We start from the raw sequence: 72089 nt of genomic DNA on the forward strand, positions 1-72089 counted from the left end.
ATAACATTTATCTTGTTGATGAAGGAAATAACATTGCATTTCAGAATATTACGGTTTAGCTTCCATAAAGTACACCACTTAACAACCCTTAACAAATCCTCTTGTAACAGGGTGCAATCGCCTATAGAAGGAATTTCGCGAAAGAATTTAGAGTCGTCAGCTTACATACTGATTTGGCTGTGAAGAAGGACATTGGAAAGGTCGTTAATGTATAAGACAAAAAGCAGGGGTCCTAAAATTGCACCCTGAGTCATCCCTGATAGGACATGGGTGCTAAAGGATGATTTACCATGAATTATAACACTTTGATATATGTCTGTAAGATAAGATGTAAAAAGTTTAAGATGTGGACCACACAGACCGAATGAACTGAGTTTATGACAGAACAGCTTGTGGTTGACAGTGTCAAAGGCCTTAGCAAAGTCAATATAAATGCTGTCGACTTGCTTCTTGGAGTCAAGAGACTTAGAAAGAAAATCATTGAATCATTATCATATACCTACATTCACGTGCCTGTGTAAAGCTATGGGAGAAAGAGCCCTCAGATCCGTGCTTTTTTATACGTATCACGCCTCGGCCCGGTGCCCAAATATGGGCAATCGCGTACATTTCTCAACTATCTCACTTCTGGTTACTACGCGCGTTGCTATCCGCAAACGTTCCATTCGTACACAAAGCCAGCGCGAGATTAGGAAAACGTCTGGCACAAGACCACTAATTCACTTCACGAAGATAGTTCGGAAGAAAAATAGTGCAGACCTTGAAGTTTTGATACCTGCATGGATGCTTGTTTAGCTTGAACTTTAATGTCAAGATTTTTTATAAAGATATTTTTCTGCCTGAATCAAAATGCAGACTGTTGTGAATAATGGCGGAAGCATTCAGTGGTAATATGAGGAGTTCTAGGAGCCATAGAAATCATAACAATTAGCCTGAATTTTGTCAAAAACACCATTGAGGGCGCTATTTTCATCGCGATCTCAAAATTTCCGTTGAATTGCCCACACGAAAAATTCATTAGTAGTCAAGCTGACATTGACCTATCACCTGTTAAGAGGATTCGTGCCGCTGAACGTTTCAAAATAGGAAAATCGAGCTCAACGCTACTGTGGTGGCCTATGGGAAATTAATTAGTGGTCTTGTGCCGTCTGCTCGCTCAGATCGTAGTTGCGCGGGGCGACAGTGGAGCGGCGCAGGTGACATGGGCTTTTATTTCTAAATTCTAGTGAAATCCTGTGTATACTAAGTGCGTGCCTGTTCAGTATTATTTGCAAGAAACTGACATCACGCTTTTGTCCTTCTTACACCTCGATTTCAGCCTTGATCTCTGTTGGTCACGTAAAAGTACGGATGTTGCTTTGCGCGTTCTAGAATTCTGCAGATAAACAAATGACGTCATTACGTATGTCAATCCGCGACGGGAAGCGGCCACCGTATTTATGACAAACTGACACAATTGGCCATGAATTTTTGATATCGCACGCATTTTTATCTCCTAAACAATGTTGAATATTATGTAAACTACATATTTATCATTCCATAAGGTATGTGATAAAACCTTTACGGCCCTGATACGGCTTTTGCGGCCCTTGGTCGTACAGCTACGGGCCCTCGCACGCTCGGGCCCTTCCGTACGACCTCGGGCCGCAAAAGCCATATCAGGGCCGTAATGCATATAGGAATATATTTATTATGAAGAGAAGTATGCGGTAAATACTGTTAGAATTCCTAAGTTTATATTTGTATGAGTAATAATTGTAATAATATATATATATATATATATATATATATATATATAATATATATATATATATATATATATATATAATATATATATATTGTGTATACATTTCCATCTGGTATATCTCTTAAATAAGCGTGAATATGGACATTAACTTATACATTCGGCCCCTCTTACGAAATGATAAGTACGGCCACTATATCCAAATGCCAATGCCTGCGCAACCACTCGATCGATCACTGCCTAGAACATTTGAATGCTTGTGCGATTTCTATTTTGACCAATTTGTTTGGTGGGTCTTATAACTTTAGTGAAGGGTTTAGGTTATTTTCACACATGGAAAAAATACATATTTAATGTCACACATTAAAGCCTATGATTGACATCTACCATGGTACTGAACTAAAACGTAAATGTCCTGGAAATTGTAAAAACATGTGTCGACATTTTAATATTTAAATTAATCGGCCTGTAAGAGTTTTACAACACCTCCCGTGAAGTGGAATGGCCAAACAGCGGAGGAGTACCATTAAGTGATATGGTTGCCATCATTCCTTAGCAGCAAACTTTTTATGAATACGGCGCAAGCAAGGAGAAAGCAAGGTCGATTTCTGAGTCAAAACCGAACTCTAAGTCGTTCTGCGGAACTGCATCCAGCGCTGTCTATTTAAAGGCGGAGCCTCCCTTTAAAAAGACGCGAAGATACGGCGGCGTTCATTGTGTAAGTGGACACCAAACAGGCAACACGCGGGGACAAGTTCCAGAAAATGTCACTTTTTAGTTTGCTCCGGCCGCAAAAACGCAGACAGACTGCCAAGCGGTCAGCGCGAAACTGCTGCCGATCAAACTCTGTGGTTATATTCAAATTCTAACGCAACTGAGAGACAATTTTCTAGGAAATTCGAGCGTTGGTGGTGGGGAATCAGTGACCGTTGGCGATTTGAACCCCCCGTCAATCAAACGATTACATTAACTCTGTTTGCAGGATTAGCAAAAGGTGACAAAGTTGAGATCAATTTGTTTAATTAATTTTGATTAATGTTATAGAAATCAAACATCGTACTGGCCAAGTGTTTGACTGGGAGGAGTACTCCACTAATGCGAGAACCTGGGATTGAAAATTGCGGCGTTAATGTTATCAGTTTTTCTTTGCAGAAGTCGACTGGCCTACATGTTTCTACAGGTTGCTTTGCTGTGTTTGTTCAATTGTTATGATTCGATTGAGTGCACCTAACTGGGGGTCCCTATGGCTATGCAGGTAGGTTTTTGGATGAGAAGTCATCGGAGTCAGTAAATTGGCATGTAAAAGACAGAAAAAGAACCCATTAGAAAACCCACCAGTATCGCGATGGCTATGGACTCGGACCTACAGCTATGTGCACTCATGCGAGTCACAACACGTGTGACATAACATAACAAAGTCTCATTTTGAGAAAATAATGTATCGATTACCGGTTATTGAAATCTAAACTTTATGCATAATCAATACATTCTAAGCTTAAGCAAGACACTTTACTCCCCATTGCTCTCATCCTGTCATTGGGCAATGCCTGTTGCATGTCTATGTATCTGTTTGGCACTTTTAAACATTTAATCATTGTGTGTTTTGGTTATTCGTGCCATAATTAAAATTTGAAACAGAAAATAATTTTTTAACAGGTAAGCGAAATTTCAAATAGTAGAGCGAAGAACGTCTAGTAGAGAAATTTTAAACAGCAGAGTGAAATTTCAAATAGTAGAGAGAAATTCCAATAGAGAGTAGACAGAAATTTCAAACAGTAGAAAAGTTTTAAATAGTAGAGACAAAATTTCAAACAGCAATGCGAAAGTTTAAATAGTAGAGAGAAATTGCAGTAGAGACAGATTTTAAACGGTAGAGAGGAATTTTAAACAGAAGAGAGAAATTTCAAAAAGTAGAGAGAAATTTCGAACAGAAGAGCGATTCAAAGATTTAACAGTAGAGAGAGTTCAAACATTGGAGAGAAATTTCAAACAGAAGAGAAATGTCAAACAGTAGAGCGAAATTTTATGCAGAGAATTGTCGTTTCTTTCGTTGTCGTTTACATCCTAGGCGGCATTGTCGGTTCTCCTAGGTAACTTAACTGGCAACAAATTGAATAACGGAACGAAATAAAAACGCATCAGCCACATATTAAACGCACAAGCTGTCGTTTTACTGCTGTCATATTAATGTATAAAAACTTGTTGGGGTGTAGTCATTGCGTGTTTATTCATGTTATTAGTTTACCGAAATTCACGACAGTTCGCTCAAAATTGGCGATTGCTACTGAAAAGACAGCATTGTATTACAGTGATAAAAAGAGGATGTTGCTCGGTCGTGGTCAACAACGTTTTTGTCTCTGGTTCATGTTTTTCACTTTCATCTTTGCGGCCTTCTTGTATACAAAGAGGCCAGCCTGGATTCAAGAAAGTCAGAAATATCAAAGCGAAACAGGAAAACAGGTAACTAAATAATAATATAGCACAAAACTTTAGAGATTAATGGATGAGCCAGAGCGTTTTGTACTCTCGGTTCCGCGTATAGTTATTTTCTTAATAGAGATATGGCAAAATTCGCTCCGATACTCGTTGCCGAGCATTTCAGATTCTTCCAAACCCGAACAAGAGAATTCCTTACATTTGGTAGTTTTTCTTTATCGTTGAATTGAGGATCGCGACGTACAGCAGGGAAATGTAGGTATCTCATCTTGTATTTGTGCTTCAACCAAATACGATATCGATAGAACAAAATGTCACGTATTTTGAAAGAGTAGTTCAAGTGTTACTATCATATCATGTCATTCCTATCAGATAGTCCTTCAAACATAGCTCTTACTAAAGTGCCAAGAGTCCGGCTTTGTCCTGCATTGTAGTACTTAGTCAAGTCGTATATGTATATTAACGTTTACATCAAGTTCCATTGCTAGAAATTCTTCATATCATGAAACGCAGCCATTTGTAGTTTCAAATGTTTGTCTTCTTTTGTGATGAGGGAAAAACGAACGTCGGTTGTCTATCTAAAAAAATGATAATTCTGGAAGTAGTACAGATTATGATCTAGCTGTATTTATTGAATTCTCAGAGGTTTGTTTTGATTTGAAATGCCAGATCAGTTTTCATTCCGTTGAATGTCATCAGAAATATTCCCCTTTATGTTTTACACATTATTGCATCATTGCGGGCAATTCGTTTGGCTGTACAGTTTATTGGGTAAATGATACAATTTCACATATTTTACTCATACCAGCCTACATGTGACATAAGCATGACTTGATTTATCGCGTTTGTTTGTTTTTACCCTTTTCCCCAGCAGCCAATGGAAGCGAGAGCGGACGATGATCGAGGGAATGATGATGTTCCTCCCACAAAACATTACCCTGCGAAATCCCGCAAAGATTTTCTCACCAATACGCCAATGGATACCGCACTAGACCTACAACCAAGCCCTGCTGTGCAATTAAAAGTACCAACAACCAGTTCCTCCTCTGACGGTTTCACTGATCGAGACAGAGCGCCAACTCGCTATCTATTGCCGATGAGGGACGTTCTTGGCGGTGGCGCGAATTCCCAGTACCAGAGATTCAAAGTAGCTGCCAGATTCGCTGTCCTGACAAATAGAACTCTGGTCATGACGCCATTCTTCCTAAATGGGGGACATGTTATCGGATTCTCAAAAGAACGTTTGAGATCATTCGAGAGCACTTTTGACGTGAAAAAAGTGGAAGAGTTACTGCCATTAGCAACTATTGACCAATTTGTACACGATTGTAACGATAAAGTGCCAAGGGTAGTTTTGTGGCACGTGAATGAGCTACATTACGAAAGCACCAGAATAGATTTTTTTCAAGATTTACTGGGTATCAAATTTCAAAAGTTAGAGGATGTGCAGTGTCTACAACACGATGTCAGCTTCGAAGAAGCTGGATCTGAAACTAAGGACGAAGCTTGTTTGGCATTCTCTATAGACGGTCCTTTTGTTCTACAGAAAAGTCGGTGTCAAGGATGACATAGCAAGGACTGTAGACAAATGTCTGATACCTGCGAAAGAAATAAGAGTGGCCGTTGACCATTTGTCTGATATGATTTGTCACGGAGAAAGTTACGTCGTGTTCCATTGGCGGAACAGATCTGCAGAAATGCCGTAAGTTGTCCACAGTTCTACCAGTTTGATGTTGCCTGTACGTTGTTGATGTATCAAATAATTAATGTTTGATGTTCCGCTAACATGGTATTATGGTCATGTGGTTAAATCGTAACCATTGTTTCGGCAGAAACAAGGTTAAAACTCTCAGGATTTTGTTTTTTCGTATCAAGTATTGCCACTTATCGGATGGCGTTGTACAAAATTGCTGATCCTATCCTATCCTATCCTACACTACCCTAAGCCTACCCTAGCCTACCCTACCCTACCCTACCCTACCCTATCCTACACTACCCTACCCTACCCTACCCTACCCTACCCTATCCTACCCTACCCTACCCTACCCTACCCTACCCTACCCTACCTATCCTATCCTATCCTACCCTACCCTACCCTGTCATGTCCTGTCCTACCCTACCCTACCCCACCCTACCCTACCCTGTCCTGTCCTATCCTATCCTATCCTGTCCTGTCCTATCCTATCCTACCCTACCCTACCCTGTCCTGTCCTTTCCTACCCTACCCTACCCTACCCTACCCTGTCCTATCCTACCCTATCCTGTCCTATCCTATCCTACCCTACCCTACCCTGTCCTGTCCTGTCCTACCCTACCCTACCCTACCCTACCCTGTCCTATCCTATCCTGTCCTGTCCTATCCTATCCTGTCCTGTCCTACCCTACCCTACCCTACCCTGTCCTGTCTGTCCTATTCTATCCTATCCTGTCCTGTCCTATCCTATCCTACCCTACCCTGTCCTGTCCTGTCCTACCCTACCCTACCCTACCCTACCCTACCCTACCCTACCCTGTCCTATCCTATCCTGTCCTATCCTATCCTGTCCTGTCCTATCCTATCCTATCTTGTCCTGTCCTGTCCTACCCTACCCTACCCTACCCTACCCTACCCTGTCCTGTCCTACCCTATCCTACCCTACCCTACCCTGTCCTGTCCTGTCCTACCCTACCCTACCCTACCCTACCCTGTCCTATCCTATCCTATCCTGTCCTATCCTATCCTATCCTACCCTACCCTACCCTACCCTGTCCTGTCCTGTCCTACCCTCCTACCTACCCTACCCACCCTACCCTACCCTACCCTACCCTACCCTACCCTGTCTTATCCTATCCTATCCTGTCCTGTCCTATCCTATCCTATCAATGTATCTATTCTGGTAAACGTATCTCGCCAATCTCTCACACCAAACAACACAATGACCACTATGAACCAGTTAACGATGCAGCCTCATTATTAAAGAAAGCCGTACTGTATTTTGTCGGCATTGTCAAACAATCCACATTAACATAAATGTTCATAAACTTGTAAGGTTCTGTTATTACTGAATATCTCTTGTGTCACACTAATAAATTCAATTAGCCCGTGGCAGACATTACACTAAAATCAGACCTAAATCAATCAATCTCGAATTTGAAATCACTTTGTTCCGTGTCGAGCTGAGAAATTACTAAAATTTCACGAAAGGCTGAACTGTCAGGGAATTGTGACGTAGTGGATTTTGGCACTGACTTTGTTATTAGTTATTGCATTATTTCTGCAGATGGTGAGTTTAAATGTCCTTTGCGTATTATTTTGAAGCAAAAATCAAACATATAACGTGCAAACGCATTCTACATTTTTGTCATTAGCTCGTGTTAATAATATTCCTCCAGTCAGTTTTCTAGTCCCGCAACCAAAGCGTGGACATTTTTGGGGAATTCCATGGCAAAAAAGTGTAATACAATATCTCCTACAAATTTCGTGTATAAATTTTGTTAAATGTATTTTAAATATCCACATGCATTTGCACAATGTCACATTTAAGTGTACATTATCGAGGTGAGAAAAGAAATTTGAATGGGCCTGGAGGGGCTTGTTTATCACATGCAAATGTCAAGGAAACATACCATTCGTAAGTTCTAATTTTTCTGTTATGCGTTTGAACGGCTTACTCGCTTACCATTCAAAATTATGCATGGACCCAAAACAAACAGTGTAACTACACTGACTTGACCTTCAACAGTTCAATGAATTATTTCAATTTTACAGATGCTTCTTCGGCAGGGACAAGGGAATACCATGCGCAGACCTCCTGAAAGAGATCAGAAAAGTAGCTGAACAAGCATGTGACGCCATTGCTGACCTCATGAAGCGGGAAAACATCAAGTGTATATACGTAGCGTGCCCTCTATGGTCACTGGTATGTACAACAGTTACAGACATAGGTGTCAGTCACTCACTGCAAAACAGGGAATTTCACAGCATTTAGCATTCTGCAAAGGAAGTCGTGTTTTTTAATATTACCAGGAGAAGTGTAAATATGTAAAGCCAGACAGCGCAATTGAAGTTATCAATCGTACCTTTCTATGAAATTTATGCTCTAACTTTACAATGAAGAGCGAAGTATTCTAAACAAACAAATTCATTTCTGGAATGCATAACATACGTTTTCTTCTCCATGAATTAAGCATGCTTTCGGCAAATGACGAAACTCAGAGTAAATGTACTTAATCTTAAAACCTTTCAATTATCTTTCAGGAAATAATAGACATTTTGTCTAAGAGGATACCAAGGAAAGACATTTTTATCTCAGGCGATCTAGACGTCCCTGATAAATTTAAGCGATATTTTGAAGATTATTATATGTTATCGCTCGTTGACCAGGAAATAGCAGCTAGTAAGTTTGTTTGTATAACGTTCAAATTGTTACACTCCTTTTCACAATCGCACTTAACTATTAGATTGTATTGAAGGAAGTAAAATTGACTGTTCTCTTGTAAACATTTGCCTTCTCACGAAAAAGTCATAATTGGAACAATTTTGAAGTATCATTACGCACTTCTTGGGTGTGACGACACTTGCCGTGACAGACTTCTTATCGCCACAATTAAAATGACCTCGATCTTGATTTTCTGTAATAAGGGTATTATCTTGAACCTCGAGCTTGGGTGATGGAAGTTCCGGTTTGGCGGGTAAATTATAGTTTTTCCACAATTACAAGGAATATCATTGAAACCAAGAGAAAAAAGCTAACAATTGTGTTTTGACGGTTAAGTTTCTCTCGATAATTGTCTACAACTTGAAGGTAATGTGTACACAACTTAATGCTCTTGCTTTCGATAGAGTTCAAAGAGCGCCATCTCGAAAATAAAACTGCTCAATATGTTATTTTCCAGGGGCCGCAATTTTTATATCACAGGGATCATCAAACTGGTCGGACTTCGTGAAAGAACTGAGAGATACAAGTGGAAGAGTAACTTATAACATCCGGGAACTAGCCGGTATTCCTGCAGATGTGAATAAAGCTATAATTTGAAAGAAGATTCTGAGTCATATATGTTGGTTGTTGTAAGGTATCGTGTGGAGTCGCACACTTTACCTGTGTCTTTAACTTCGACTGTACTCAGCTGTCTTTCATCACTTTTCCTGTGACAATTTGAACTGATTAGCATATAAATGACCGGACAAGTGAAAGATAGAACTGTCAGTTCTATCAACTTTATTTCAAATTCATTCAATCAATATTTGATTAGGTGGTATGTGCCCTTAAGGCTCCAATCCCCGGATTACTGTGTAAGGGAATACATTATGACCCCTTTAACATGAATGGTAGTTTCGATGGCAGTGATTTTTATTAGTTCAGAGTTGCAATAGGCAGCAACGCAAACACCACAATGTGAATATGTGTGAAGGACCCCATAGCTAGCATCTTATTACATGTTAGTGCAGTCGAAAATTGTGTATACGTAACGTTATAATTCTGAATGCTCTCATTATCTGCATTTTACGGTCTCAAATTGTTAAATACTTCACAACAACAAAATACTGATTTTTTGTATTAGTTTGAACTGATCGTCCTAGTCTGTTCTTGCACCTTAACGTGTTAGCGAAATTTATGCATGTAAGGTGGAAGGCAATGAAATATTTTCAGTAGCTTTATGTTACTCTTGACTTTTGGAAAAACATGTATAACATAATGGCTAATTGCTCAACACAGAATGCAGCCTTGTCATCGAAACGGTTTATTTCTTGTTCCTCATCACTGTATTTAGACACTTTGGATGGGAAGAGACAGCTAAAAGATTACAGTAGTTTTGCATTGAGGGTAGAGTGCATCTCGGGGACAATATTCGGACTCTCAAACTTTTACAATTGTTTCTGTTCTACCATGTGTGGAGGTTCTTTTTAAAGCTCGTAGTGTAAAAAATCTTTCACCGTCCTAATTTTTGAAAAAAAACCGAAAATTTTTCTTTTCCCCATACAGGGATAGCATGGGGACGTTTAAATATTCCACGAGGGAAGTTTGAGCAAAAGTTTAGGTCTTTCACTTTCGAGGCGCATACTATGTTCAACAAATGTAGATTCAAAATCGATGCATCTTTAGTGATGACTTTCGTTCTGAACTTAATTCTTCGAGATTATAACAGCTTGTACTACTGAGATATACAATACCCTTTTGCACACTCACAAAGGGTGTTGATGAGCCTTGGATGACACTGAAAATGACGAATACGAAAAAAATACGACAACAAGTTTTTTGGTGATTCTAATGTCACGAGATTAAATCATGATGGGAGTTGACTTTATTTTGCGAAGCTTTTGAACTTGTACAAATCAAAGTTTAAAAGCTACACTTCAATTTACGCATGTAGGACAAATGCTAAATTGTCATTATACCTCGCTTGGTTCTAGTTTATGAGTGTAGTCCTTTGTGTCACTTTAAAGGTATCTATCTATCTATCTATCTATCTATCTATCTATCTATCTATCTATCTATCTATCTATCTATCTATCTATCTATCTATCTATCTATCTATCTATCTATCGATCTATCTATCTATCTATCTATCTATCTATCTATCTATCTATCTATCTATCCATCTATCTATCTATCTATCTATCTATCTATCTCTATCTATCTATCTATCTATCTATCTATCTATCTCTCTATCTATCTATCTATCTATCTATCTATCTATCTATCTATCTATCTATCTATCTATCTATCTATCTATCTATCTATCTATCTATCTACTGTATGCCTGTCTATCTGGATATTAATTATATATTTCAAATAAAAAACTGTTTATAAAGAGCATTGTATCACTTAAGTTTTTTCTGTCAGTTATTCTTTTTTTGCCAATGGAAATTTTCAGTGGATATTGTAGTAGATCTTTCGACTAATATTTCTCCGTTTGGTGAATTATTTCCAAGATTGTGAGAGCACGGTAAAAGAACCTACATTTCTTTCATTTAGATGGAAACATTTATCACGATGTTATTTTGATGGTGTAGTACGCGCGATGACGTCTTTGAGAGACAGAAGAATATTCGGTCAAAACATATCTACCGAATGTAGGTTATAGGATTGTATAATAGCCACACACTTTGATAACCAGAGTACGTTACTAAGAAGTGGGATACATTTTTCCACGTTATTAAGAAACTAACACGTCTTGAGCCTTTTGCAAACTCTGCGCATATAAAACGTTAACTACCTTTTCCAACACTGCAAAATGACTTGCCGAAGTTTCAATTAAAAATCTTGCACTCTTGGTCGAGAGAAGGCGACTTATAAACATCCTTAAAAGTCTTTTACCACTGACTATAATATTTGCAGTACTGGAAATAAAAATGGAAAATACTGAATTGTCCTTGAAATGTAAAAAAAACTGGCACTTTATATCCTTAATGCATCGGCAGCGTTCGTAAATCAATTAAAGGGAGGTAGAGTCATCGAAACTTCACTCAAGGGTACTATACGAACAATACCAACATCATACGCAAGATACTTTGGCGATTCATGAAAGATAAAACACGTTTTTGATAATGTACATCGTAAACTTAAAAATTTGCAGCTATGTTGACGCGATGCACCTAAATATCGTGAATGAAATACTTTGCACATGCGCCGTTGGGACAACCTCTCCCTAGAAAACATAATTTTGGAGTACAACCACGTGTCGATACTTTACGAGATTCAAAAGACATGGAAGAAGTTTGTCGACCAACGAAAGCAAGGAATAAAATATAATTTCACAACAAGAAAACAAAGTCAATGGGTCTGTTCGAGGGATTCACTATTTAATATTCATTGCTACTTTTCTTAAAAAAGACGCCATGAAAATAGTTTATTCTATATTCTGAAGATTTCCTGTAACCATTTGTAAAAACTGCATTGTTTGATATGTCTCATCACAAGACGATGAATATGTTAACGAGCAGCCACAATGCTTTTATTTGTCGGAGATTGTATGATTATGGCATTGGAAAAGTAACATTTTCTGAAAATTTTAACAACAAGTGTCGTCAAATTTAGCGTTAGTTTGGATTAGGCAGCCAGTATGCCCTGATTTCGAAGCCCCTCAGAGGTAGGAAAGTTATGATTGACGCTATTGATAATCATTTACGGCCTATGTCTGTCGCAAATCCTGTGTGTATTGTCCTGTCGGCCTATAACTTTATACATTTGACTGGCTCTTTTCGGACCCTTGACCCAGCACTTCATCAAAGTTGAGCCCGAGGTAGATGTCACATGAGCGCTTTGTTGAGATGACAAAATTCAAGTGCATAACTTTTATGATTAAGGGCGTTTTAGGCGATTACAAATTACGAATACTGTTCACCTTACATACTGCTGTTATGGTGTGTCGTTGACGCTTGGAAAGGGTAGGAGAAATTATGATTATATTTATGTAGCTATGAGTGGCATAAATTGATGAAGCCTATAAGTAATATCCATGGCAACTTCACATGATGCGTGGACAGTTCCGTATTGTTATACGCCAGTTTGCAAAACTCAAGAACCAGAACAATAAAAAAAATCAATATTTGAAATAGGGATCAAACGAATATCGCCTATGTGAGATTGCTTGTGATAAGAAAAGTGATGAAATAAAAATAAAATTTCATTGAAAGCGTCCAAAAAGATATTGAAATGGTGTCAGCATCTTGTTAGGTTACATTTAAACTATCATTTTCTTGCTGCCATCGAAGTTGATGTACGCCGAGAACAGATTTACCGAGCGTATCCTCTGATTGTAAGGCAAATTCAAAGTTAGCTATATTAATAAGTCGATGTAAACCTACTATCTCTTATTAACATCAACGAAACAATCATGTAAAGGTCGTGGGATAATATGGTGTCAAATTGCAAACATATAATATCATTTATATATGAAGAGATCATCATTGCAATTGTTTACTCGTCATTCCTAGAGATAGAAGTATTGCGTGTGCAAAAACGTGATGATGTTAATGAACTCGCCAACGTTATTTTGTCGTGTTTGAGATATTCTTAGATTTCCTTTACATAGCGAAAAATACACGATTTTAGATTTAAAAACAAGCTCCCACTTAATTGCACGAAGATTGGGCAGTGTGCCAATACTGCAAAATGAAGTCTACCGTGTGCAAAAGTTATTGAAACATTAGGCAGACAATATTGTTACTATGCGACGGTCATCGCAGTTTTTATTGACAAGGCGTGGTTGCCAAGCTCGTGTTTATTAAATGCCAATCTGTTCCCCATACGACTTACTGTAGCTTTTTATGAAAATTTGTAAAATATTGGTATTACATGTTTGCAATTGCGAAGGCAAAGTTGGTTTCTACTGAGACAAAGCTATGTTGTCACGAAGGGGCTGTTTAAGTTCTCCTCAGTTGGGTGTATTGTTCATTTTAGTTGCCGTAATTTTGTTATACGCAGGCAGGTCACCTTGGATGTACGAAAGTCAGAAGAATGGTAGCGAGCTCAGAAAAGAGGTAATGAAAAAATGTTTCTAAAGTAATGCTGGAGTGTTTGTAGTTGTATTTAAATTTGTCACATATGTTTTGTAGTATGAGATCATTTAATATCGTAATCTTTCCCTGACAATTTAAAACACATGCGCAGAAACACAGACACACAGACAGACAGACAGACAGACAGATAGATAGATAGATAGATAGATATATCAATCAGTAGGTCAATTAGTAGAAATATTATTAGAAATTAGTAGAAATATAGATATATTGAGATAGATAGATAGATAGATAGATAGATAGATAGATAGATAGATAGATAGATAGATAGATAGATAGGTAGATATATAGATAGATAGACAGATAGATAGGTTGGTAGGGCGCATGAACATTCGTATGCACGGATGATTCTGTATATATACGTATTTTCGTGTATATTCATACATACATACATACATACATACATACATACATACATACATACATACATACATACATATATTGGATGCCTTGTACTTGACTGTTTGCAATTTCGACTACAACTACTGTATCTTTTCTTTATTCTAAGCCTATCGAAATGCACGTCAGTCATGACAGCGGACACTTTGAAGATGCTGTCGTCAAGCACAACCAGACTACACAGAAGAATAGGATTTTGACTAAACCACCAATGTCGACGATAGAAGAGGGCGCGCAGTCAAACTCTGCATTACATTCTAAAGCAACGACAACGAGTTTTTCTAACTTCGGTCACAATAAAGACAGAAACCCGACTCGGTATCTGCTGCCAATGAGGTCAGTACTCGGCGGAGGTTCGAATTCCCAGTATGAAAGGTTCAAAGTCGCCATCGCCTTCGCCGCCTCGACAAACCGCACTTTGGTCTTGACCCCTTTCTTCCTGCACGGAGGTCACGTTCGCGGCTACAATGACGAACATATGAGGTCTTTCGATGTTACATTCGATGCCGAAGAATTAGAAAAACTATTACCTTTATCAACGATTGAGCAGTACAACCAGGACTGCAAAGCTCACAACACGAAAGCCGTGGGATGGGATATTCACTATGAACCATACGAGCAGACCAGAGAACAGTTTTATTTTGATGTTCTGGGTATCAAGCTCCCGACAATTTATGATGTGAAAATCCTGGAACATGACAAGACCTTTGATGAACTTCGTGCAGACACAGAGAATGAACAGTGCGTGGCCTTCTCTGTGGACGGACCGTACATATTGCACAGAACACGTCATAGAGAGGGGAGCGACAAAGCCGTGGACAAGTATCTGTTGCCGACGAAAGACGTGAGAGCAGTGGGGGAGCGTTTTTCTAGAATGCTCTGTCAGGGACAGAGTTATCTTTCATTGCATTGGAGGAATAAATCGTCAGAAATGCCGTAAGTTACTGTGTTCTTTGTCGCTTCTTTAATTTTTGTTGTTGCCGGGAAGATGCAAAGTGTTAAAGCTTTCTCAGTCATGCTTATGCTGTGATAGCATTATGACATCAAGTGTGATTCGTGTCACCGTGTCGATGTCAAGTATGTATCGCTTTCCTAACATTGCTAGCGAAAAAATCGCTATCGCTTTCAATCAATCGTGTCAGCTCTAGTTTAAGAAACATACTTGCTGGTTTTACATATAATGTACATATTGTCGCGTACAAGAATTACGATGATTAAATTTAGCAACCTTCTCGACCCTTCCTTCGTATCATTCTTTAAGGCATATCGCGCATGTTGAGAGACCTTCACCAGTAATTTATGGCTGTTTTCTTGGAACCAAAGTCGCCCAACGACATAAACATTTTGTGGTTCAAAGAATGTCAACTGAGGAAAACACGACAGCATTGAGCTTGGGTGTAACAATTACAAAGTGACGCGCCGTCTTTGATGTCTGGGTTCGCGGCGCTACATGTCATTGCGCATGCCTGGCACCAAATAGGAAAGAGGCTGTTCTTCCTATTTTCAATTTACGTTAAAGGTATACAGTCACCTGTAATCTAAATATGCCCATATATGGTCAAAGGGGCGTTCCTTGGTTTTCAAAATGCCCATGTGAGGGCGCTGTTTATAAAAAGCGGCCACCCGCTTAAAATCTGTGATTGGTTAGATTTTCTCTTTCCATGGTAACTGTGGCAAAATTGGAACAGGTGAAAGTATACCTTTAACCTGTTTAACAGATTTGGTGGAGCGTTTGTAATAAGAGTAGGCGCAATGCCACCATTTGCAGTTTTGCATCGACGTCCATTTTGTACACCAAGCGGCGTTGTGCATTATCCGTGCATTCGTCATACCACAAAAGTGCCGAAAAGTAGCAACTTTGTCACTTTTATTGGTTACAGATGCTTCTTTGGAAGGGAGAAAGAAGGAAGGTTGTGTGCGCCTTTTCGTGAGAAAACCAGAGAACTTGCTGAAATTGCCGCCGACGCTGTGTCTGACCTGATGAAACGAGAACATATCAAGTGTATTTATGTAGCCTGCCCTCTATGGTCGTTGGTAAGTAGACGTCAATGATAAATTTCCTGTGCGGGAGTGAATTGTCTCATTTTTAGTTTTCCCACGGAAGTCTTCGCGATTTTTAGCGGCCACACTTCCTTCTGCTTCGAAATATATGTAAGTTTTCAGTATTATCTACCACATGAAGCATTTCATCTTTTGCCAAAATATTTCGGATGTCATCCGCTGTAGTACATATCAAGACAAACGCCTCTTACTTTTACATTTTCACATTATTTATCGAATATTCTTGCATATACTGTCAATGATATTCTATGTGTTTTGTTTTCGTTAATGAAGACTTGTGTTCCAATTATTTGAAACCTTGTCGAAACTGAAATATCATGCCGTTACATTTAAACGCTGCAGTTAGGTAATGCGCTGACATTTCTAAGCTTATTGCAACATTAAAATAATGTTTTAGATGAGAAATCTACTTACCTTAATTTCCTTATGATCCACTAGGGACAAGAATAAAAAAGCTACTGTATAGATTCACGTGACTGAACGTATGCAAGTGTGTAAGTTAAAAAAAAACAAAACCATTTTTGATGTACAAAGTGTGGAAGTATTGGAATAAACATTCCGTGTGTTTACTTTATTCAGGAAATAATTGATATTTTGGCAAAGAGGATTCCAAAGAAAGACATTTTCATCTCGGCAGATCTAGCGTTCCCTGATAAATACAAACAATTGTCTGACGATTATTACATGGTATCGCTCGTCGAACAAGAAATCGCCTACCGTAAGTATTGGGAAGAGAAAAATCATTATAATCGGTTCATTATCAGACTTTTGTTAGCCTTCCGAGGTTGATATTTATTGTGTTGAGGTAGAATGCTCCTCAGGGACATATAGTCGGACTCTCGAATTTCTACACTTCTTTTCTGATCTACCACTTGTGGGGGCTCATTTTAAATCTCTTGGAGAAAGAAATACTTTAACCGGCTTAGTTTTTCAAAAATCCAAAATTTGATTTTTCCCCCATAGAGTTAACACAGGAATGGCGGCCATTTTGAATTTCAAATATCGCAAAATGTTTGGTAATTTGTTTCACTAGTTCCAAACTTTGCACGGTGACCCCCGATTTTTATTGTTGATTTGGTGAGAGAATGGTTGAAAGTGTCATTGAGGAAACTTTACGCAAAAGTTTAAGTCTTTTACTTTTGAGGCGCGAGCTACCTTAACAGAGAAGGCCAACAGTTTGTGCCTTGGCAAAATAATGCATTACATAACTCGTCCGTGCCAAGCAACATTTACAATTTTTCCGAGATCATTATTAATTTTTCGTCCGTAAAACAAAGCAGACTTGTTCTGGAATACATAGAGATGATTTTGTTTACTGAATCAAACTAGCAACCGTGAAAACGTGCGTTCTGTCGTGTTTTAAATGGACTATTATATTATTAAATTATTATTAAACGAGTAACGTTTGCATTTCAAAATTTTGATTGGACTCAAAACAAATACTCCTAGCCATACCGTGAAAGCCAAGATACACATGCAGGGGTTAAAGGGACAAAGTCGGCCATTTTTCATGAATTTTGTTTGATGCAAGATACTACTTATATTGTTTGACATGTTGAAAGATACTGAATGAATGGCCGACCATACATATATTCGACCCCGGTTTTAGACAAATTAAATGAACCATTGCAAAAATGAATTAATGGTCTTGACCATTAATTCAATTTCGGGATGGTTTCATGTATCGTGTCTAAAACTGGGGTCGAATATATGTATGCTCACCCATTTATTCAGTATCTTTCAACATGTCAAACAATATAAGTAGTATCTCGAATCAAACAAAATTCATGAAAAAGTGGCCGACTTTGTCCCTTTAAATTAAGTACGTGACGAATCCGGGAATAGTTTGAGATTTCTATATGTGAAGGCTTTGTAATGGATGTCCGTATTCCTCTTGTGTGCGTTGTAGGAGCTGCAATATTCGTGTCGGCTGGATATTCAAACTGGTCAGACTTTGTGAGAGAGAGACGGGACGCTGAAGGAATGGTAACTCACAACATCCGGGACCTCGCGGGAATACCTGAGGACGTCGGTTTAGACATGATATGATTGACAGCCGCTTGAGGGCAGTGCTTTTCAATGAGGCTTAGATGCATAGCTGTAGTAATTAGGGTTAATCAGTCACGCTCAAAAAATAAATAAATAAATAAATAAATAAATAAATAAATAAATAAATAAATAAAAACGAAAGATTGGTGATCTGTAAATTCAAGTTAGCAGTCCCATGTTGCGTGTTCAATATTTGTTTTACTGTAGTTTGAAATGGAGCAGGTTCAAGGTTGTGCGTAGGATGATCGTGGAACGAGGCTACCCATGGGTCTACTATTGTTAGCTTTGACCTTCGAGCGTTCGCAATGACATTGATTAATAGAGAAGTTTAGGTCGAGATGTCAATTATCAGAGAGTGTATTACAACGATTCCTAGCCTTTTTAGAATGTTTGTGATTTATTAACTCTTCAGTGTTGAAACATCTGTAGGAAAACAGTGAGGGAGTAAGTTTAATAAAATAAACCTCTAACATAACTAAGTGCGTCGTTCTCAGAAAGAAATACCGAATTTTTTTCTCGATTTTCTCAGTGCCAACCACACATGTCAATTTTTATCCATTTTAACTGTGAGTCTTTGCACTGAGAATGGATAGGACCTTCTATTTCGTAGAAAGAACATTGCCAGCGGTGTTTTCCTGTTACTTGTCTTCTTTGTGCTGCAACTATGGGCGATAAATAAAATGTTATGTTGAGATCATGGTCATGAGGACTACACTTGGCTTGTTCAAAATTGACGCGTCCATAGTTTCGGCACAGCGTACCATATCATGCAAGAACATTTGTTGGTTCGCTTGAGGAGACAACTGGTCATGCGCAATCAACAGTTTTGCTCGTATGCTCGTTACGGTCGTTTCCGTGTGTTGCTCGATATTTTAAATAATTTATTTGGATATTATAATTTAAGACCATGGCTGATAATGACAGTTTAATTGATGACATAGTTGTATTGTAAATGTTAGAACGACTCAACAGACATACATGTTTATCTGGTGCAAATTTCCTTCCCGATAAGTGCGCATGTCTATGTTTGCATGTTGCTGTACTCAAGCCAATCGTGGTGAGGATTTATATATGACAAGTATAATCGGTCAAAACAAGGGTCGTAGTATGTTTTATGTTGATATACTACTCCATCATTGCTATAGTTTGCCTTTATGTTGATCGCCTTTGCGCTGTGAGCATTTGATGTAACCTTTGCCCTCAAACTGCACGCGTGGTTAGATTTCGAATATGACGTCAAAATCATACGCAATAAACAACAACCAAACAGAAAGTATGGGTCGGCAAAATCCAGATTTTTGGCTTGAGCAATTTTTGGCACGGGTATATTTTGATGTGTCGTTACATCAACAACTGAATTACTATAGTTAACCGTGATGAGACACATGTGTTGTATACGACGATTTTGTTTTAATGCTCATTTCTTGAAAACATTCTCAAATTAGCGATAAATTTGTGCAAACTGAAAGAGTATTACAGCTGACACATATCGATTCACTTTCTAATAAATCTATTCGAACCGTTTCTCAGGTTGTCAATGGCATCATGCAGTTATTCACTAAGTATCACATTGTTAATATATGAAGCATTTCTTGCAACCTTGTAGACTTTTAATTAAAATTTATCCAGCATCTGTTGCAGACTATTCTATCAACTCATATGTGTGGCCTCTTAAATGAAATCGTGATGAAAATATTAAACCTCTGTCCATCTGTAATGTAGAACAATTTATGATTCTTTGTTCGGAAGCTAAACTCTCCATGGATTCGGAATCCGCTGATACGATAGGAGACCAATAGCGTGTTGTTTGGGAAGGCGGCATTAAAGTTGCCGGAACCAATCAAAGTTTGGGGCCAACAGAAAATTTTATTAGAATGCGACTCTAATCCTATAGGCTTCTCGACCAGCCAGCGATCATGTTTTTGGGCTCTGGAGTTACTCTCTGCTGGATGATACCAATTACACTAATGAAATAGCAGAAATCAATTTATCTTTCTTGGTACAAAAGCTATAATCTTTGCGATGGATCAGCAATTGCTTCATCATATATTATATCATACCAGTATATTGATGGCACATATACTGCGATCTAATTGGTCGAGACATAAAAATAACCGTGCTGTTGGAACACGCGCGATCTCTCAGCTAGAGAAAATGTCCTTTTTTAATGTTTCGCGACAGCATTTAACTATACTGTTATGATATAACAGCAATTAACCACCCCAGCAACGGGTTTACCTCTCGGTTTTGACCAGTTCACGACATATATGTACTCACTATCACTCGTGCATGTATGTCATGAACTGGTCAAAATATCATGGGATACCGCCGCTCGGTGTGGTTTATTGCGTTACTTAGCTAGCAAAGAATGGTCCCAAGTCCACGCAGTACCTTAGATGTCCCTCAATGTTGACGTCAGATTCCAGCAAGACGTCTCCCTTTTAGCATAGTTATGTGTTTTGTGATCACACACTTCAAACATTGACCATGAATAAGATTATCTTCTCTGAAGCTGAACTTGAAATCTTAATACCAGTGATATTACAGTTCACATGCGCTGTATTTCAATGCTCTATTTCCTTAAGATCCAATTATGTTAAACAATAAACCATTCTGGCGATTGGATGTCCGAGCTCAAGCCGATAGCACGAAATTAATGTGAAATGGACACCGCGCATACAGCTCCGACTTCACCACTTCGACTGTCATCAACAGTAAAGGATCTACGTCATCACTTTTATATCAAAATCATTTGCATATAATTTAATCTTATGAGCTTCATATGTATGTTCACTGTTCAAATTTTGGGAAATGAATTTAATACATCGACCACACAACCAACGCCATGATTCGGCTACCAGCAAGAGACAAAAACATGCGTTTGAAATAAAAAAAGACGTTATTTAATTGTTTCCTCAATTTCCCCACGCTATATGGCCCACTTCTTAGCTTAAAAACGGGAATATCACAAAATTTCCCAGTAGAAGTGTGAAAGCTACACAATTATTTTTATATTTCACTGAGTTACTGAAAATTACTTGTGCCAAGACCCACTATAAAATGTACCACATATAGCCTACCGGAATTTTCAATTAAAAATGTTGACACGCTTGAATTCCGTTTTTTTATCTTTATTAATTGAACCATCTGTTTCCTCGGCGTTATATTAATTTTTTGAAAAAAAAAAGAAAACCAGCAGACCAAATGATAGAGCTGTGAAGTTTGACATACAAATTTGTCACGTTCTTTGAACAAAGGTGAAAAAATTATGTGGTCGCGGGCTTCCGAACGTTCCTTTCTGTGGGTTTTACTGTTGCTTATCGTTGGCCTCTTCATATTTAACGTCAATGTTGTTCGGACTAACCTGAATTACGGTCACCGACAAAAAGAGGTATGTGGTCAATACATTGTATTCGCATCCCGCATAAAACCGTTGATTTACACTGCAAAATGGCAAGATGTTTAAAAGCCATTGGTTTAAAAGTCGAATCGAAATTGTATATAAGAAATGTTCACAATACGTAGAGGGCCAGTAATGCTAACTTTGGATGATTTTGTTTTCATTATTTTTATTTTGTAAATCAATTGCAAGTTCGTATTCTACTGCCAACAGAATGTTGAAATACCCAATATAGTAGCTTGCTGAGTTAGATTGTGTAAAATGCACTGTTATTGTTTATATTGGATTCTAGTCCGGCCCAGAATCCCCTTGTTGACACGAACAACACACAAGTACAGGCTGAGGTGACAAGCTGAATATTGTGTAACTTAACATGCTTTGGGGAGTAGAAAAAGAAAATTATGGTTGACATTAAAAAACAAAAATAGTGAAAAGATCATAAAAAGTCAGCATTACTGGCCCCTCAGATCTTACCCTTCAGAATTACCTTTGAAAACACAAAGCTCAAATTAGCTTTTGCATTGAAAACACAGTTTAAAGGCCTTTTGAGTGTATAAACAGTTATCTCAACCCACAACGTACATTCCAATCTATGCTTTTCTCAAGAAATACCGTCAATTTTATAAGATTTTTACTGTAGCATTTCCCACTTTCTCAATATTCTGCTTTTTTTTTTCTCAACATTTTGTTTCGTCAAAATTCCTTTACATAGAAAGCTTTTGAAGGCATTCTGCTTCTTCAACACGCAGTCACTTTCAGGATACTTCCCAGCCCCTCTGAAAAGCTACCTTTGCTCTGTATTTCTCTTCAGCGCATGCGCACAAATGCTATCCAAAACGATGGCGATGAACGTCACGATCTCACACATGATCAAGCGGTAAATTTTGAGATGGACTCCGAAGAAGTTACACCTATTTACGAGCAAGAGACAACAGCAGTGATACGACCAACCAATCTGGCTGAGGAAAATATAAAATACTTTTCAAATGCCGATACCCATGAAAACAGAAAGAGACGGACTCAGTATCTAATACCTATTAAAACTAAGACAGGGGGTGGGGCAAACTCCCAGTATGAGAGATTCAAAAAAGCCATCATATTGGCGATGTTGACGAATCGCACACTGGTCTTAACGCCGTTTTTCCTTCACGGAGGTCACGTCCGTGGGTTAAACCTAGATCATCTGAGGTCATTCAAGGACACGTTCGATGTCGAGATGTTGTCCGAATTGCTCCCCGTCGCGACTGTTGAAGAGTACCGAAAGGTTTGCAACCGTGGCAACACAAAGGCGATAGGCTGGAAAGTTGACCAATCAGACTACGAGACTAATGCAGTGGATTTTTCGGGAATATCATGGGCATTGAACTTCCGGGCGCCGATGCTTTGAAAAGCTTTCAGACCGGTTGTCAACTAGATGAAGTAATTTCGGAACTAGGAGACGCAACATGTGTTGCATTCAGTACAAGTGGGTATCTAGGTTTACCACTCGGTGGCCCTGAACAAAGGGAGGAGATGTTAAGGACAGTGATGAAATACTTGTGGCGATCACTGAAAATTAGAAAGGTCGTGGATATCATGACGGAGGATATTTGCCACGGAGAACAGTACCTTGCGTTTCACTGGAGAAACAAATCTTCTGAAATGCCGTAAGTCATAGGATCATGCATTAATGTTGATTAGATAGCACTAGCGCATGATGATGATGATGTTGATGATGACGATGATGATGATGATGATGATGATGATGATGATGATGATGATGATGATGATGATGATGATGATGATGATGTTATGATGATGATGATGATGATGATGATGATGATGTTGATGATGATGATGATGATGATGATGATGATGATGATGATGGAGTTGGTCGTAGTAATGGCGGTGATCATAATGGTGATAATGATTGTAATAATGAAGTTGATGATGATGATGATGATGATGATGATGATGATGATGATGATGATGGTTGTGGTGATGGAGGTGGTAGTGGTAACGGTGGGCATGGTGGTGATGATGATGGTAAAACTCCTTTCACCATGAGCGTCGTCATCATCATCATCATCATCATCATCATCATCATCATCTTCATCATCATTAACCATCACCACTCCAACCACCAACACCATCACGACCAACATCATCAACACCATCTTCATCACAGGGTCTCCTCTGAAGCTTTATTTGCAAATCCATCCTTACATCTACGTTTATTCGAAAACTATTAAACGATTATACACTGCGTTTCTGTGTCTATTTTTGGACGTGAAGTTTGTTTTAATTTGTGTTTCAGGTGTTTCTTTGGTCGCGACAAATCCAAAGATCGCTGTGAATCAATTGTTAGGGAAGTTCGAAAGCTGGCGCACCGTGCTAGTGATGCAGTGTCAGAGTTGATGGAGCAAGAACATATCAAGTGCATCTACGTGGCATGCCCTCTATGGTCATTGGTAGGTACACTCAGCCCAATCATACCGACCACAGCATTTATTACATTCATCCGCTACATGTAACTGTGTTCTTACATGTGGTACTTTTTCTTCACCTACGTCATACGAGCACCATACGTACGCGCGTGCATTACATAATTTCTGTGGCTTTCGACTTCTACTTAGTATGTTTTACTGTTTTTGACATCCTTATCTTACCACAAACCCGTAATTGTCTCTATTGCTATCTAGTCAGTCTGCCATTGTGCTACAAATAAGTCTCGTGGACGAATATTGACTAAACAGTAGACGCTACAGAAAATATATATTGTGTATAGCGATGGTTTGTTCAAGTCCAGTAGTTACCCTCAGCATGTACACAAATGTCAAAGATGAGTTTATTAAAAATCGCCGAGGATTATCATATTTTCTAAGATACGACAAAGTCATATCAGATATATCAGAGATATATTTAGCAGAGACATTAAAACAGCTCATTGTGATTGGATAAAACTCCTCTTGTGATACAAGTTTCCTAACGGTGAAAATTATTGGATGTTCATTGCTACGGTCATTGACGAATTGAGAACCATGCTGAGGGCTCTTTCTTTTGTTTGGTTAGAACAATAGATGCCTTTTCAAAGTCAAGGGCATTTCTTAGTTACAGTGTAGTTGTTTTAATGGGTGTCATGACGACATCAAAAAGCATTGGGGCATGTTTATGCCTTTCTGCAATCTTTGTGATCTGCAAATGCCACAGATTTTGAACACATTTCCTACAGATAGCAGTGTAATTGTTAAACGATACAATCAAACGGTCTTGAAAAATCGATGACGTCAGTAACCATTTAAACGTCCCCAACGGCTCTAATTTCGTTAACTTTGCATGAAACAGAGCATAATAAGTTACTGAAATACCTAGTCTCGGTGACCCAGACTCTCTACTGGGGGCGCTATCGCTTCCGCCCGGAAGCTTCTCTTCTCCGGGCGGAAGCGACAGCGCCCCCAGCAGAGAGTCTGGGTCACCGAGACTACAGAAATCCATTGCTTCCCACAATTCCAGGAAATAGTAGACATTTTGGCGAGGAGAATACCAAGAAATCGCATCATCGTCTCAAAGGATCTACCCATCCCTGAATCAGACAAGGCATTTGTTGAGGATTATTACATAATGTCACTTGTCGAACAGGAAGTTGCTTACAGTAAGTTAAACGATTGTTTCAGCGCGGCTATGCTTAAGGGTTGATAGCTTTTAATATGCACACAGTATATGGCCAAAAAAAATAAATTGTGCTCTTCCGATAACATGGTTTTCAAAAATATGGTAGGTAGGTCGGCGGGAATTTTTTTCCCAAAATATTTTTTTTTTTAAATTTTCATTTTTCAGGGGTTCAGGGCGATCAAACACTGGCCACAACATTTCCAGAAAAATGTATCATATAAAAACAGGAAAAAGATCATAAAAGACGTCCTCATTCAAGCAAAAATCAAATGCCAAGTAACTAACGCGTGATTTTACGGGTTTTTTCTTTCTTTCTTTTCACTTCCGTGAATACGTAGCTCGAAAAAAATTAGGGTCGGCAGGTAAAAAATAGGGTAGGTGGGGTTATTGGAACAGCAATGATCACAGGGGCTCACAAGTGGCTATTTAAGTCAATATTATAGCGTTTTTCTTTTTGTGTAGCTTGTATATAATGGCATGTATAGTGCGCCCTAAACGGGGAATGTGATCATATGTAAATGCGACTTTTAGTTCCGTGACTTCTAGCCATGCCTACTTTTCCTGTCCCCGCTATTCTTACTGTACTAATATTTAGTACTAATATTTAATATTAGTACAGTAAACACAGCGACGTCTGTACGCATGGCCAGTAGGCATGGCTAGAGCTTGGCTAGAGGTCACGGAACTAAAGGTCGTATTTACATATGACACATTCCCCATTGAGGGCGCACTATACATGCCAATACAAGACAGCTACACAAGTGTTGTGCTCTTCAGCTGGTTTATTTGTAACATTGAAAAAGAAAGAAAAATGCTAGCGCTGTAATATTGACCTAAATAGCCACTTGTGAGCCTCTGTGGTTATACTGGCGTAAACAGAATACACACAGCCATATCGCCTTAACTATTTGAGCGCCAAAATCAATTTTACTGCCTTTACAAAATATAATCCAGTCAATTTTTTTCAGATTTTTAAAAAAATTAATAAAAAATGTAGCAAATGGAAACAATTACCCATTTGGTCCAAAATTATACAAAAAATACAGAAAAAATGGCTAAAAATATAAAATGATGCGCTTAAATGTTGATGGGAAAAATTACAGCACTCAAAGCGTTAAGGAAATACTCGTTTCAAAATTGAAAGACTTAAACCCTCGCTCAAACACAGTCCCTCCACGTGTGGAGGGACTGTGGCTCAAACTTTCTGCAAGAAAACGTCAAAATATTTCACTTTGGAATGGAGAATAAAAATCAGGAGCTAGTGTGCAAAATCTGGCACCAGTGGAAGAAATTACCAAATATTTCTCGTCATTATGAAGTAAAAATGTCAGCCATCCCCGTGCTGAGTCATCAATTCGAAAAGATAATGTTTTCAACTTCAAAAAATACGCCGGTAAAAACTTAGATATTGTGGGGCCCCTTGGAATGCAAGCGGTAGATCAGAAAATCATTGTAAAAAATTTAGAGTTCGAATATCTGTCCCAAGGCGAATTCTACCTTGGAAGGTAAAAAATATTGGCCAATATTTTGCATCTTTCACTGATATTGCCCACATTTATCTTCATTTAGTCAAAATATTATTTGTGCGACAAATTTTCGATAGGTCGGATATCAGATAGTGCATACCTCCCCCTTGTATATGGATAATTATTGGGGGACTGATAACACTTTATATCAGTTAATGTGTGTTCATTGATAAGGTTATTATTTACCTTATTTTTATAGGTTGACTAATAAAGTGTGTGTTTTTTTTCACTCACAGGGGCTGCAATATTTGTCGCAGCGGTTATTCCAACTGGTCAGACTTCGTGACTGAAGGCAGAGAAGTTGCTGGAAAAATAACATACGACATCCGGGAACTGGCACAGATCCCAGAGGAGTCAATAAAATGATGATATAATAGAATAACTTTGCTTCAGTAGAACAGTAAAATACATCGTGGCACAAAATATGGCCGCGGCGATACTAGTAAGATATGCCTTTGCATATTTAACACAAAGTAGTTACATATCTGTTGGAATTAACATTTGTTCGATGACAGGAAATTTGTGAAACTCTACAAGAATAACCTAAATATACTTAGTTATGTAATGTTATAGATTTGATCGACTTTAAGATTTTCAGAAACGTCATGTGAATCGTTTGAGGAAATAGTGAAGCAAAGTTTCAATGGTCCTTGTAAAAACCGTCTAGAGACAAATGTTAAGTTGGTTCTGTAGCTCATGCTATTTGCAAGATATGACTCGTCAACACGTGTCTGTGCTGTATACCATTTAAACAAAAAATTATATAAGCACTTCATTATGGCTGCAGGAGTATAAATCTTTACAACCAACTTCGATCAAAACGTTCATGGTTTGTTGAAATACATTACCAAATACGACGCCATGTATTCATAAAACTCAAGCAGCGGTTTCAAAATTGATCACCGTCCTATCGTTCGGCTCAATTTGTCATCCACAAGCACTGGAGCTAATATTGGTAGTGTGGTGCTTGACAAGACCTATACGGTTGCCAGCTACTAGACATAGTCTGGTGATTTGTCACAGTTTGCTAAGACAAACGAGATTGAAAGGGTTAGGGATTTAAGGCTTACCATGCCAGCATTAGCGAGAACGCAAACACGATTTTAAATGGGTATATACTATATGAATGTGCAAAAAAGTTTTGGTCCAAGGTTTTGAAATGCAAGATTTCAATATCAAATGTGATCTGTTCACGCACTTTTCATGGTTAGTCATCAATGGTAGTGATGTGGTGAATGCTTCTTCACAGCGCCGTCAGCACTCTGAATATAACAACACTATTATCATGCAGGCGCTGCCGTTTTGTTATTGAACGCCCTTAAAAATTGAACATAGACATTTGACCTAATCCGCAAACTTGTCGCAACGTAAAAATACACACTACAGTTTCATTGCATCATACTGGTCAAGAATACCATAGAACCGAAATAGCAATGCAAAAGTCTTATTCGACCGAGCACAGTAGCAAATTTCAGCAGGAAAGGCTGAATCACTTCAGCATGGTTCTGTATCACAAGAACTGAGCTGAGCCGAGAAATATGAAACAAATCTGGGAATTTCTTCGCAGGCTCAAGTGGTAAAACTTCGTATGAGATTCACTGTTCCAACAACCAGTAAGTTGCGCCAAAGCTGTTCATTTCTTCTTTATTGGGACATTCTAGTGCGATGCATGGTGCTAATATTACATCACTACGCAACGCCCTCCCTCGACGAAGATTCAGGGAGCAAAGTGTCAAAATTTTCATGTTTTCGACAATTGTTTATAGTATCGGACATTTACGCGAGATACTACCCACTACCCCACCAGAGAAATATCATTTAACTGCCAGTATGGCCAAATAAATCGAGGGTACAAGGTCGAGTAAAATTCGAATGAAGTTGCTGATGATGACTTGAGAACGTGCCTGATTTGAAACTCTTGGTATACGGAACTGGTATTTTCATTCTAACGTTCAAACTTCTGTCTTCATTTTCCAATTGTATCAAAATGCTAATAGCTTTGAGACTGGCGCCCTCTATGCGCGTTGTAGTAAACTTCTGACAATTTGTTTTGCGACATAAAACTTTGGGGTAAGTTTTGGTCCTATTTAATGCAAACTATAGAAGACATTGCATATAGCAAATGTCATTTTAAAGCTAAATAAATTGTCTTTCAAATGACTGCCCATAAGTTAGGCTACGGTAAAAAGTAAGCTCAGCAGATGACTTAAAAGACAACACATTTAACAAAAACATATGCGAGTCGGAAATACTGTGACTTCACTGCACTCTTCAAAACATGCCGGTAACAGCCATTCAATCCCAATATTTTGTCTGTTAAAAGTCTAATTCATATTTGTGACATGTCCTTGCAGCAAATAAAATAGATTTCATACAAAGCATTGCCTTTTGTAATATGTCTAGGTAAATAATTTGTAGAACTTGAGATTAGTTTTGTCGGTTTTGCGACATAAGACTTTGGGGTATGGGGTAAGTTGTGGTCCTATTTCATGAGAACTATAGAAAATATTGCATACTGAAATACATTATTTTAAAGGAGAATAAATTACCTTTTTAATGATACCCATAAACTAGGTCATGTTAAAAAGTAAGGTCAGCAAATGACTTACAAGAAGACAGGTTTGACAAAAATGCACGTGGGTCTCAAAATTGTGATTTTGTGGCATCCTTCAACACATGACCGTAACAACTATTGAGTCCCAATATTTTTTTCTGTTCAAATCCAATTTCTTATTCTAGGGATCCCAAGGCTTCTGAAAAGTACAGGTTTGTTATCCTATGGGTTGGGGTAGGTGCACTTAGACGCCCCCTCTAGCCCACGGCCTAATGGATTGATAGTGACGCTTGCTGTATCAGTAAGACAAGGAAGAATAAGAATTTTTTTCAAATATGTCTTATTAAAATTATTTGATAGAAAAATATTTAAACAGTAAATTTATAAAAATAGACAGTCATCAACTGTATATCTATTTTAAGGAGAAAATGACAATATGACTATGTGGGTGCGTTATAGAGCCGCCTGTTTAAAGCTGTGTATTAGTTCTTTGCATACCAATAACATGCTCATTCACAATATACCAGTGTAGCAAAACTTGCAAGTTTAGTGATTACATACAATACTGCATGGTAAATACCCAATTTTGACATTTATTTTCTTCTTCAGCAGATTGCAATTAGTAAATAACATCCACAAATCTATTTGATTGGCTTCATTGGAAGGAAACCATAGTTATCATATTTCTTCCGGTTAAAAATACTGAATTACCAGAAAAAAATCGATTTAAAGTTATCTAAAACTATGACGTCATATTTTTTACTATAAACTTATACACTTTAGAAAGACCAGTATCTAAGCTATCTAAAACTATAATGTATATGGCATTTCAAGCCAGTTTACTTCATCAAGGAAAGAATGTTGTACCCCTACCACTAGCTTTTGCACACCCCATACAGATACACGAAATTCAAAATTGACTCCAGAGAAGTAGTGTATTGTTAAATATCTAATGTTAACATTTTTTTCTTGTTTAAAATGTTAAATTAAATAATTTAAACACAAAAAGCTGTCAAAATTTTGCTTAATAATCACAATTGTTACATGGTATTGGGGGTAAAAAAATTCAAAATTGTCAAAAAAATTCAATTTAAAGTCGTCCGATTCTATCTACACAAATTAATTTTGCTAAAGTTGGTGTTTTTCAGAAAGAAGACTATCTGAGCTTTCAAAAAATGTAAGTTTTGTGCTATTTCATGCTAGTTTACTTAATGTAGGGGAGGATATAGTACCCCATACCCTACCCATTTTCGCCATTTTTCGCGGTACATGTAAATCAAAAACCAGTGCAGACAGGTAGTGCATCCCAAAATATCCAATGTTAACATCTTTTTTCTAGTTCAGCAGATCCCAAAGAACAAAAAAGTACCCATGTAGTAGGTTTATGGGTTGGGGTGCACGGTGAGCGCCTCCAGCCCACGGACTATTTGCCTCATAAGCGGTTTCTCGCGACTTACATTTCGAAATGGTTGCCCATTGCGTACCGATACCAACATGTGCCAGCTCATTATGTTACTCGTATACACATGGATAATTAGACGTACAAATGTATATTTCTGTTTGAGTGTCACATTTTTCTGTCGGTTAAGGGAGACTGTCTTTTCCACTTTACACCGGTCCCGTTTGTTGTAAAATGTTTTCTGAGTGACCATATTGCTCTTTCGCTATGGGTCTATTTTTACCCACATAATCGCTCTTAAGTGAAGTTTGTTAACTCCCAGGCCCATACGATGACCACCCATCTACACATCGATCCGACCAGCGATCCATCTATCGAATCACCTGTTCAACCGGTCACATATTCATAAATAATTAGATCTTCCATTTGAACTGTTTAAGATAGATAGCGTCTCGAAAGTGAAAGACTTAAACGTTTGCTTAATCTTTCCTCAAGGAATCTTTCAACCATTCTTTTTGAAAATCGAGGAAAAAATCGGGGGTCACCGTGCCAATTGTGGTACCGGATAAATAAATAACCCAATATTTGCCGATATTTGGAAACCAAAATGGCCGCCATTCCTCTTTTAAGTGAAAAATTTTCTTACGCCAAGAGTTTTAAAATGGGTCCAACAAGTTATAGATCAGAAAAGCATTGTAACAGTTTCGGAGTCCGAATATCTGTTCCGAGGTGTATTCTAACTATAATATTACACCATTGGCACGAGTCCAGCACCTTGTTTTTAAGTGCTTGCGACATGATGGCAATCTGTAATCACTTTAACAACCCGTAAGCACAGAATGACAAAATTAAAAAAAAAGGAAATCAATGGTCACTGTTTCAAAATACCTTCCAAATCTAAAATTCCGAAATCTGTAATTATTAATTTTGCAACGTAAAAATGAATAACTGATCGCTAATATACTATCTGCCAAGGGACTGGACACAAATTACAGGGGGTGGGCCTGTGTTTTTTGGGGTTGGGTCGCCATTTTTCGCGCAAGCATTTTTGAAGGGTCATAAAATTTTGTGCAAGCCTATGGGGGAGGGTCACCTTTTTATGCATCAAAGCTGAAATTGCATGTGCACGTATTAAAGAATATGGAATACTGAAAAAAGAAAAAATTCCTCCTGGCACTTGCATTTTCTATCGTTTCCATTTTCGGCGCGCCCTTCGGGTGCAAGTTTAAGGGTATAACAAACAATGTATTGATGATCGAAGCAGCCACATTGATTTAAGTTGTCATGATTTCTACTTATCCTCTATTGTACATATAAACTGTCCCCTATAATGACGCTTTCAATAACAATTTGGGAGATCACTTATTTGATATCATTCTCCCATTGACAATCCATTTGGTATAGGTCGATGTCAAATGTTCATGAAGCTGTATGTACATTTTTCATTTTTTGAGGACATTGACAGAATACAAGCTATTCAGAATAGTGCAAAATGTCATCAATAACAACTGGAAGCTTCTGGTCGAACAACTTTTGAATAACAATTTAGGATCAGATAACCTACGAGTTATTTGTAGTTTCTCATACCCTACAATGTATAGTGAATTAACATTCGGTGAAATTCCAAAATCAAATTTCTTGCACAACCATGGACTTGAAACCACTCTAGTCTAATCATGAACATTAAAACTAATAATTAGGTGTACATAAACGCACAGATTTACCTAGTTTTGTACTAGAAAAAAATATTCATAGTTTCATCATAGGCTGCCATGCATAGTGAATGGACATTTCAGTGAAATTCCAAAATCAAATTTCTTGCACAACCATTGACTTGAAACCACTCTAGTCTAATCATGAACATTAAAACTAATAATTAGGTGTACATAAATGCGCAGATTTACCTAGTTTTGTATTGGAAAAAAAATATTTATAGTTTCATCATAGGCTGCCATGCATAGCGAATGGACATTTCAGTGAAATTCCAAAATCAAATTTCTTGCACAACCATTGACTTGAAACCACTCTAGTCTAATCATGAACATTAATACTAATAATTAGGTGTACATAAATGCACAGATTTACCTAGTTTTGTATTGGGAAAAAATATTCATAGTTTCATCATAGGCTGCCATGCATAGTGAATGGACATTATAGATGAAATCTAAAAATTACATTTTTTTTACATGCATGCACTTTTTACCTGCCACTTCAAGCAAAGTACATTTACATGAATTATCACACACTTATGATTTGATATTTTTTGGACAAAGCGTTATATCGGCCACATTTTGCCTTCCTTTTGGGAGGGGACTTCAAAAGTATAGCAAGTCAGAAGGAGGTCTTGAACACATTGCGGGGTTTTTTGGGGGGTATTGAGTTACAGGGGAGGGTCACTTATTTTCATGCACGGATAAGGGGGAGGGTCACTTATTTTTGTGCATGAACTTTTGAAGGGTCACTATTTTTGATGCAGCGGTTTTTCGAAAAACACCGCCCCCCCTGTAATTTATGTTCAGTCCCTAATGCGTAACTGGTGGTGCGACGGCAGGAACTTAGCGACGACATAGTTAAAAACTCTCTGAATTAATTGAAAACATATTAATCACATGACCACTAAGCTCCGAGCACTTAAACGTTTTCAACATTTCAGCAAGTCAGTTCCTTCCTTGATGTGAAGACAGTTTCAATATGATCAGGCGGTACAACATCTTTATTTGTTTTTTACTTTTAGTAATTGCTGTCGGCGTACTGCTGTTCGCTACGAATGAATTGTCGACCGTTTGGTCGGTAACTTATGAATATCGGCCGCCCAATGATCGACAGCAGAGCGAAGTGAGTACATATTAATTTTCGATCACAGCTAATGTGCACCAGTCATTTTATATCTCACGGAATATATGAGTCTGCCTTATGTTGTTTGTAAACCATTCATTTTATCTTTTTGGTTTAGTATGATATCTTTCTTCCACTGTCACTCGTGTGTACGGAGTCTCACTTTATCTTCTCCACTGCATTATGCCACTGATGGAAATGTCCTTTTTATACATGCGCAACCATCTTCATCGTGAACCTGTTATCCGTAAAATGCAAATTCAGATACATAAAGGCAATAAGGGCAATAATTAATCAAACCTATCATCTGATATCGTAATTCTGAAACAAAATGTGTTATTTATTTGGAATGAAATTAAAATCAGACATTGGATTACAACTCAAAGCACTGCAGTTTTCGATCTGGTCAAACTAAATTTCCTGAAACGACTTATCTCACAACTTACTCAACTATCTCTTAAGGAAGATATATTATTGTTTTTTCTCATTTTATGCAGTATATAGATCGCACATATTTCGTTTTTAAGAATGATGTAGGAATATCCCATTGCATAATTAATAAATAATGTTATAACGACAACTCGATCGAACTTTTTACAAAAGAAATTTTTGAATTGTATTCGTGAATGAAAAATATGGAAATCATTAAATGATGAGATACGCTGGTATGTTTCCAGGATCAGAAATATGAAACCACTTTTAATCGGTTTTACAAAAGGAGTGAATGGTATATGGTGAAGCCTTTAATAACTCATCAAGTTCATTTAACCCTTTGAGAGCCGTAATATTTCCAACAAAAGTTTAGTGCAACATTTTATCATTTTTTTATGAGTTTTCCTGTAATTTTTTGACAATTTTGAACAAAATGGACATCACATTTCATTGGCTACAGTTTTTTATCAAAAATTTGGCAAAAATCTGAAAACAATTGACTGGGCTATATTTTGTAAAGGTGACATAAATTGACTTTGGCGCTCAAAGGGTTAAATGTCTTTTGATCAATGTCTGCTAACAACTAATTCTCTTGTTAGTGTACTTGTAAGGACGCGCAAAGTAGCATGGTGAATAACGAACAGCAGCTGACTATGCGTCATTCTATCAATTCGAACGAGACTATCCAATGGGCTAATATTTCTAACATGGAAGCTAGAAGTCCCATTACAGCGAAGGAGAGTCTTTCACTGCCGATTCCTGAAGCTTCGTCTGCTTCCGATGAAGGTACAGCCAGCAGTCGTCGCTTCCTCTTGGCGGTTCAGACGTATATGAGGTGCGGATCCAACACCCAGTATCAGAATTTCAAAAACGCCATCATGTTGTCGTTGATGACGAATCGCACTCTGGTCATGACGCCATTTTTCCTCCAGGGAGGGCAAATCGGTGGCTATACGGACGGGTTTACCATAGATCACATGAGATCATTCACTGATACCTTCGATGTCGACATATTGAGAGAATTACTACCCTTAGCGACAGTACAAGAGTTCAAGTTGAATTGCAACGATACAAACACCAAAGTCATTGTATGGAACCGCAACCTTAAAAATTACAACATGTCTCGTTCATTACTTTATCAAGACATGATTGACATTGACCTCCCAGAAGAGGATGACGTAATCGATGTAGAGAGTGACGGTCCACTCGACGAATTTATGTCGAAAATAGAAGACGAGAAATGCCTTGCATACACTATGAATAAGCAGTTCCTTGACATTGTTAAAAGTAGCGAGAGAGAAGACATGAAACGGGCTGTGAATAAACATCTTGCACGCCCTTCAATAGTCAGGAGGGTTGCCGATTCCTTATCTGGGGATATCTGTGATGGAGGACGGTATATCACTTTTCATTTCAGGAACAAGTCTACTGAAATGCCGTAAGTTAACTTTTATGTGTCTGACGTATGCAAGTCTGTTTCTCTGTATGCCTGTCTGTCAGTCGGTCTGCCTGATGCATGCATGCATGCATGCATGCATGCTTGTATGTATGTATGTATGTATGTATGTATGTATGTATGTATGTATGTATGTATGTATGTATGTATCTATCTATCTATCTATCTATCTATCTAGAAAATTTGTATAGCGCCTAATATCCAAAGTTAAACAATGCTCAGTGGCGCTTAGAGTTACAATGAAAATGCTCTCTGGAAGATGTAAGTTTTTAAGCGTCTTTTGAAAATGTTGACATTAGGAGAGGTTTTTATGTCCAGGGGCAAAGAGTTCCAAAGGACAGGAGCTGCTACAGAGAAGGAGCGGCGACCATAGGTAGTCAGATTCCATCTAGGTGTGTGCAGAAGGCATTTATCAGATGAACGAAGAACACGTGATGAGGCACATGGTGTTATTAAATTCCTGAGATATTGTATGTATGTATGTATGTATGTATGTATGTATGTATGTATGTATGTATGTATGTATGTATGTGTTGTTTGTGAACAAACGCCACAATAATTATTCCAGATCAAGATATTAATCTGAGAGAAAACAAAAAGGAAAGAAGGCCAATGCAACGATATTTTATAATGAGATAATGTTGACTGAGGAAGATTTGTGCCAGTGATTGAAATTAGAAGGTGATGTAGAAAGTTCCAATGATAACGGTATAACAGCGAGATAAAGAACAGGGTTGGCACAAAGCGAGAAGATGGCAATGATGATTCCGATGATAGCGATAATGCTGATTACGATAATATTGATGGTTGATGCTGCTGAGGATGACTTTAGTAGTGCTGGTTGTGACAAATATTATGATTTGGTGTCAAAGTGACATTTTGCACCAGTTTCCTTTCTCATACTTTCTGTCGCTTACATAACTGGCATACCTATCTATTTGCAGATGCATTTTTGGGATGGAGCTGTATGATGGTCACTGCGATATTAAAGTAAAGCGAACGAGGGAGATGTCTGAACTTGCTCGGGACGCCATCATTGATCTGATGAAGAGAGCTAACATTGGATGTATTTATGTTGCTTGTCCTCTTTGGTCTATGGTGCGTATCAACGTCTTCTTTCTTACTATATCATCCTCTAGCTCTTTGCGCTTCTAGCAGAAAAATAATTCTTTAAATTCATTATTGAATTTTCTTAAAAATCGGCACATGATTATAAGTCTACTTTGCTTAAACGCTAGCCACACTTAATACGAGTTCAGATGTTTATAAACCTCTGCATTGCTATGTGATGAGAGAAAGTGATCCAATTTTTACTTACCGTCCATGTATCAAGCGAAACGTTCTCCAGAGATATAACAAAACAAAGATTGAAACAATGAAGAGAGTAATGTATCCAAGCTAAAATATATTCACTGCATTCGTCTATTTCAAAATGTCAAGCTGACACCAGTTCTTTTCCAATGATGACAAGAGTAGGTGTATACTCAAACATATGCAATATATCTCTGCTGAGTAGCTACATACATGCAAAATTTACAAATAAGTGTACTGTGCACCCCTTTGAAGGTGTACACATTGTGAATAGAATTATTATTTCTAGGAAATACGAGACATCTTTTCTGAAAGGATAGCAAGACAAAAAGTCATCACGTATTTGGATTTGCAAGTACCCACAGAGTATAAGACGTTCCTTGAAGACTTTTATATGTTATCGCTTGTGGAACAGGGAATTGCTTTCAGTAAGTCTACGTCGTCTCATATTTTATCTGTTATTTACAAGAATGACTCCGATGGGTTTTAAAGAGGCACTCCCACTTGATAACATTTTTAAAACATTTTTAATGCCAACGGTCGATATTTGACCTGGCGACTCCGCGCGGATCGCGAGATATCTATAAAAAACATGTCATTTCCCGAGCGTATTTTCACATCCCGAAGTTTTACGATCGTTTCTGGTTATGACCCGAAATCCCCCGAAAGTGTGTTGTTGTGCTGATTGACGATATTCTAAGGAGTCAAAAAACGTTCGAATGACGCAATTACATTACCTCCTACTGCGATGACTTTATATACATCATTATCAATGCCTTTACCTCTGGTAATTCTTGTTTAAAACCTCTCCTTAGTTTTTTGTCGTTTTCATTATTCTCAATCAGTTGTATTAAATTTTTAAACAATGCCACATAGATATCAGTTTTTACATGTAAAATATTAGTTGCGTCTGATGACTACATTTTGTCGTCTGCCACACAGTTACGCGTGGTTCGATACATAGCGGCCGCCGCGTGTGGTATGCGCGCACACCACGCGGCGGACACTATGCATACTATGTATCAACCACACCAATCTGTGCTAGTCACCTGTGCGAATTCTGGTGGAATCAGCAAACTTTGTTTTTCCGGGGTTTTTTTTGCCGAGTCAGTAAGACTCGGCTTTCTCCCATGGGACATGACCGCTCACCGACGCGAGTGGTACTGCTTTGGCGTACAGCAGCGTCAGCGTACACTCGTACTCCATAGCTTACTTGACAATGGCCCCAGTGCCGAACGTTCTATGTTCGGAAGCTGAATTCAGGTGGGCCACCGGAATTCAAACTTCAACTTTTTTGAGGGCATGTTTTTATCGATATCTCGCGATCCGCGCGCAGTCACCATGTCAAATATCGACCGTTTGCATTAAAAAAATGTGTTTTAAAATGTTACCAAGTGGGAGTGCCTATTTAATGTGGCTCAAGGTAGGTCACAATATACCAAAACTGGCTGTCGAGCAATACTGCACTGATTATCTGTTATCATTAACGGCACCGTAGGATTTGACTTCAAAACAATTTTGTTTGCCTTTATACAGGGATATAGGGTATGATTAACATTATAATGCTGCTTTTTTGTCACAATTCATAGTTGTCCTTCGACTTAAGGATAACTGCGTGTAACAGTGTCCTGTGGATAGTCTACCGTTTCAGCATTGTTTCGTTTAGGCCATTTAAAGACAATTCTTTGTTTGTCGTCCTTGGATTTTTGAAAAACTTACCAGCCAGTCAGCAGGGGAAAAAAGACCAAAAGATAAAAAACACACGTGTATTAAAATAAACTCATTTTTTATTCGGTTTCCTCAGGAAAAATATTTTTTATTTATGATAGTGTTAACATTGTGTTTGTTTCTTTGAAAACCTACCAGCACGCGGACGGCAAACAAAGAATTTTATTTAAAGCGCCTGATGGATAAAACATTACGTGTCCCGGCCGACACACATCATGTTATCTCTTCAACTGTTGGCGTTCTCCCTGTTCTGTTTCCAGGAGCTGACATTTTTGTGGGAGCTGGGTTTTCGAAATGGTCAGACTTCGTTGTTGAAGAGAGAAGTGCATTCAGCCGAATCTCTTACAGCATCAGAGACCTTGTGAGAATTCCTGCAGACGATAAAACTACACTATAAGGAATACGACGTTTTAAATATTATAAGAAAAAACATAAAGAGTAGCCAAGGTCGAGTATTCAAAAACAAGGTCAAAGTGACACTGATTGCGCTATGGTAACGTTATTCAGAAGTAATATACACTTTTAAAAGGACGCGTATAGGGAGATTTGAAGTTTGAAGTTCATATTACCAAGTTTACAAGAGATACCCATTGTAAATAAAACTGAGAAACAACATTAAAAAATAAGTGGTGTTTATTTCAATCACACACAAACTTGGAGACTTGTTAAAATGAAAAGCATAAGGTCAGGAACAGATTGCAAACATCAAAGGTATGTAATATGTATGTAATATTTATGTACTTTACACAAAAATGTGCACACTTGAATGGTTTACGCCGGAATAAAAGGACGCGATGTGTTCTACTAGTACTCCAGAAAGATTACCTAATGGCGGTACAAACAAACCGACGGGTACAAGTGCATATTTCAATACACGTGTTTCTGTGCGCGTTTGAGCACTTGGGTTTGTTTAAATTTGTACCTTAACATGGTCCATTTGAATTCTGGGTTAAACCTATTGTAGATGAGAATACCGGGGACTATACAATAATTCTTCTTCAACCAAGATGCTAAGGTTACCACAACACTGAACAAAACGTATACAAAGAAAGCGAGTAAACAAGACCCTAACACTGAACAAGCTACTGTTATGCATATAAAAAAATGTGTCATAAGGTATCCTGCGATATTGTCCAATAAAGTGAGCGCTGAACAAAATATATATTGCCAGGATAATGTGGTAAGAACTGTTTAAATCTCTTTTTTCCTAGTAAAATAACATATATCTTAATTGATAGGGCCCTACGTTGATGATGGTATTAGCGAATTAGTCGAAGGAAGTGGATTATAAATCACATTATTTATAAAACAGTTATGTGAAATTTATAGTAGTAAAAAACTGGAAATACCTATCGTCATTTCTTAAATGTACGTTGCTCTCTTTTCGCTTTGAAAATGTCACTCCAGTTTGTGTTGTAAAATAATGCGTCATTATTTGTTGGCTATATCAGATGTGTTCCAGATTGTCCAATCTTAAGTATATGTTTGGTGTGCATGATCCTCTCAAATTTCTGACGCAACACATTCGACTGAATATGCAGAAAGGTTGTGAAACACTCTGAAGTCTTATGTCACATTCGCTTTTCTCAGCTACCCGATTAGAAATCCAATTAAGGGTTGCTATGGCGACGCATTATTGAATTGAAGAGTCAACCTAACAACGTGCAACATTTTAATTTATCAAATTTTCAGCTGTTACTAATATATATATAACACATATATTATTTAACCAAAAATAATACGAAACTTACCAAATAGCCAACTAAGGCTTATATAATAATGCCTTTTTTATTGCATTTGGAACATTTTTTTATTACCATACAAAATTAAACATGCGCAGGTGCAGTTAATATTCACACGTAACACCAAGTATCGTATTCATAATTCGGTAACCTTATCTGTAATAAGACGGTCATCAATTTAAAAGCAAAGGTCACTTGAGTTATCACTGGAACCAAAAGGAAAAACGACAGAGAGGAGAAAACAGATATCCAAATGGTCAGGTCCATCTGCGGCAAGAGACAAAAAATGTTAAACTTATCTTCCACGAATCTATTTAAAACAATAGAGAGCCATAGCAAAATATAACGAAGAATACAGCATTCCTATTTCTAATATCTCTGTTTAACTTCTCGTGTGGCGCATTATTCTCCTTGTGGAATACTCAATCAGTTGCAAACATTGAACACTGAATGTGCATTTTCGCAGCAAAGTCGATTATCATCTGTGTATACGCCATGGGTTTATTTAATTTGGTGTTTTCAGAAGCTGTCGTAAGTTCAACACATAAAACCTAAATAACACAAGCATCGTGATGTACGGCATAAGGTGTACATACTAAAAGACAATATGGCAAATGTGAATCATGGGATTGGTGTTTTCTTTCTTTTGTACAAACAGTGTTAAGAGGTGTTCCTAAAGGGTAGACTTTAAGGCATATGGTATTCTGGGCAATCATAGTTGGTAAAGCAGAATTACTTTAGAACGATTTATGGTGTTACTTTTAGTTAGCAAAAAGGGGTATATTACACGGATCTGAGGGCGCTTTCTCCTATAGCTTTACACAGGCACGTGAATGTAGGTATATGATAAATAGCATTGGTACTCATTGGTATGAAGAAGTTCTTTATATTTTCTTCAACATCTGCATATATGCAAATAATCCTGCCCTTATTTCCTCTCCATTCCACCATACGTATGTATTTACAGGGATAGTAAAATAGCCAAATTGACTTCTGAAGTCAAAGGGTATCACCAAAACGGTTGATTAATGATTTAGAGTGTTGGTAGTCTATGGTGTCGTTACGGAGAGGGCGATTGAATACTGCATGGACGGCTATTTTCGCACTCAATATTGTGAAATTAGCCATTTTTACCGAACTGATACTTATTTCGCGATGTTAATTGCTTTTATTCCGTCGTCATCTTCACAAAGCCATCAAATGAGGGCCTTTTTCACTTTGAGGATAACATTTCTCAGTCTGATCAATCAACCATCATAGGAGTTGTTCATTTGCATAAAAATTACATAAATTAGTATTCAGAATGTACTCCAGCCATTAATGCCACTGGATCTGCGCGTCAATCGAGCAAATTCCCTCCCTTTGTTTTGAAAATCGTGACCTTTTCTTTTCGAATATAGATTTCGGGGTCAAAATCTCTGTTTGGGGATACTCAGATGTATGAAATTATGAGATCACGGTCCAAACTTGCTTCCTCGGCGAGAAGGAAACATTTCATTGGTGCATTTTTGAAATATTAAAGTTCGATTTTCGCGCCTGCATGACGATGTATGTACAGTTAGTCATGAATGACACAATGTCAAAGAAAGATATGCACAGACAACATTGTCTTTGAATCTCTTCGTCCTGTGATCGCGGAAAGATGCCAGCATGCAGGAGAGGTGATGCTTCATTGAGTGTTGGCAGTTCTTTTGAATGGCACAGTACAATATGTTAATATGATGGACAGCGTTGTCAATCGTATTGATGTACTCATTTACAAACACCGTGGTGTCATTTAAAATCATTAAAAATACAAAGTTTTCTCTGACATACAGTACCAATTCCATATCAGTCAAACATGGCGATTTCGTTGAACAGAATTCTTTTGTTTTGTGCCGAACAAGTAACCAAAGTGTATCTACGCTTCTACGATGAAATGAAAACAACTAGAAGTGCAGCATGTGTGAAGTTTTATTTCTTTCTTAAAAGCAGGCTTCTGGTCTTTAGTGAAGTATGTGCACTTCAGAAAACATTTGTTTGATTCTTCGTCAACAGTTAAACTTGGATGTTTCACTAAAACCTGCGAAATATCGGTCCACCGACGTTACACATGTCACAGCAAGCTTTGCATATTTCGTTCATATGTACCCTTGGTTGATAGCTGTGCTAATGAACAGAATTGTCCCCGAGGCTCTCTTTCGCCCACAACAGCGATGTATTAATTGCTCTGGAAAAGTTTGCGTATGATGTCTAATAGCGAGTTGGCAAGTGCGAGTGCTTCATGAACTCCACAACGTGTGAAGGGTCGCAGTCAGAAAAATTGTAACCACTGAGCTCGGTTATTGAACCCCTTTTTAGCTCACGTGTGTAAACACGTGGGCTAATGTCATAGCGATGTCTGTCTGTCTGTCCGTGTGTGTGTGTGTGTGTGTGTGTGTCTGTCTGTCTGTTTACACGATAACTCAAAAACGCCTGTACGGATTCAAGTCAGATTTGGTACACAGGTACCATATGCTACTTGCAAGAACTGACATTAGATTTTGGTTAGTGTGGCTTGCATATTAATGAAGTTATGCAATATCGTTTTTTTTCCCGTACCATGGTTTCCCTATGGAGACGGTAATGACAGTGCAGACATATATCAAGAAATACTGCACAAAATTTCATGAAACTTTTCACAGATGACAATCTAAGAACACTATGATGATACTGTGAGTGTCATGTCAATTATCTTCTCATTTGCATATTTAATGAACTTTTGTTATTAGTGAGATAACTCTGAAATTCCTGCACCAAACTTGATGATACTTGCAACAAATATTGATCTGATATATATATCTAGTTATACTTAGAAACATTAGGCAGTGTCAAGTTAATAAATAGCTCATTTACTCATTTTATGAAGGTTTGTAATTAGTCATATAACTCCGATATAACTTCACCAAATGTGATGAAATCTGCTGCAGATACTGATCCGACTGATATCTAACTGTAGTGTAAAGCATTTATTAGTGTAAAATTAATTAAGGGTTCATTTGCATATGTAATGAACTTTGTACTTAGGTTTATAACTCTGAAATTACGGCACCCAAATCAGTGAAATCGGGTACAGATATTGTTTTGATAAATATCTAATTGTACTGAGAAGCATTTGGCAGTGTCAAGTTAATTTAGCGTTTATTTGCATATTTAATGAACTTTGTAATTAGTGATATTACTCTAAAATTACAGCATTGAATTAAATAAAACGTGCTACAAATGTTTATCTGAAGGATATCTAATTGTCCCATAAAGCATTGAGCAGTGTCAAGTTAATTAACAGCTCATTTGCATATCGAATAAAGTTTTGTAATAAGTGATTAAACTCTGAGAGTATTGTACGAAGTTTAAAAAAACCTGCTACATATAGTGATAACATATATCTCATTGTTCTGTTAAGCGTAGTACTACTAATGAACCTGGTGTAAAACACGTGAGCATATTCAGTTCATATCTGGTTTGATAGTGAGGATATTTGCCGAGTGGTTTTGACTATGACGTTTTCGCTAGGTGACTGGGTGCGGTACGTTGTGGGTTTGAACTTACTGACCAGTGTGGACACGTACATAAACACATTGCATCTTCATCAATATGAACAGCATTATTGCATGTTAATTGTCTTAAATTTGAAGATCGATATACTTGACGTTGTTATACAGTGATATTTTTATTTTTTGCTACGTTGAATCCGATATACTCAACTTTTTAGAAGAGTTTTGTCCGTTGTAATTCTGACTGTACTGATCTATCTATTCCGCCGACATACATCGAAGATATCATTGAACGCCCTCATACGATCAGCGGTAAGAACTTGGGCAACGTTACCATCACTTTCATAACTTTTAATACTTTTAGCACCTACTGCCAGCCCCTTTCATGTTATGCCTAACATAAACTATGTAGCGAAAAGTGTCAACTTTGAGCCTTTTGCTTTGCATTTTGTACTGGCGGGTACTCCTTCGTCATTTATCCTGACTTTGTTAAACAAAGATTCTTTATTTGGGGACGAAAAGTTTTGACATTTTGAGGTATTCGTTTTTGCCATAAATTTGTATCCTTATTGGTGACAGTAATTGTCACTCGACAAAAGACCTCCGAACTTGCCCAATGATCCTTTGACGCAGTAGATGGTAGGTAATCATACACCAGGATCAAGCGCGTTCTGAATGTTACCAGAACAGCATATATACCTAGCTCAACAGGTTTGAGAATCTGTTAAAGATTGATACGTCTCAGATAAGAAAGCCTAAACAACCTTTAACATTATCATAGCTTCCAAATGTTATATAATTGAATATCAAAGGTGTTAAATATTTAACCTAACACTAACAACCTGGGTATGATTAGCAAATGTTGTTTCTATATTATCTGTTGCTTTAACAGTCTAGCAGTTTAACAATTTTAAATTCCACTTAATTGTATATCACCACCTCTACGTATACTCAATATCTCTGTCTGTTCTTAAGGTATAAATTTGTCGAAGTGATAATTTGGTTATTACGTTTAAAATTCAATAGATATATAATGAAACTCACTCAGAGAAATCAGTCACTCTTCGAATATAAAGGCAAGATGTTGTAAAGGCGTCGCAGAAAGTGCTTGAACATTTTTGTCAGGAATATTAGGTATATTTAACACATCGGTAAATACAAAAGTTATAAGTTATAATATAATATAATATAATATAATAAAATATAATAAATATATTATAATATAATATAATATAATATAATATAATATAATATATATAATATAATATAATATAATATAATATAATATAATATAATATAATATAATATAATATAGTATAGTATAATATAATATAATATAATATAATATAGTATAATATAATATAATATAATATAATATAATGATAAAATTAAACAGAATAATTTGTCTCGGAGTTTCTCGTAATAGCAAAAGTGACTTTGTTGACCTCCATGAAGGGCTCCCTTTGCCCTCCTGACGTAGATCACATGGTCACATATCTTCGTGCGCCCAGTCCATTGTTGAGGATATAATAAACAGTATAATGTCGGATATAACAAGCATCCAAATATTAGGTCTTACAATTGAGTTACTATTTTACAAAGGGACTTCTAAAACAAAATATCTCATAAATCATGTACATTGAATTAATGTTCTAAGTAAATTACATTTAAAATCAATAACATTGAGAGTATACTAAAAGTGACTTTATTTGGAATAATTTATAATATACAAACACCGCAAATAAATACAGAGCAGTAATTTGTACTTGAATATGTTTTAAGTGTGGGTAAACTTGAAGATGAGATATATTGCTTGTCGAAGATAACACGCTGACCCCGCCTGCCTAGGCCATTCAACTCAGCGACTCGCTTAATGGAAAAGGCCAATGCAACACCTAAATGTGCCATCATTCCTGATTTGTCTGTTTAGATTTTAATGTGGTGGCAATGATAGCATGTCTAGTATCATTTAGTCTCTAAATTATATCTCTATGGACAGTTTCAGGGATCTTTGCAAGTTGTCGAATATTATAAGACGTTCTTCCGATGGCCTTTCTTCCTTCGACCACGATCTGAGACCACTTGGAAACTCCCGCAGATACAAAGATTTGGGCTCCTGGAAGTAAGAACGAGTTGCCACAACCGGTAATTGCGAAACGGCAAGTAGCGAAAGTTTAAAAACAAAAAACTAATAACATAAAACTAATTTGAGATTTAAATGATTATACTCCCAAATTTGATATTTAAAATTTCACGATAGCACACTTATCTTAGTCGAGATTCATTATAAAGGTCTGAGTGAAAGTATATATCAGTAGCTTACATTGGTTTAGTGAATATTGTAGCTAATTATTGTATTGTAGCTATTAAGAAGAAAAAAACGTCAGGTACACTATACGGTGATAATTCCATATTGTTGTGTTGAAACAAATGTTCAATGTTAATCGACAATAAGCAGGCCCTGAATATATTTCGCTTATATAAATATATACCGCTTTTGTAATGAAGCCAACTACCAATATGTACGTAGATTGGGTTAGTTTCAGTTAAATAAGGTGAAAAGGAGTATCATATTTGTTGTTGTCCATAAAGTAGTGAATACAAAGTCACTATGACTCAGTCGATTTAATCATATGCAAAGTATGTTGACGACATCATATGGAAAAGCGTATTTACACTGTGACAATTGTTTAGCTCTAATTTCGTTTCTCATTCACTAGTAACTTTTGAAATATACCTGAACGATTTCTGAACATAACAGACTACTACCGTACTGTTACAAATAACAAAAATCATGAAAATGTTATATGTATCAAATTGTTCAACTTACTAAATGCAATTTCCTGTTCGATGAGGGATAGCATATAGTAATCTCCTATAAATGTAGTGTATTCTGAAGAAATCTCTATATCTTGAAAAGTAATTATGTGGTTCATCGGTATCATCTTGGACAGAATAAGTGTTATGCCCTGAAATAAATTTCACAAGAAATTTGATATTTGACATTTCATTTATTTACATATCTGCCTCTTGTTCTATGACTCTGCCTCTGTCTGTCTTTCTGTCTGTCTGTCTGTCTGTCTGTCTGTCTGTCTGTCTGTTTCTGACCCTCTTCTCTGTCTGTCTAATCATATATAAAATATGTTTCCGTGCGAAGTACCAGTTATATATATATATATATATATATATATATATATATATATATATATATATATATATATATATATCCACATACATGAATACTTTTATTTTCGATTTTACCGTTAAGTTCTGCTTCGATGTATATATATTATCTTACCAACATGATTTTTACCGTCAGTGTTGTGCTGAGAGGTTTTTGAAAGGGAGCAAGTAACCATAATACAAAAAATACCATAGCACATGAATCTTTACTGCCGCGTAAATTATAGATAACTTTCAGATAATTCTCAAACGCTAATATCCCTGCTTATGTTTAACTGACATCAATTTGCCAGGGATCTCTGAACCAACCTTCGACCATAGCGGACATGCCACATAAATGCACTCTATACTCTCCCGGGTCATCAATTCATACAGTGCAGCACTTGCCATTTCTGACAATTCATTTAGTTCCTCAACGATAGCTTTACAGGCCTCGGGGTTTACTTGAAAGATGCATCTGTATTAATAAATACATAAAGAACCTGAAGTGATTTCCTTTGTTATCACGGACACACTATAGATGATAATGATGATAAAGATGATGATGGTGGTAACAGTTGGAAAAATTATGTGACATGATCTTCGCACTGGTCGAAATGATCAAGGTAGTTATTGTAATGATCTTGACCCTAATAAGTGTTAAAACGTTTTATCTTTTCAAATAGCCATGTAAATTTCTAATTCCTCATTACAGGGTTTATAATATATGTACTAGATTACTTGACGTTCCACCTATACAACAGCAACCACCACAATCACCACTGCCACCAGCACAATAAGCGTCGTGTTCATCATCATCATCATCATCATCATCATCATCATCCACGTTGTCGTCGTCGTCGTCGTTGTCGTGATCTTCGTCACCATCATCTCCCCATTCCGTCCTATCCATTTTCTTGTCGATGTAACCCATTATCTCAAAATGCCTTTGTATAAACGAATAACTTTGCCATCCTCATTTAAATATTTCGAACGTTACACAATTACCAGAATATTAAATTCAGCTGTGGTACAGTTAATCCGGGTTGGATGAACATATCTACGTATAGACAGAATTGTCATAAGGTGTCTTAATCATTCGTAATCTTGTAAAAGTAACCGTATCTTGTAATGATATACGATAGTTATAGGAAACACTACATGCTTAATATGTTTTGACAGTATACTCACGGCATTTCAGCTGTCCTGTTCCTAAAGTGATATGCCAGATAAGGTTTTCCATCACAAATTTGATCGTATATGACATCGACAATATGTCTTACTTTAGGTGGCCGTACAAGGTGTTTGTCTACAGCTTTCTCCATTTCCTTCCTTTCACTACCACCGAATCATTTAAATAGTCTTTGAACGGTGTGATTGCCAGGCATTCACATCTTTGTATTTTTGCACAATGTCTTCAAGTTTTGCATTATCTTTTATTAATTTACCTTCACTTGGAAGATCGACATTGATTAAGTCACGAAATAGCTTTGTACTTAGTCGTTGGTACGTTACGTCTGGAATACGTAACCTTATAATAAGTGTGTTGTTTTCACTACAACTCTGTTTATACTGGTCTATTGTTGCCACAGGCAACAATTTCGACAAAATGTTGACGTCAAAGGTATCGTTGAACGCCCTCATACGATCAGCGTGTACACCTTGTTCAACGTTGCCGCCACTCAAGAAAAACGGTGTCATTACGAGAGTCCGCTTTGTTAGTAATGCCATCATGATGACGTTTTTAAACATCCAGTATTGCGTACTGGCACCGTCCCCTTTCATGTGAGGCCTAACAGAAAGTATGTAGCGACGCGGAGAAGTGTTTTCCTTGGGAATGTCAACACCGATTGTCTTCTCTTTACTTGGAGATTGTAGGAGTTCTTTGGTCTTGTGTTCCTGATGTGTTGAAAATAATAATTCAGGCATGTTTCCATTTGTGGTAACGAGATTTTCATTATTGACATCTTCCTGTTGTTTGTGGTTGGCACCTTATATACCTACGTTACCGACCTTAACGATTACAGGAAAATGAACAAAGGAAGCAAGATTAAGACAGCAGAAACTTTTACAGTACCCGTATTTTATCCATTTGCTTTCTTGACTGTTGAATTTTGATGTCTAAATAGGCTAAGATAATTGATCATGAATTTCTCTGTAGTGGATGTTGCAACACAAATACTGAGAACGCAGCTATTCCTTGAAAAAGACGAAGTCTACAGGTCATCTTGTACGTTGTTGCTAATTAGAGCATTCTTATGCCAACCAAGAATTCTGACTATAATACACGCTGTGTGGTCATGACAAGGCACGCGCCTCTTTTTCCATGCAATGTTCATTTTGTCGTAGATTGACATTTAGACATGAATACAGTTTACTCACCTTCTGTACACGTCCAGGTTGCAATAGATAACGGTGAGCGCTGAACCGCATCGACGTTGATGTTTGTTGTGCAAGATACAGAAACACCAAAACAGAAATAATGAAAAGTGAACAGTAGAGAAAACGTCGATGATATTGGCGGAACATTTCAGAAGTGAGTCGATATAACGGAGTAGGAAAGTCAATAGCTGTGCCAGATAGTTGATTTGAAGAGAAATTAAACATGCAGGTGCGCCTAGTATGTGTGGCTGGTTGAGTACAAATATTATTTTCTTCAAAATGAAACGTACCTTTATACCAAATGTTGTTTGATGATGATACAATGGAATCGTTTGTATGATTGGCACAGGAATACTCCAACCCCCTCCCCCTCTCGTAACAAAATTCATCCAAATTTAATTGCATATTTTTGATTATTTTCACAATAGAAAGTCTATCAGTTCAAAATTTGGAATTTCTCCCGATGCAATTAATGCGATATTAATTTTTCACTGCTTCAGTTCCAAGGCAACAAATCGCTTTAAGGCAGCAGCTGCCTTAAAAGTAAACATTTTGCTGAAATTTTCTTCTGTGAAATTTTCGATCATTCTCCCAGCAAATAAAACAATAAAAATCAGGCTTCATCATGCGACATTTTGTTCTAGAGAAATCCATGTTGAAATTCAAATGACTTCTATTCCTGTGACAACTATTTCGATTTTCGAAAACACTAGAACTGCGATCGCTTTAAAATGTACCACTGTAAGTGGAAGATCAGAAAAGTATCGTAAATATTTTAGAATTAAAATAACTGTCCTGGGGCTCATGTTATCTTAATATCTAGACAATTATATATTATTATCATTAAAGCATATATTATTGAACAGAAAGTGGTCAATATTTGCGATTTCATAACATCCCTCTTAATTTTAATTTTTTCAAACACTTTATTGAATCTGTATCACCTTGCCACCCGCAGACTGTTCCGGCTGTTGTAAACTAAATCCTAGAAATATGACTGAGGGGAATTTAAACAAGTGGTTTAGTCGTCGGCATAACTTCTTTGATGTTATTGTTGAGAATGTAAACTGTTTCAGTTGAAGTAAAAAATTGAGCAATACGTGCAAACTATTTTGAATGTTTAGTCTGAGATTACTGCTAATTTCGTGCTGAGAAAATTTATCTGCCTTACCAACGTCTAAGTTTTTGACTTAAGATGGCTTACAATGGTCTACTCGAATGTTGTACCAAGCCTTTATGTAGACCTGTCAGTGTTGTTTTGGTCACGTTTGCGTTCACATACTAGTTGTTTTTTCATCATGACAAAAGCATATCTACTTTTTTAACTTAGGTGCTCACATATGAAGGCTACTGTCGTACTGGTGTCTGTCTGTGTGTCTATGTATTGTCTTCGGAGGCGATATCTAAACAACGGATTTCAGATCCGAATGAAATCAAATACATTGATTTTTGGAGGAATGGCAAGAACTGATTAGTTTGTGGTAGGTTTCGCTTGCATATATTTTGCTTATTCTCAAAATTTAACGATTTGAGAGAAAACATATACATTTAGAATGGCTGCGAAAATATATAATAAATATCGCTAACATTAGGAAGTATCTGCCGTAAATATATTAAGGGGTGACATGGTTGATCAGGAATTTGCATATTTGATGAAATTTCCTAGGGATATATCAGAATAACCTTGACAGAAGTTGACTAAGCTTGCCATGTGCATTACGGCACCCGTTTAATATTTTTTGTTCACATTTAAACATTCGGTCAAGAAAAAACATTAATAAGCTTAATATATGTATGCGTACCCAACAGTATATTTATCTACACGGGCAAACCACACGTTCAAAGTAAAATCATGAAAATAATGTCAAAAGTTGCAGCTATTTGAAGTGATATAAAGAGTGTAAAAATCACAAACATGAATTTCATTCTCATATATTTATTTTATTTCTGAATATTAACGTACTGACTCAATATAAAGACGCTCATGAAGTGATTACAAGATACATGTGGTACTCATTAAACCCGATTTGACTCTAAAATTATCAACCTTTACAGGATATGGGGAAGATAGTTGTTAAATCATTGTCTTATGGACATCTTTTGGAATCTTTGCAATATCTCGAATACTGTAAGATTTTCTTCCCATCGCCTCTCTTCCATCCCTCACTATATCTGACCACTTTGAAAATCCAGCGCCTACAAAGATTTTAGCTCCTGCGGACAGAAAACGAAAACAAAATGGCATTTAATAATCAAAAACACGCATGATACGTTTGTGACACGAGTGCTTAGGCCAAACGCGTCATTTGTGACAGACGCGTAACTATTATATCTATCCGTTATATATCAAGCAACAGCGGTTCAGTATGCAGAGTTTTTTAAGGGACTATATATTACTTCGGTTCATACCTAACCGCTATTCATCTTCCTGGTTGCTGATTTGCCTGTGCTTAAGTACATCACACGACATTTCAACTCAGCACGTCAGTCTTATATTTCGATGAATGGACGATCATAATGTTTAGAGTGCGGACAACTACGAACTCTTTTTTAGAACGTACAACGATTACAGTTATCAAAAGTTTAGCAGTGCTGGCATGCCGTAGCGTAGGGTCATTGTGTAATTATATTTCACTATTTTTAGATACAAATTTACGCGACATATATTTCCTCATATTGACAGTTGTGCACGTAGAAATGGCGAAGAATGCTGCAATACATAATTAAAGCGACACATAAACGGCAATTATGTGCATATAAATTACAATCACCTCATTTTACCTTTTATAAAAAACACACACATCTATAATAGACTCTTAAAAGATTAGAAAATATACAAAGTTGAACTTACTAAAAGCAATTTCTTGTTCGACCAGCGATAACGTATAATAATCTTCTAGCGATTTTTTATATTCTGCTGGAACCTGTAGATCTGGAGATGTGATCACGTTTTGCTTTTGTATCCACTTCGACAATATGATCTTTATGTCCTGCAAAACCAGAAGTTGAAAACGAGTGTTGCTATTGTGCTTAATGTTTTTCAGACTTTTAAAGTATTAGCTTCACATTATTATTTAGCCAACTTTGTTTCTCTATTCGATAGTATAGGTGGCAAAGAGAATATGTAATGAACTAACAATTGGAATTCTAAAACGTTCTGATAGTAGCCTCAAGGTAACACATAATATGATAAAATTACATACCAATGACCACAGAGGGCATGCTACATAAATGCACTTCAGACTATCGTTTCGCATCAGCTCAGCTAGGGAAGCACTGGCTTTTTCCGCTAGTTTTTTACCCTCTCTGAGAACGTAGTCACATTCTTGTGTGTACTTCTCTCGTCCAAAGAAACATCTGTAATAGTAGTAGATTGGATAGTGGTAATGAATGCATTGCATATCAAAATTCAATACCAAACATAGGTGAGTATACCATCACAATAGCGCCTTTAAAATAGCTGTTGAGATTGTGACGAAGACGATAGTAATGATGATGACCATTTTGATGAACAACGCACCTATGATGTCTGAGCTATTGCTGACAATGGAGATGAATCCGATGAAGGTGATGATGGCATTGCTGAAGAGGAAGATGATGACTGCAAATATGATACTGTATGACATTTCCTGTCACTGCAAACACCTTAAGTACTGATATTGCTAGTACTTGTACTGTTTGCAATTTTTACCTCAACTCGAAGTGTCATTGACAGCATGGTCAACGTGATAAAGGTCATGATCGTCGTTATGATCGCCATCTTCATTATCTTCGATAGAATAACTATCATCAGATCATCATAATCTCCTTCATATTAGGTATGCCTATGAAAAGCTCTATAAATCAAACCCAGCAATTTTGTAGCATGGTGATACGATTCTCAATATGCTAATTATCATTCTGACACCATGGCATTTCCCTTCACTGTGCCAAAAGAGCTGAATCCACATAAGATTATACTGGATTCTATTTTGGATTCTACCAGAATACTTTGGAATTATGATGAAATTCATTATATATCTCAATGCCAGATTCTCGGTGCTGGATGGTGACTGATACTCTCATGGATTCCACTGCATATTGTAAGAATCCATATAAATGGATTATGCTATAGCTCTCCGGATATGGAATATTTCACATGGTGTTTGCCTCTATTTAAGGTAGACTGCGCCTCGGGGACAGATACTCGGGTCCGACTTAAACTTTTCCAATTCTTTTCTGATCTACCTCTTGTGGGGATTCATTTTAAAGCTCTTGGTGTGCGAAAACTTTTCATCGGCTTAGTCTTTCGAAATTCCAAAAATTTTATTTTCTTCATAGAGGTGAGACAGGGATAGCGGCCATTTTGAATTTTAAATACATGTATCAGTAAATCTTGGAATATTGTTTCTCTAGTACCAAAATTTGCACGGTGACCCCCGATTTTTATTCTTGGTTTTGAAAGAGAATGGTGAAAGATTCCTTGAGGGAAGTTTGAGGAAAAGTTTAAGTCTTTCACTTTCGAGGGGCATACTGCCTTAAGATGGAGTAATGTTCCCTGATACCGCTTATTTGTTAAACACTTGTAATGCAACACATAATCGTGACTTGGCAATAATCTTGCAACGTGAACACGTGTCAAATAACTTACGGCTCTTCTGCCGACTTGTTTCTGAAATGAAAGGCAAGATAGGCTCTTCCATCACATATTTGGTCATGTAAGACATCTACGATATGCCTCACTCTCGATGGTCGTACGAGGTGTGTTTCGAGTCTCTTCTTAATTCTATCCCTCTCGCTACCTCGGAAGCCTTCAAGAAGTGACCTATGGGATCTTATAGCTAGGCACTGAACATCTTTGATCTTATTTATAAGGTAATCGAGGTCGACATGGCCTTGGTTCATTACATTGATCACGCTTTGCACAGTTGGTAGGTCAACATTAACAATGTCACGGTAAACCACTGTTCTCATCATATTGTACGCAGACTCTGAAACATTCCCTGTTAAAAGTTTACTATTTTGTGCATTGCATGTCTGCTTGTACTCGTCTATTGTTGCAAGTGGCAACAATTCTCTCAGAATGTCCGCATCGAAAGTTTCATTGAACGCTCTCATGTGTTCTACAGTCAGACCATGGCCGACATTGCCGCCAAAGAGAAAAAATGGAGTCATGACTAAAGTACGATTTGTTAGCAGTGCGAACATGATGATGCTTTTGAAACCCATATAGTGTGTGTTGGCTCCTCCTCCCATGGCCGATCGTACAGAAAATAAGTATTTAGGTCGAGCACGGCCATCACTCACGGTTTCAACTCTACGATTTTGTGCGATAGGTGGTGTTGTTGGACGGAATTGTTTCTTGTTCTTTGGAACACTTTCCTCTAAGAATGTTAAGACCTTTGTGGGAACACTTTCAGTCAAGAAACCGTCTTGTTTGGTCCTATTAACACCATCACTGTGATCTTTGATAGTTGTTGACATTTTGTATCGTATTGTCTCTCCTTTTGACATTGTTTCTTTTGTTTCCTCTATGGGTGTTGAAAATATGTTGTTGACATCCGTCGAAGCAGCATCGTCTATACTGTTTGTGTCAATTCCACCATGACTGGTATCCTTGGTGCGCACGCTCTCAAGCTGAAAGAAGATGAATGTATGAGAAGTTAAAATCGTACATGACAACTTGAAATTGTTTGCAATCATTATTATACAAACTAAACGATTAAACCTCTATACATATCCTTTAACTTTTGGATTAGCCTCCTGTCCCGTCACACTTAAGGCCCCATAAGCTGTAACTTTTACCCGCTTTTACCTATTTTTTGTTCAGTAAATTATGTTAAAGCGCCAATAAAATGTTTAGTTCTTCCAAAATGATGTTTTTCCGTAAAAATAAATCGTAAATTACCTCCCCCTTCGATGCACAGCCGCTAAAAAATCAGCCGCGCCAAGCGCCAGATGTCAACAACGTTGTATTCAAGTCCGGACTAGAATGGAAATTGGCAACATAAAATCGCTCGTTGTTGGCCTACGGTACGCGTTGTGATCCCAAACTGATAGTGATTCCTCGTTATTTGGTAGGACAATTAACATAAGTAAGTCATCATCGAAAACAAAAATAAGAGAAAATGTCAAAAGTTAAAGCTTATGGAGCTTTAAGGTATTTTACCATTTCTACATACTATTTTGTTTTGACACTAACTTCAAGACGGATACGGATGAAGCCTGGCTAAACGAAAAATCAACGACATCAGGCTTCTTATGCGATAAAATAAAGTTGCGTTTTAAAGTATAGTCAACCTAACTTTCTGAAGCATGCTTTACGTTTTATTGGAGCATTAAAGAATATAATTAACCATTAGCTATGCTATTTTGTTTCGTTTACTACACATGTAAATCGCCGTCCTTATACTTTCCATGTTCTTAAACGTGTAATATTTTCCAACATGGCTGGAAATGAGTGAGTCATAGCTATCTCAGAGTATCGCGGATTATACATGGTACGTCATATACTACACAGTAGGAAAAACATCTTCCAACTACGGCAAATGTTTTGCAGTTTATTGTCCTTAAGGTAATATGCGCCTCGAAAATATGGGCCTCGAAAATAAAAGACTTAATAATTTGCTCAAACTTTTCTCAATAAATCTTTCAACCATTCTCTTTCAAATCAAGAATTACAATCGGGGGTCGCCGTGCAAATTTTAGTACCAGGGAAATAAATTACCAGAGATTTACAGTATTTGAAATTCAAAATGACCGCCATCCCCGTGTTAACTATATGGAGAAAAATAAATTTTCTATCATTGAAAAATTAAGCATGTAAAAAGTTTTCTTACACAAAGAGCTTTAAAATGAACCGTACAAGTGGTAGATCAGAATAGAATTGAAAAAGTTTGAAAGCCCTAATATCTGTCCCCCAGGCGCGATCTACATTAATCTGTGTCAAATTGTAATGTACATTTACCAACTAAGCTTACGCTATAAAAAATGATACGCATACTTTTCAGTGATGTAGTTCTTATGATTTTGCTGCGATGCCTTAAAGTAACAGTTGTTGTCTTGGTTGTGGCGCTATATTCGTTGTATATATTCGTAAGAAATACTGCTATAGACCACAAACTTTTATCTTGTGGGGGAGTTGTTGTTCTATGCAAAACGCGGTGCGTGCAATATTTTAAAACCTCAATCACGATCACAACTCACCTCGTGGTCAGATAGTCCAGATAGTGGTCGACAGCCATATGTTGAAAACCAACATGATTTGGAAGTTTGTTGCATGGCATAAAGTAGGAAACCAATGCAAACCATTAAACATACAAGATAAAAAGACTGACGTCGGAAATTTAGTTGCCTCATGTCTGACGCTTTGCATAAACTGCCAAATCGACGATATATTGATGTCCGTTCCTTATGTCCGAAACTGAGTCATAAAAACGACAAGAATATTCGCTCGGAAGTTCATCACTTCACCAACAGTTCAAATAATTGATCGTCATATGTTGGTATATGATAAGCCGCAGCAGTATGGCATATTATAATGTATTTATGTTTCAAATTACTTTTAGCAATCCACTTTTAATTGTTTCTTCGGCGGTGTTTCAATCTTTAATCAACACACGGAAAGACTCAGGGTACTCCATATTAATAAATAAAAATTGAATCTTTGGTCCGTTATTAAGATCTAGTATTTCTGTAGGCAGCAGCTGTCGCATTTGTCCTGTTTAATAAGTAACGTCCCAGACATATGTACCGTCCTGAATATGTAACTGCTACAGTGATTTGATTTGTGTTTGTTGTTTTATAAGATCGGTTACTGCGCACTGATTGGTTGGACCGTTTCTCTCAGGTATCATTTGATGTGAATTGTCCACATCACGACCCTGTGATTGGTTCGCCGTGTCTTTGTGTTTGCCTACTTCTGCAGTGTTCGCTGACACATTTGGAGGGGGGAATCTAAATCTGTTAAGGCAGATAACAGCCGTTAGAAATTTGAGTCTGTTATATTCCATGGTAAGTATTAAAGGCTATGACGCTCAAGGTGCCTAGCAACAGCGGATTGTGCTACACCGAGGTACGAAAACAGTATTAAAGAATATTAGACAGGTCAGATAAAACCACTGCGGCTCTTTGTTTCCCAAAGTCCATCTGTCTGCCCGTCCATCCATCAATAGATACATCAATAGAGACCCTAATAAATAGATAGATAGATAGATAGATAGATAGATAGATAGATATTAGATAGACATACATACATACATACATACATACATACATACATACATACATACATACATGCATACATTCATACATACATACATACATACATACATACATACATACATACATACATACATACATACATACATACATACATACATACATACATACATACATACATACATACATACATACATACATACATACATACATACGATGCGAAAGTAGATGTAGATGTGTAGAGAAACATTACCTATGGTTTTATCGACATCTTGGGGAATCTTGCAATATTACGAATATCACTTGGAAATGTAAAAGATAAACTTACGGCTCTCCAGCACTGCAGCTGATTTGTTCCTACTGCGGCAGGCAAGAAAGGGTCATTCCTCACATTTCTTGTCGTACAAGATGCTTGTCGACATTCGTCGTCACAACCTCTGATGAAAATTATCAAGAAGTGTCTTCTACCTAATAATCGAATTCTTGTATTTATAAATAACATCATTTAGGTCAAGATGTCCTTGATTTATTATATTAATATAATTGATTTTGTTCACATTTGGAAGATCCGTATAAACGATGTCTTTGTAGACATTTGTAGTATTTTTCAGTTTAGTGTATAAAGATTCTGTAGTATTCAAAGATAATAATTTACTATCAATGCCGTTATATTTTTGCTTAAACTCGGCAATTGGTGCAACGGGCAAAAATATTCTTAATATATATGCATCAAAAGTTTCATCGGACGCTTCATGCGCTCAACAAACAGAACCTGGCCAGCATTATCCATACCTAGATTCATGTGCCTGTGTAAAGGTATCGGAGAAACCGCTCTAACATCTGTGCATGCATAATATATATATATATAATATATATATATTATATATATATATATATATATATATATATAATATATATATATAATATATATATATATATATATAAGGGTCCCAAGAAGGGTCCCAATTTTTTACTATCTTCACTCCTTTCCCTCCTTTTGTAGTATCCTATTACTCTATCCACGTCTTCTTCAGCCAGCCTGATACCTATGTGGAAGCAACGGTTGATTAATGACAAGGGAGAGAAGTGTTATTTGAAGTTACGTTTTTTTTACACAACAACTAATACTGCTGCCGGGGGTCGAACCCAGCACCTCCAGCATGTGAAGCACTACCTATAACCTGTACTCCACGAGAACAAGTTGCGAGAAAGGGATGCAATGTTTCATATAAACGTTAGGATGATAATGCTAAGCAGGAACTGATGAATTTATAATGTTCACTTGTAATGATTTGAAAATCTTTAACGCATTTTCCTTCTTTTATTGAATTATGCCTCTGCATTGATTCTTTATTGGCTGTCTTATTTTTTTGCATTGTCGTGTTTGTTGTGCAGATTTGTTATTTTCTGAATATTTTTTCATATTATTTGTTGTATTTGCACAGTTAAAGTATTAAATTGTCACTTGTTTAGGATGTTTTATATGTTGAAAACTTTGTGTTTGACATTTATTATTGAATTTGTCATTTGCTGCCTTTTTTACAATACGAAAGGTGTGTGTTCCAGTTATGACAGGATACACTTTTATATAAAAGTGGTTCGTCACTCAACATGTATGTAATGCGATATTTCATTGCTATTGTAGATGAAAATGTGAACAACAATCGTTGGATATGCCACGAAAATTACACTATAAAAATTCCGCCAATCGACGAAGTGAATTAGGTACAGAAGCAAACGAAATTCGCCGCCAATATAATGATTTAGGGTGCATATATTGTCACTAGCACGAACTTGGTCTGGTTTGTGCATTCCTAGTGTCACACATCAGCGACAGCAGTGGCCTCCTGAGTTGTCAATGTAGGCGTGATATTAGTTTTTAGACCGTCTCAAAACATATGGCATAATATGGTGTTATGTGCAGAGTTGCAATTAATCGATGAAGGGGACTGTAAACTTGAAGGACAGAGAATTGAAATTGTTGAACAAGCACGCCTTAGCTTTAACGCCGAAACGCCTCCGCCACATGAACTCATAAAGATAAGTTGGAAATAAGTCTGAAGGTGTGAAGCCAATCCAATTTCGCATGGCATGCATCCACATGCCTTCAAAGGTGTTGGTGTGGGCGAAGGTTGAGGATCCACAAAATGAAGACAATGATTAGCGGTGAAATGAGAGAACTGAGGAGACTTGGACAAAGAAGAATAAGCCCCCTACCATTCATCGGAATAATATTGGAACCTGTAGGAAACAAATCGATAAAGCATTGGCATTCGTACGCTGGTCAACAGAAATTAAAAGGGAAGCACAAATATCGCGACCAATCACCAAATGTCTGTCACTGTGTCGACTCAAGCTGTATTTGGACATCCGGAACTTGAATTCAATATAGATTTTTTTTGTTTACATCCGTGTATTCATAAATTTCCATAATACAGCCTGGCTAAAAATCTATTGGAAGGCATATCGCGAAGATAAAGGAAACAAATTTGTGGGCAAAAAATTAACTAATTGAACTAATGTACAGGTGTGATTTTCGGTCTGTAGAAGAAGTAATGCAAATGAAAACATACAAAGATTTTTTGGCCGTCATATTGATTATTATTTGCATTTGAATGAACTGTGAATTCTGTTACGTAACAGTGTGCCGTGTTTTGCAAGTGTTGTATTGAAAAGGGTCAATATGGCCATTGCCGTCGGGTCAGTTTGTACATGACAACAAATTTGATGAATAAAACGTGAGAGGGGACATATTGTACCCGGAATGAGACTGAATTATTGCCGCGATCACATGAACTAACTAACCCTAACCCTAGAAAGTCTGTGATTGTCTTCGTTTGCTTGATTTTGTTTTGGGTGAAGCACAGTGGGAGCCAGAAATTGGAGTTAGCTGACAATTAATTGTCGGAACTCCGCTCGCTTCGCTCGCTCCGTTCCGACAATTTGGTCAGCTAACCCCAATTCCTGGCCCCCACTGTACTTCACCCAATACAAAAACTAAGCAGTCGGAGATTGTGAAAATGATTTAAGAAAGTGCAATTTTATATTATTTTAACCTTAGTAGTTGGTCAGTGCCGCAATTATAGGGCGTCTGTACTTTGTGTACTGCGAGTTTGACGTCATCAGTTTGTGGCTATACCACTTGTAAATGCTGCCCTCGCGGCGTGTCCGCATTTTGACTCGTTGCTGCACAACTCGTCAATACGGACACATCACTCGAATACGACGCGGTATCGCCCAGGCTTCGTGTAAGAACCCCTTAGTACACATAACCGCATCACGTATCTGAGCGTACTGAGTCTGTAGAACACATCGCGTCTTTTTTATTCTGGAGTAGAACCATTGAGTACATTTCTGAACTGATTCCATTCTAGTTACTACGCAAAAGTTCCATTCGTACACAAAGCCAGCACGAGATTAGGAAAACGTCTGCTCACTCAGATCGAAGTGGCGACAGTGACATCAGTTGAACTTGATATCTCGAAATTCTATTGAAATCCAGTGTATACTAAGTGCGTGTCTGTTCAGGGTAAATTACAATAATTTACATCACACCTTTGTCCTTCTTACACCTCTCGATTTCAGCCTTGATCTCTGTCGGTCACATATATTGCTTTGCCTGTTCTAGAATTCTGCAGGTAAACAAATGACATCATTATGTATCGACGAGAAACAGCCATCGCTTTTCTGAATAATTGACACAAATGGCGGTGAATTTTCGATATCGCTTGCATCTTTATCTCCAAAACAATGCTGAATGTCATGTTAAGTACATGTTTGTCATTCCATAAGGTATATGATAAAACCTCTAAGACGTTTGCCTTGATACGGCTTTTGCGGACCTTGGTCGTAAGGCGTACGGGTCCCCGCACGCTCGTGCCCTTCGGCCGTGCGAACTCGGTCCGCAAAACCTGCATCACGTCCGTAAAGATTATTACCGCCCAATCGGATAAAAACCCAAAACCAAAAGAAACGGAGTCATAACTAGTGTACGATTTGAAAGTAGTGCGAACACGAAAACCCATATGGTACGCAATTGCTCCTCCGCCTATAGAGGATCTAACAGCAAACAAATATCGTTCGTCAGAGGGAAGTTAACACCGACCGCACGCTCTAAAATTGATATCCCTGCAGGGGTTTTTATAGATGTTGTCCAGTGTAATTTTCTCGCCGCAAAATGTAGCGAATGTTGCTTGAATGAATATAGCAATTTGATAAATAAATCGCCTAGGACTATCGAAGTCATGGTTTTGTCTTGTCTTTGTCATTTCAAAATATCTATCGCCATCGCCTTCTGTATTTCTCTCTACCAAAAGAGTTGAAATTTAATCGCTAACATTAGATTTCATACTCTGTGTGCCAATGCTATTATAGTCGATATCTGTTTTGCGCATGTTCACACGCTGCAAGAATAGAACACCTTCTTGAGAACTTCGGAGCAGCTACAAGAATCAAATCGCTGTTTCCGTCGTCTGTCGTTAAATTCAGTAATACTCTACAACAATCGGACGAACGCCAAAGGCTTTTTCAAGATTGCACTGTTTACTACTAGATTACAAGAGTTAAGCTTAAGGTAAAGGGCGACGAATTCGGACGCGCACACGCTTTAGAACGTTTCTGCGCAGATTTAACTCCAGCCTGCCGCAAATGGGTTATTTTGTAGCGCATGTATTTAACATCACCTGTCATTGTTGAAATTGCGCTTTTACCCAATTTTTTTGACCCAGTGTCTTAGAAATACATGTGACCTATAACCTTGTCATATTTTGACCCCCTAGGAAGCTGCAATATGAGCGAAAAATTAACATTTCTCCCATTTATATGGCGCAAATTACCTATTCACCTGGAGATATTGTAAAAAGTAGCGTGGTGACACCCTTTTATTAAAAGTGTAAACTAAATGGTATTATGTCAGGAGTTTATTCACCAAGTTTGGTCAAAATGACACCATTCAAAGCGACAGGAAGAAATTTCGAAAATTATGAAGTGATATAATTTTGATATCGTCATTTTGTAATCGATACTTATGTTAAAATTTCTTCACAAACATCATGAAAACTATACATTCGATAGATATGGATCTTAAGTCTAGGTATTATTAAATTAACTCATTTGCTAAGCGTTTTATAATTGCTTTCTTTAGTTAAGTGAATTATATCATTTTTATTTATTTCTAACGACGCCATTTTAACGTCCGTTTCCATGGAAACAAGTGTGGTGACCCCCGTTTTTTATTTCATTTTTGAACTTGCACAACTTCAAAGAATATTTGTGCAAAGTTTCAAGAAAATGACACCACAACTTAATTTTGACGTAATTCGTAGTACTTCACCTTAAAGGATGTGTAAGGGACGTTGAGAATGGATAAGACTCAACGAAAGGTAGCGGTTATTTATGTATCGTGGTACGAACTTGTATTCAAACATATACATTTGATATATGCCAGAACCATCTGATACCAAGCAGGCAACACTCGATTCGACTTAAATCAAGTGCGACTACAAGACCTAGAGGCAGTAAATTTCTCAGAAGCTGCTTTTGAGTCTTAACTACCGTGCAATTATGCTTTGAAGCATTGGCATTAGACGAACTAGACATATTGTCTAAATCGAGGTGTTGCCAACACTGTCAGGTGCAATTAACAGCTCAGCGGTAACGTGAGTCGATCATAAAAAATCAACTCTGCAAAAATTGGAACATTGTCTAGCGGGAGGTCAGACTTAGTCAAAACAACACCACACCACACATATCCACGCACTGCACAGCTCGCTAAGGCCAAAAAAAGAAAAAGAAATGTTTCTGGTCAGCGCGCGCGTCACTTGAACAACAGCGCGTCACCCTTTTTTTTCCCTGTTTGTGGCCGGTGGCCGTGGCTGACACCCAAACCAAAATGGCTGAAGAGAAAGAAAAAAATCTTTTGGGGGCATGATCAGTGACTGCATGAACAGTATATATGTGACTATATTGCTAAAAATATAAAACTGACCCTCCTCCCTCCCTCGAGGGAAAAAAATAAAAAATAAAAAAAATGAAATGCGCGTCGCCGCACCATTTTTTAAAGAAAGACCTGACCAGAAACATTTCTTTTTTTTGGCCTAACTGTCGAGGACGTATGCCTGGACGTATGCTTTCAGGTTTATAATGCCTTTCGAAAGTTTCGCATTTACAAATTTTTGAACTTTTGAATTTTTGTGTGCTGGTTAAAAATTGCAATGCTGTAATGTAATTGTAATTCGTCGAAGTATTATATTTTGTTGAACTAAGCAACAACAAGTGACTGCGTTCTAAGCAGACGTGATGTGTGTGGATCGGGTGGTGTTGTTTTGACTACGTCTGACCTCCTGCTAGACAATGTTTCAACTTGACTTTTGCAGAGTTGATTTTTTTATGATCGACTCATGTTACCGCTGAGCTGTTAATTGCACCTGACAGTGTTGGCAACACCTCGATTTAGACAATATGTCTAGTTCGTCTAATGCCAATGCTTCAAAGCAATTCACTGTAATTTCTGATTATTGGGAGTTCTTTCGGTTCATTTTTTGAACCCTGGGGAAGCGAGTAACTTATCGATACACTTTTCCAAGACCGCATCAGGTCTTGGGTTTTCAGTCTATAAGCGTGAATGGCCTTGATGTGTTTTCTAACAGTACAATACTTAAATCCGTAACTTATTTAATCATTGTTTTATGAACATTATGTGGGATGTTTGCAAGCTTCCGAACATGGTAAGTTGTTCTCCCGACAGCCGTTCTACTTTCAGTCACCATCTTTGACCAAGTTGAAAATCCAGCTGCTACAAATATCCTTGCTCCTGCAGACCGGAAAAAACGTTAACAAAACAATGTATTGTTGATCTCCATCCATGTGAAGTAATCTGCGAAATATGTCATATACGTTCTCTAAATTTAGCATAATGTATGGCAAAAAAACTGTACATTATTTAGTCACAGAATTTAATTGTAGTCAACGGATTGACATGCAGCAAAAAGGGCAAATGTGGTTCAATGAACATTTTTGACAGTGGTTGTTGTTGTGTTTCATTGACAAGTAAGGCATTATCTGGTATTGATGTCAATTTTTAGATCGTAGTATTTTGGATACTAATTGTTAACATGGATTCGTGTCCTTCGTATAGCATGACGTATAGAGCACTATTATACTACTAGTTAAACAACGTGAGCAAAATCCAGAAAGGAATTTGTCATTTGACAGTAGTGTTGCATGATCGAGTCAATGTATCCGACTCAAGCTCCCGTCGACTGCGAACTGTAATGAGCAAGCGAAGCAGTCTGCCTTCAGCGCGTAAACAGCAATCTTCTCACCTCTAAAACAGGGTTCAATATCGATATAAATTATTGCAATGTTTTTAATACGTACGACGGTAGAGAGGTCCGTGCCTAATGACGGCCAAGTAAAATTCTAATATTTCCTGAAATCGACGAATTCGGTTTTAGGCGTAATTTCAATTTTTTGGGTTAGTTCTAATTCAGATATTGCATGTTTTTGTTCTCACCATTCAGAATTCGACAAGATTTTCGAATTTAGTTTTGTCGTTATAATCTCGAATCTCAAATTCGTTTTTTAAATTCAGAAATCAAAATCGGGAAAACAGAAACGAACAACGTTAAATTTTACAAGGGTGCTAGGGAGTCTCGTGACAGATTGTCACATTTGGATAGCAACAGTGTAGCGAAGATCAGAGAAAAGCTATCCTAATTACTGTATTATACTAGGCCTATCTGTCGTGTTTTAATGGCAATAATCTTCATTATCACATGAACTGGCCCGAATCCGCCACCTGTGTGACATAGCGACTGATAAGAAATCCGAATTACCCCTGTCCTACGTCAACAACCGGAACTTTTTTCATGCACTTCGCCGTGACGCTTCCATGCTCAGACAAGTCTGTCGCGATCGATGCCGTGATCTACGTGAGGTAATGCGATAAATTCAGACATGGAAACAAGGAAGGCATGTCCAATGAAATTTTGAGTCTCTAAAGCTTTTGTAGCTATTCTAAAGAATAGAATGGACGTGCCGTCGCGGCTAGAGCTCCAACTCGGACCGACGGCTCAACGTCACCGTGACACGTTGAACCCGTTCTGGCTGTATAGACGACACGATGATCGTGTCGATAGGCGTAGCTCTGCATGGCAGGGCTGTGTGTTACCGGCGTTATACGGCCTCCCACCGAGGGAGTGAATGATGAAATTCGTGATTGGCACGATGCATTTTAGGTAAGTATGAGTCCGTGTCGAAATAAAAAAAAACACTGACGCCCTACCCCCCCCCATATTGGGCATTTTAAAGACATGATGATCTCCCCATCACTAAAGTCAAAAACAGGGTGACACCTCCTTGGATCCACCGCCCCACTCCCGCCCCGCCCGGCCTAAGAAACTTACCAGTCCCTTACGTAGTGCACTTTGCGTACGATTTTATACGATTCAATAAAATACTCATCGTAATGCCATCAGTCACTGACGAATCTACTCTACAATGCCCACGATCATGAAAAATTTCTCGCCTAAAACTAGTTCATTTGAAGGCTGATGAAAGTGTTTTGACAAACACATCTACAGGGCGGGAGAATTGACCGGGGGAGATTTGAAAAAAGTTTAAGGTTATGCCGGGAAAGTATCGAAAAATACTGAGATGGTAAGGGGAACTTGAAATTGTATCGGCATCCGTCTTAGAATGCACAAAAAGCACCATTTTGTCTAACAATTATAAATTCTACAGAAGCAACCGGGACAGCCCCCTCCCATATCCACTCCTACTCACACACTATGTGTACCCCTTTCACCTATTACAAAACGAGAGATGCCGGATAATCAAAACCCCCAACCTACTCATGTCACGTTTATCATATACATTTGTAATAGACCAGAAGCTCGCCCAAGCTGTCTGTAATATTGTGCACTTGTCAATACAGACGATAGGAAATAAGTCACCCCAATATTAGAGACAGTCACGGTTGCTTCAATTTTTGGCATTTTTTCAGTATTTCAAAGTTATGGAGGGAATGGACTTCGGGAATAGCGCACTATCGCTGAAATTTCCTGTTTAGTTGGACGTCGGGTTGCCAATTAATCCAGTCAATCTACGAGATTTTGGAATAAATAGACAGCTGATCTCGGCGGGAGAAGTGCCTTGTAGTGTCGACTAACTTCAGAAAACTCCATAAGGGGTGGACCATTTGATATCCTGGGGGGGGGGCTTGGAAGATTGGTGGAGAGCCATTATTTTTTTTCCCACGTGCTTCACCATGAATTATTTTTTTTCTACAGGGCATATGCTGGCAACTTTTTTTTCACTTTCCTTCTTCAAGATATATTTTTTTTTTTACCAAATTTCGGTGCAATGTTTGTTTGCTTGGTTTTTCACACCCAGTAACAAGATGCTGTTCTATCGCACAAAGACTATATTCAAGAAACTAAATAAAGATATGTAAATACATGTACATTTTTGATTCACTTTACAAAAACATATTTGTAAAATCATGTACATTTATGGCATTTACTTGTCAGTGTTGTCCTTACATTGAAAGTAGCCGGGTAATTTAAGAAAGTAGATGGGTGGACTGCGAGGGAGCGAAGCGACTGAGTGGCGAGTGAGCGTAGCGAACGAGGGGGGGGGGGAGAGCGCGAGAGGGGGGTGTCCCCCCTCTCGCAAGGCGAAAAATGAAATTTTGGAGTGGAAATGGGTTTCTCTGGTGGCATCTGAGGTGACATTTACAGACTGAAACAGTACTTTTGTTGTGTGTCTTAGACGTGGCTCACATACAACAAAACAAACAAATATGATTTTGTTTTGTTTGTATTATTTATGACACACTTATGGTTTTATTTGCAGTGAAGATGTAACATTTAATCTTAAATCACCTGCTGTCTGCTCATTTCATTGCCCATTTCCCATTCTTCATTACCACATCGTTGTTTCCCAAAACCATCAAACTCATTCAATTCTAATCAAAACACATTCGCTTTTGTTAAGAAAAACATTGGTAAGATAATTCACTATAACAGTGTTTGCATTTACGAATAAAACATGCGTATATAGAAAACTCATAACAATGAAAAATGTGTAGAGAGTCTATCCAATGCGTAATAATATTACGCATTGGATGAGTCTCTACGCATTTTTTCATTGTTGTGAATTTCTATACGCAAACGATAAAAGTAAAATGTTTGCAGGCTGTCTCTCTTCTTGTGGTATTTTGACAAAATCCATACATTCAGATTTACACATTTCTGGAAAACACTGGTGAGCAATTTCAATTTCAGCATACTTCCTCTAATCAGAAGGTCATGTATACTGTACAATTGTTCATATTCAGTTATTGTTCCTCAAGCTGAAATGGTTTATGCTTTATAAAACTCCAGAGCTACTGCTTGATTTTTATTGATGCTGCAGTGTGCATCGAACAATTGCCAAGATTTTTTTTTTTCTGAGTCGCAATGGTCCATAATTGTTTTTCCATCAGCCACTTAAAACCAGATTTTTTTCGAGCAACTCCACCTGGCATCTTTTTTCCCCCCCAAATCTTCCAAGCCCCCCACCCAGGATATCAAATGGTCCACCCCTAATCGGCAATGATGTAGTCGTCTGCAAACATTTCCTTTGTTAGGAGTCCAAATGTTATACAAGAGAAGGTCACAAGGGCAAGAGAAGTTCCGGTCGGGAAACCTGTTGCCATGACAACGGCAGACAGACCATGTAACATTTTGAACGTTTTGCTTTAAGCTTCGCTACACTGTAGGTACGAAGGACCGAGAGACTCCCTAGCATCCAAAAGAAAGTTACGACTGTTTGTTTCTGTTTTCTCGATTCTGGTTCTGAATTTTCAGAAACGAAGTTTGTAATGCGAGACCGACACTGCAGAATCAAATTTGAAAATTGTTCTAAATTCTTAAAGCCCCAGTATTTGTAACTTTTAATAATTTTTTTCATATTTTTGATTAAAATGACATCCTCAGTATGTGAAAGTAGACCATAATTAATACTGACTCGCATGGTTTGCATGCCCAGCCCACCTCACGATTAACAGTAAAAGGAGTGAAAAATGACTTCTTGTCCGGACCAGAAGTCAGCTTTGTTGACACACGAAACGAAACGTAATCACACCACCGCGCATGCTCAACCACATCTACGCAAGTTTTACTGTGGCGTCCGTAGAAACTATACGCTCTTCGAAAAGGTCTGGTCCATCGAAACTGGAGACTCAGCTAAAAACGCGCGAAAGTTGGGTGAAATGCCGGAAAGATATAAATATGTAAGTGTTTACAGATTGTTCCGACTATAATGAGCCGTGCAAACAAACGTCTTGAACAGCTAAACAAACGACGGAGGCAGTAGATTGTAAGCTTCATGCAAGGTAGCCCTGCGTACGATGCTGTGTGTTCCGCTACAGCTAATAGCCCCGCTCACCACAGCCCTGCAAAGACCCGTACGTAGAGTTGGTGACTTCAAATCCATTTTTGGACTTGACGTAAAAAGCCAAATTACTGCCGAAATTCAGCGTTCTTGGGCCCAAGTCGTATCCCTGCCTACCTCAGCTACTCGATCGCTTCCAAAAATGCCAGTCTTTTATTCTTTTTTCGTAAATAACCGTCGATGTCGGCAACTCTCTCGCTAGCCCTGCGTACGTACTCAGCGTACGCTGTGCATTCCCTGTGTGCGTGTGTTAGGAACGCACACAGGGAATGCACAGCGTACACTGCGTACGTACGCAGGGCTAGCGAGAGAGTTGCCGACATCGACGGTTATTTACGAAAAAAGAATAAAAGACTGGCATTTTTGGAAGCGATCGAGTAGCTGAGGTAGGCAGGGATACGACTTGGGCCCAAGAACGCTGAATTCGGCAGTAATTTGGCTTTTTACGTCAAGTCCAAAAATGGATTTGAAGTCACCAACTCTACGTACGGGTCTTTGCAGGGCTGTGGTGAGCGGGGCTATTAGCTGTAGCGGAACACACAGCATCGTACGCAGGGCTAGGCCAGGCTACGCTGCAGGCAACACAGCCTATCAACTTCGCATATCGTTGCCGTAATTGAAAACGCTCAGAAAGGAAAAATTACATCTTGAATGCAGTACAAAAGTCTTACTTATTAAATTTAAAAGTATTTCCAAATAATATCGATCGTAACGGGTATCTAATCCTCACAAGGACTACAGTAGTACAATTATCGGCTAGCTGCGATGCGATGGAGCTCCAGGCATGGTAGCAGTTCGAACACAAGAGAGATCCTGGCCTCACTGCAAAGTCGTCCCCTGCACACCCGGCCCGACAGCAAACTAACCGCTTGGTTTGGTTCTGTCAGTTGTTTACATATTTTTGTATTAAATTCATGATACATATATCTGACTTTCACAACTGTACAATTTGCTTAGGACTGTGATTTTGGCTGTAGTCTACAGACGATCGGAGGGAGCTAAGGCAGGCCCCAAATTTGCATGGACAATGCCCGGGACAACTATAGACGCAGCTCGATGAGAAAGTCATTCACATAAACCTACATGAAGTGATCGATACAAAACTTTTAAACATCACTGGTTCTGAAAATTTATGATCAATGGTTCTGACCTACAGACTTTACACTGCGGCGTTGTTTTTTTTTGGCAGGTGTTTGGCCGGCTACTAGTCCTGTAAGGCTGTACTACATGGAGGTAGTAGACTGTACAAGTGCAGCGGGGCCGGGCCGAGATTGGTGTGGGGCCTGCAGCAAGGTAAAGTTGACAGCGTCCATTGCAGAATGCCCGCGTGTTATCCTTTCGCGTTTGGGAGGAAATTTACCGCTGTATTCAGAATGCCTTTTTACCAGTATAAAAGCTAAGAAACTGATGCACCAAGAGCCAAGAGTCTGTAAATTTCTTAGCAGTAGCTCGATTGTTTTTTTTCTAAATTGTCGCTGAGATACAGCCGTGCGTATACTGGTCCCGATCATTCTAACTCAGGCGTTCACAGCTGTTTAGGGAGCCGTCATTATTTACGACCTGGGGGTCGGAGGAATTACATTAGAAACTCCGAAATTTTGAGTCACAACCCCAGCCAACCATGATGACTTCCTCGATGACTTTGAGTAACCCCCTCTCTAACAGAAATTTTGGTTTACCTGAGCCCATGTAACAATATGTAGATATAAAAGCTCCCCTAATAAGCAGTCTCCGACCATATAGTATTGTTAAATTTGGATGGGTAGCATGTCATTATGGTATGGTTACATGTCCAAATGGTTGTTGAACTCAAGTCAATTAAAATATACATTCCTATGATAATGTAAAGGATGGATTCACAACAGTTCAGTTTTGTCCAAGATCCTGTGCACTTATAGTGATATCTGTCAAGAATATTTCTCCATGACCAAGCCTCTCCTTCTGCCACCTCTGGTAACGACTGCAGAAAACTATACTGCGTGACATCATCATCACCACTGTCGATCCTCATCTTTACTGTCGCTGGTGCCATTGAGTACATGAACAACGATATCATTCTCATCGTCACTATCTTCTCTTTCATAATAAGTATTGCTAGTAGTAGCAGGTACTTGTAGTTTTTTGCCTTGCTTCATCTAGTTGATATTTCTTTGTTCTGTTAAAGTATTTATTTTCTTTTTAATTAATGTGTATCAGAGTAAAATATATATTATCAACTAATCATTATGCCATTGAGGACAGAGTAAGACAAAGAAAAAACATTTTGAGCACCCCCTTATAGATTTCAAGTTTTGGATGACCCCCAGGTCGTAAATACTGACGGTTTCCTTACTTGCTGCCAACGGCCATCGCGTTCACTGCATTCGACAGGCTACAATACATTGCAAAACTATGTTGCTTCGATTTCGCAATCACCTTGCCGCTAAAGCATGAATCAGCTGAAATTTATTACCTCAAGTTACTCAATTTTGATACCTATTTGCCTGCAGAAGTGAGCACAGTGTATATAGTGTCGTCTTAATTTTACATCCGGAGTTCTGAGTGACCAACTGCAGGGTGCGCATCGATGCACTGTCGACTGCAGTTTGAATAATCCGTATATAACGCACAAGGTACCAGGATAGAGTGTCAGCCTCCTCTGCCAAAGTTCTGTATCCTCTGAAACACAGTAGCAGTACGTATTTGAACAGAGAAGAACAAAATAAAACCATTCGCAGGTCATTCAGCCGGCGACCATGGGCGATTACCCAGGCAGTGTGGCTTGGCAAGGCAAGGCCCCAGGAATGTTGTAGGCTCGATGATGTCATCAGTATCGGCGTTCTCGGTCACGTGCACAGCCTACAAGTTGTCAACAAACCCGCGCGGCAATCCAACTCGATCGGGCAATATTTAGCGTTTGTATGTCACAACAGGAGCACAAATTTGGCTTATTTCTTTACTGAACAACATTTCACGATGGATGTAAGAGAATAACATGTAATTTCGAACATAAAAAAGGTCAAAAGTTACAAATACTGGGGCTTTAATAATAAGTACAAAAACACAATATCTAAATGAAAACTAACCCCAAAAATTGAAATTACGCCTAAAATCGAATTCGCCGATTTCAGGAAATATTAGATTTTTATTTGGCCGTCATTAGCCACGGACCTAGAGATCTACAGAGATTTTTA

General features: G+C 37.9%; 5 protein-coding genes across 5 annotated transcripts; 4 read left to right on the forward strand and 1 right to left on the reverse strand.

Annotated features, from left to right (window-relative positions):
• The first annotated feature begins 3971 nt into the window (after positions 1-3971).
• On the forward strand, positions 3972-11061 carry LOC139124880 (uncharacterized). Its single transcript, XM_070690983.1, has 5 exons — positions 3972-4204; positions 5052-5882; positions 7929-8079; positions 8418-8556; positions 9056-11061. The coding sequence occupies exons 2-5, from the start codon at positions 5821-5823 to the stop codon at positions 9193-9195; spliced, it is 492 nt and encodes a 163-aa protein (XP_070547084.1). The 5' UTR covers positions 3972-4204; positions 5052-5820; the 3' UTR covers positions 9196-11061.
• A 3133-nt stretch (positions 11062-14194) lies between these two features.
• Positions 14195-19506, forward strand: LOC139124824 (uncharacterized). The gene is made up of 4 exons (XM_070690935.1): positions 14195-15017; positions 15962-16115; positions 16722-16860; positions 18052-19506. The coding sequence occupies exons 1-4, from the start codon at positions 14200-14202 to the stop codon at positions 18189-18191; spliced, it is 1251 nt and encodes a 416-aa protein (XP_070547036.1). The 5' UTR covers positions 14195-14199; the 3' UTR covers positions 18192-19506.
• Positions 19507-22402: 2896 nt separating this feature from the next.
• LOC139125006 (uncharacterized) lies at positions 22403-27970 on the forward strand. The gene is made up of 4 exons (XM_070691114.1): positions 22403-23237; positions 23888-24041; positions 25084-25222; positions 27005-27970. Exons 1-4 carry the CDS (start codon positions 22945-22947, stop codon positions 27052-27054), a joined length of 636 nt encoding a protein of 211 aa, XP_070547215.1. The 5' UTR covers positions 22403-22944; the 3' UTR covers positions 27055-27970.
• A 5440-nt stretch (positions 27971-33410) lies between these two features.
• On the forward strand, positions 33411-38880 carry LOC139124424 (uncharacterized). The gene is made up of 5 exons (XM_070690557.1): positions 33411-33556; positions 34588-35426; positions 36389-36542; positions 37045-37183; positions 38744-38880. The coding sequence occupies exons 1-5, from the start codon at positions 33413-33415 to the stop codon at positions 38878-38880; spliced, it is 1413 nt and encodes a 470-aa protein (XP_070546658.1). The 5' UTR covers positions 33411-33412.
• Positions 38881-51355: 12475 nt separating this feature from the next.
• On the reverse strand, positions 51356-56671 carry LOC139124425 (uncharacterized). The gene is made up of 5 exons (XM_070690558.1): positions 56467-56671; positions 53912-54897; positions 52485-52638; positions 52133-52271; positions 51356-51495 (listed from the first exon to the last, which is right to left on the reverse strand). The coding sequence occupies exons 1-5, from the start codon at positions 56617-56619 to the stop codon at positions 51356-51358; spliced, it is 1572 nt and encodes a 523-aa protein (XP_070546659.1). The 5' UTR covers positions 56620-56671.
• Positions 56672-72089: the final 15418 nt, after the last annotated feature.

Source organism: Ptychodera flava (assembly GCF_041260155.1).
Source record: "Ptychodera flava strain L36383 chromosome 23 unlocalized genomic scaffold, AS_Pfla_20210202 Scaffold_24__1_contigs__length_23054250_pilon, whole genome shotgun sequence".
Lineage (NCBI taxonomy): Eukaryota > Metazoa > Hemichordata > Enteropneusta > Ptychoderidae > Ptychodera > Ptychodera flava.

Coding starts and splice junctions, on each gene's coding strand:
- LOC139125006 (XM_070691114.1), top strand. CDS start 22,945: ATGGGCATTGAACTTCCGGGCGCCGATGCTTTGAAAAGCTTTCAGACC. Junction 24,042..25,083: donor CATGCCCTCTATGGTCATTG/GTAGGTACACTC, acceptor CCACAATTCCAG/GAAATAGTAGACATTTTGGC. Junction 25,223..27,004: donor CGAACAGGAAGTTGCTTACA/GTAAGTTAAACG, acceptor TTTCACTCACAG/GGGCTGCAATATTTGTCGCA.
- LOC139124425 (XM_070690558.1), bottom strand. CDS start 56,619: ATGAGGCAACTAAATTTCCGACGTCAGTCTTTTTATCTTGTATGTTTA. Junction 54,898..56,466: donor CTGGACTATCTGACCACGAG/GTGAGTTGTGAT, acceptor ATCTTCTTTCAG/CTTGAGAGCGTGCGCACCAA. Junction 51,496..52,132: donor CGAACAAGAAATTGCTTTTA/GTAAGTTCAACT, acceptor TTCTGTCCGCAG/GAGCTAAAATCTTTGTAGGC.
- LOC139124880 (XM_070690983.1), top strand. CDS start 5,821: ATGATTTGTCACGGAGAAAGTTACGTCGTGTTCCATTGGCGGAACAGA. Junction 5,883..7,928: donor AACAGATCTGCAGAAATGCC/GTAAGTTGTCCA, acceptor TCAATTTTACAG/ATGCTTCTTCGGCAGGGACA. Junction 8,557..9,055: donor TGACCAGGAAATAGCAGCTA/GTAAGTTTGTTT, acceptor GTTATTTTCCAG/GGGCCGCAATTTTTATATCA.
- LOC139124824 (XM_070690935.1), top strand. CDS start 14,200: ATGCACGTCAGTCATGACAGCGGACACTTTGAAGATGCTGTCGTCAAG. Junction 15,018..15,961: donor AATAAATCGTCAGAAATGCC/GTAAGTTACTGT, acceptor TATTGGTTACAG/ATGCTTCTTTGGAAGGGAGA. Junction 16,861..18,051: donor CGAACAAGAAATCGCCTACC/GTAAGTATTGGG, acceptor TGTGCGTTGTAG/GAGCTGCAATATTCGTGTCG.
- LOC139124424 (XM_070690557.1), top strand. CDS start 33,413: ATGATCAGGCGGTACAACATCTTTATTTGTTTTTTACTTTTAGTAATT. Junction 33,557..34,587: donor ATGATCGACAGCAGAGCGAA/GTGAGTACATAT, acceptor TTCTCTTGTTAG/TGTACTTGTAAGGACGCGCA. Junction 35,427..36,388: donor AACAAGTCTACTGAAATGCC/GTAAGTTAACTT, acceptor ATCTATTTGCAG/ATGCATTTTTGGGATGGAGC.